Source organism: Lagopus muta, chromosome 9, assembly GCF_023343835.1.
Source record: "Lagopus muta isolate bLagMut1 chromosome 9, bLagMut1 primary, whole genome shotgun sequence".
Classification (NCBI taxonomy): Eukaryota; Metazoa; Chordata; class Aves; order Galliformes; family Phasianidae; genus Lagopus; species Lagopus muta.
Window position 1 is genome coordinate 3,310,573 of NC_064441.1, and position 66,421 is coordinate 3,376,993.

General features: G+C 40.1%; 1 protein-coding gene and 1 long non-coding RNA gene across 8 annotated transcripts; one reads left to right on the forward strand and one right to left on the reverse strand.

Moving 5' to 3' along the window:
- Positions 1–10,096: 10,096 nt before the first annotated feature.
- ZBBX (zinc finger B-box domain containing) lies at positions 10,097–22,917 on the reverse strand. 6 transcript variants are annotated; one of them, XM_048955408.1, is made up of 18 exons: positions 22,557–22,917; positions 22,307–22,440; positions 21,521–21,609; positions 20,900–21,013; positions 20,492–20,585; positions 20,051–20,099; positions 19,798–19,907; positions 18,131–18,295; positions 17,531–17,705; positions 16,813–16,933; positions 16,160–16,290; positions 15,848–15,951; positions 15,426–15,532; positions 15,062–15,222; positions 14,018–14,167; positions 13,176–13,412; positions 12,008–12,173; positions 10,097–11,116 (listed from the first exon to the last, which is right to left on the reverse strand). In XM_048955408.1, the coding sequence occupies exons 3-18, from the start codon at positions 21,586–21,588 to the stop codon at positions 11,041–11,043; spliced, it is 2,028 nt and encodes a 675-aa protein (XP_048811365.1). In that variant the 5' UTR covers positions 21,589–21,609; positions 22,307–22,440; positions 22,557–22,917; the 3' UTR covers positions 10,097–11,040. The 6 variants fall into 6 exon arrangements, with proteins under 6 accessions (XP_048811365.1, XP_048811366.1, XP_048811368.1 ...); XM_048955409.1 differs by having other exon boundaries at positions 22,296–22,440; XM_048955411.1 differs by having other exon boundaries at positions 12,008–12,155; positions 22,557–22,916.
- On the forward strand, positions 22,918–56,873 carry LOC125697808 (uncharacterized). Of its 2 annotated transcripts, none has more exons than XR_007378941.1 (3): positions 22,918–22,982; positions 33,179–33,295; positions 56,724–56,873. It is a non-coding gene; the product is annotated as an uncharacterized LOC125697808 (long non-coding RNA). The 2 variants fall into 2 exon arrangements; XR_007378942.1 differs by lacking the exon at positions 56,724–56,873 and adding an exon at positions 39,571–39,682.
- Positions 56,874–66,421: the final 9,548 nt, after the last annotated feature.

Sequence of the window (66,421 nt, forward strand, 5' to 3'; positions counted from 1 at the left end):
TTATCAATAAATATCTAGATAGATAAATCAATGAATCAATCAAATCTGGCTACTATGGGAAGAAAAATCACTGAACCAATCTAATGATCTTATTATGTCCTGCAGCATGAGAACTAATAGTCTGGTAATTTTATCCCAGCTAGTGGAATAACAGACGCTATTCTTGTATTCATGATAAATGAATTTACCACACAAGTGATTTAGAATCTTAGTGGTACTAAGAGAGATGAAGGAGTCTTTGCCAACAATAAATGACTCCATTGCTTTTGGCTAAGTTGAACAGACTTTCAGAAACATGCTTCCTTCACATACTATTTATTATAAAGACATTCACAGATAGTGGAACTTTAACACAAAATAAGCAGCCAAACAATTTGAGTAAATATTAATGCTATGTATTAGTCCTTCAAAAACATTCACATCTATCAAATATACACTTGGAAGGTTATACTTTACTCTAAAGTGATCACACAACTCCCAGAAGGAGATGCTGAGCTGAATTGCTCAGAAATATATCTTGGTTCCATGAAATGATCAGGAATTGCCTAAAACTAACAACTAGTACTCAGACTTCAACATCTTCACTGCTCTGCCACTTTGAAAATTATCGAGTCCTGTTATTTCTGCTGATTTAGACTCATCTATATTCTATGGCTTGTTGATAAGAGCAGAGGCTACAGAGAATACTCTGGAATGTCACTAGCATGTAATATAGCAACTAAGATAAAAAATGCTAAAAAAATCAATAGAAGAAAAAATAAATATAGAGAACAAACCTTGCCCAAGTTCCAGAAGTGAGGAGAAGAACCAATTGATAAAATTGTCTTATCTTGTGAATCAGTTAATTACAATAGTTCTCGAGACTGAAAAGACACAAGAAGAAAGCAAGTGTCTGGAGTTGCAAAGAACATGCATGCTATAAATCAGATATATAAACTGCACAGGTTTTTTTTTTTATTCTTGGTAATGGAGCAATAACAATAATGATGATAACAAACTGCACAGTAAACCAACAGTTTCATTCAGTGCTAGGCTGCTGGAGACAGCAGCCACAGAGTACCAAAAGCTGAAGTAAGTCAACACATAAGATGGTAACCAACAAGTTTCCTTAAAATAAGAGTTCAGCTTTATCACGGTACTGCTATCTGGATCAGCTTGCAGTCAAAACTTGCATCATATCCTCAGCTTACTGCACAAGAACACACAAAACTGCAGAAAAGCTGTCTGTAGTGTGACAGGCCTGCCCCTATCAGCATGTTAGCCAAATGAGTACAGAACAGCTGTCCTAATTCCATTTCCCCCAACAAGAGTAGATCACTACAGCTACAGAAAGGCTAGGAGGCAACTCTTCAGGAAAACACAGAGATCTCCAATCCCAAGAAGGACCATGTCACACCACCTTCTGAAAATAGCTCATTTCAAACCAGCATAACCCAGCAGACTCAATGCCAATGCATTTAGAAGACTTTGTCCTACGCAAATAAAATCTGTTTTTATGCCCCATACAAGCTAGTACATGTATTTCTATGAACCAGATTACATTTCTTTTGACTTGTTTGCTAAACACCTTTTTTTCTTTCCTTCCCAGGAGTGAAGACATTTCCTTAGATACTGCACAACATACACAATCCCCTGGTTCTTAGCATGTAATTTCCCAGATTCCTAATAAATGCCCAAATGCCTGCTTGAGATGATCTTCTACCGTCAGACAATCAGTGTTGTTCTAGTTTCTTCTGGGTTTCACATAGCTTCTCTACTTAATTAACTTCAAGTGCTGTATCCTCTAAGGGAGCAGAGGGAGAATTTATGCAGAGGTGTGGTATAAATTACATAGAAATTTGAGCAGGGTGGAAATCCAAGGCAGTCTGCATGAAATAATTTTTGTTTCTTTAAATAAAAATAACATCTATTTCTCAAGATGCTGAGGACCAGAACTAGACTTTCAGGTCTTAAATAAAACCACATGGTAGCGTGACACCTCAGTATCTCTAGCAATTTTATCCATTAGGTATACACACAAAGGCAAGCCCCCAAAAGGCTTTGTAGGGATTTTGAGAGCTGAAGTCCAAACTACATCCAAAAAAACACCCACAACGCCATTCGTACTGGTTGCCTAGGTGAGAACTCACCAAATCTCTCCTTTTGCCTGAAAGCTTTTAAAGCTGCGCCTAGAAGGATCCAGCCCTTATGAGCCAGACACATAAATCTCAAGCCTGTAATTAAGTACAGGGGCTCTGAACACCCTTGAGACTCTAATCTATTAAGCGTGTTCAAAGTACAACTAATAGACAAGATCAACTTTATTGGTTTTAAATGATTGCCAGAGTCTCACTTCTACTTTATTAGATAATAGCTTAAAAATTAGAACAGCCCTCCAGAGAAGTGAAAACAGGTCAATACAGTCTTTCTCCAGACAAGATTCAGCATCACTTCATTCACTGCTGGATGCAATACCCAAATGAGCATCCTGTTGACCAGGCTACATAAAGCAACGAAAAAGCTGTCCAATGTTTTGGCAAAAACATGCCAAATCCGTGGGCCACAAGAAAATAGTGTAAAAATCATAATGCTGCTTAGCCTTGTGATTCTGACACCATGCCAGAGGAGGAACAGTGACCTGAGGTCTGCTCTCATTCCTGCATATGCAGTTGATTAAGAAAAAATAACCCATAGGTAGAATTCTTTTAGAGAGCTAAGAGTACAACTACAGCTTCCAGCACTCCCTCCAGCCCTAACCATCCGACCTCCAGCAATTCAGTCCTTTGTAGATGTGCATTTATACTTAAGTCAAAGCATGTGTTAGACCTAGGTTTCTCACATCCCACAGGATGCTCCAGTGGCCAGGCTCAAGGCACCTACCTCCTTTAATCATTCTTTAAAACAGTTAGCCCTGGTTCAACCATTCTTCCCGAAATGGTGCAAGCAGATAGCCTAAGAAGCAGAGAAGGCACACCAATAGGAGCCAAGTTTTATATCTTGAAGATCTAAAAATAACATCAAATCTATAAAGCCTAGCTTTTTTAACCCCCTCCCCTCTCAGTAAAATGCAAAGTTTCACAACATAACTATTTCGCGAGGGCAAAACCTTCATTAATTCTATCAGCTTCAATTAGATTAACAAGATCCACTTTAACTGTCAGTATTAACATGAAGACAAAATGTAAATGATTTGAGAAGGCTTTCTTAATTGGCAGAGAACTATAAAGGGAAAAAAAAATCTCTTGCATCAGGTTCATTATTAGAAAGGATAAGTAAATAAATCTATAAAACAATTTATTCCGTTAGTTGCTGGGAAACCTCAGTGTTGATATGACAACCATGGCACAATAAACCAGATTACGGCTTGCCTCTGATCTCCCTGTGTTCTTCTACATTTTCATTAAGGGAAGTGTTTTCTATCTGCTATGCTACAGTGACACCTACAGAGAAAGAAATACTCAGAACAGGGGACTCAGGAAGGAATCGGTATGAAACAACTCCTAAGAGCTGCCTGAACACGTTGTGCATCTCTGCAACATGGACTGTTTTAAACCCAGCGAGCAACTCTCGAATGCTGTATGCTAATCTCTTAGGACCCAATTTATAAGTGTTCTTGCTAGACTCATATCAGAAAATAATGCTAATAGCAAGTTTCCAAGCAAAGTTGGTTATTTAAATTGCTGAATATATTTTGCTAACACTTTTTCAGAAGCACTAATTTCAATTGCTTTTGAAAGATCAGCACTTTTCCCCCCATAGCACTGCTGATTTTACAGAAAAAAAGCATCTCTAGAACCTTCTAGTGACTGTGTATTGTTGCACTGACATTGTACAATCTATTATCCCTTGAAAACATAAGATTTTGCTTTTTGCAGAAGAAAGTAATATTCCCTTTTCCTACACCACCTTTTCTTTAGGAGCACAGGAAGGTTTAATTGTATTACATCTTTTGAGGACATTTTTTTCTTAATCATTACAAGCTACTTTCAGTACTTTTCCTAATTAATTTAACATCATATTGTTGGACTCTCAAGGCCTGACGCTTTAATCACTATTTGCACTTTGCTGTTCTACAAAAATCCTGAGGCATGCAGTGACCACTTTCTTTCCCCCAGGCTTCATGCTTCAGACACAACCTCCTCCTTTCTTCTTTCCAGCAGGTCTTAAGTGTTTGGGTTTTTTTTGTATTTCTGGTTAATGAAGAGTTAAGTAGCTGCATGACATCAAAGACTTGTATGAAGAGAACTCCTCTTCAAAGCATTTGGTGGAAAATACTGAATCAATTAGGAAAAGCCTGCATTTCATTTCCCAATATGAAAATCACAATTAGTATCTCTTAAAATTAGCATGTTTCACTGGGAGAAAATTCAGTACCGAGGGTATTAGTGAGCTTTCTGGGAGAAGAGTCCAACATTCTGAATATTCCTACTTCTTAAGAATTAGAATACATGCTCTTCTAAGCACATAAAATAACAACCACAAACAACATGCTAAAAAAAAAATCTGATTTTAGCAAATCCTGGTAAATTCTGCTATTCACATATAGAAAATATTTTAGCAACATCCAGTCTCAGCAAAAGAGAATTACCCAGGCTCAGAGTTTTTCATTACAAGATTACAGTGGGAGTCCACATTCCAGAGGTATCTACTCTTCATTGATTTCCTCCAACAGCCTCAATCAATAGACATAGGATACTTTCCTTCCTAACTGATAGACAGTTACCCTGCTCGTGAATCTGTTCAGGTTTCTTTTCTCTCTTCTTCACCATCTGGATATAATCAGGAGCAGACCTAAACGTGCCGACACAAACCTAAATATGACACAACAAGCAGATCTTGCAATTGCCTTAATTCACTCCTATTCATTTAACTTAACTAGTCTTGTTCACTTAAAGTGTTTTTGTTAGAATTTACCAAATTAACTTGATCTTCAGTTATGCCTATCCAAATTAAGACATATTTGCTAAATTCTAGAGATGATGTTTATTTGTACAGAGTAGCTACTCCCAATACACTGAGCAGATCATAAGAACTGTAAGCAGTGACTGATAGTGGTCTAAGCACCACCACCATTCCAGGCTGATGGCGGAAGGCCTCTGGATTCCTTGTGGGTCTCCAAGTAAACACGCACTGTCATAAAAGAGTTCACATTCATAAAACACTGTTTTATTACTCCCTGTCCTTAAATGTTTATTCAGACTCACAGATGCCCTCCTTTCTAAAGCTAAGGATAAATGAGAAAGCAATGCGGAAAAGATGACGCAGCTATCCCTAGAAAAGATGAGGATTACTTCTACCTCCCTCTCTCCCAAAATGAAATTGAAAAGTTGGAATACGTGAGCAAGATGCACGCTCACATTTTTGATAGACAGACATGGCCTGTGAAGGACAGGCAAGAACTTGCTGCTGTGTGCAGCAAGTATTAAAACTGACTCCATTATCTCCTTCCTTAGAAACATCCTCGCATTCTACCTATGTTAAACTGTTCCCTGACTTAAGTAATCATCCCCTTCAAGCCCTTAAGCAATAACAACTGACTGCAGCAAGGTTGAACTGAAACCAAATAACATCACTATCAGTGGAGGTAGCTCAGCAAAAGCAGAGGTATTTCTGATATCAGCAAGTGCACAAAACGATCGCAGTTTGGAAAGGAAGGAGTCCTTTTTCGTATTACAGATATACTGCAACTACAATATTAAAAACTGGAGTGTTGCCTTAAGCATCCCAAAGTTTGTCACAAGATATAACTCATTTTAATAATTCTCTCAGACAAGGAAAGCAAAAATTAAGTATCAAGTCAGGTAAAGTTTTGTTTTTGGATGAATTATGCTGTGAGGATTCCACAGAGCGATGGCTCTTATCAAATCTCCTTGTTTTGAGTATCTCTGCATTTCCTATTGCAGCAAGGGCAGCTCTTGGAGTCCTTGATGTGGCAAGGAAAGAAACAGCTCTTCCTTGTACAGCTGTCTGCCACTGCTGTCCAGTATTGCCCTCATATCCGAAAGCCCTGCGGGATCCATCTGGCCATATGTCAGTATGGCTCAGTGCAGCCGATTCACAGTATTCACAAAGCGCTGCATTGCCATGAAATAAAGTCAAGGATGTAGTCAAGGATTTTAAGGTACTGATAGTGTCCATCATACATCAGGCAATACTGCCTCAGCCAGTGGATGTTTCACTTATTCTAGTACCTGAAGTGCTGTGACTGACTTTGGATCAAATAGCAGAGCTTGAAGGCCCAACTTTGGGCTCAACTTACACAGAAACATTGCTACTTTAGTCTCTGTTTTCTTCACTGACTGCTTTAATTTTCCTCCATGCATCTCATACTGGTAAAGGGGTGGTTATTAGCTATTATCCTTTCCTAATCTTTCTCTATAGACGGAAGAAACAGTTTGTATGATTGTACAGTATTTTAAAGCAGTATCGAGCAACAGCAATCAAACAAAAGGGGTACAATCTTTACCTAAATATCTCACCTACCTCTTTCATGATCAATTCAGGAGATGCTACATCTAGATCTATTTATCACAATTCAGCACGTTATGCAACATAACTTACATAACACCATTCTCTGGACTCTGTTGTTCTAAGGTGAGGTTTTCACCGATTTTGACTTCCTTCCTTTTGCTCTTCATTTTGCAGGCTTTGGGCTGTGGATACACTGAGTCAGCATGCCCAGCATACCTTGAATTTCAAACACAGCTATCATTACATCTGCAGTGCCAATTATGCTGAATACTATCATATAAAACATCTTCGTGAGTTACAGACACAGTAGCCTGACTGCCATTCAGCTAACATTTTCCAGGAACTACAACATTTCCCACCAGCAAATGAAAACCCCACCCATGCCTCTGACTAAGGTCCTTTCCCACCCACAGACAGTACTTATTTGCCTTATTTCTTGCTTATTTGCCTTCTTCTCCGTACCACACTTATTGCATAATCTGAGATTTCCACATTTTAGTTCCTTTAGAAGTATTGGGTGAAGCCCATATGGTCCTGGTGATTTGTTACTGCTCAATTTATTGACTTGTTTCAAAACATAAGGATTGCTAAAGAGAACAGAGCTGTGCCAGAAAGGTCAGTTGAGCACAGCAAACCCTACAGAAGGCTCATGACTTGCAACATAACGTACCTAGAAACACTTCAGTACAGACATGGGGGTATCTATTTTACTACAAATACAGCTTTTAAGCCACGATTCCAGATGGATTAAATGAGGTAAGTATAACAGAATATGACCAAAATCAGAACACTAAAGCTGCTATATATTCCATAAACTCTGTGGAATTCTCTGCCTCTATTAGATCATTCAGACTGCTTCTATGCATGTACTTAGCACACGTAAACACGTTGCTGCTGTTCCTATTGGCAAGCTTTTTATATTAGTACTAGTTCCCCCATATCAAAACATGAAATAATGCCTTATCTCCATAGCCACGTAAGCATACTGTACGCTTTCATGCCATTTTACTCTCTCATCTTCTTTTGCCTACTCTCTTCATCTTCTAAGAGAAAAATATCTGAACCCATGCTGATTTTAATTGGGTTTTATTTGATGCTATATTGCTCATAAACCAAGGTAAATACAACTTCCTCATTTGAGGAAAATCTACACATCTTCTGAAGTTCAAATTTGTACCGAAAGAGCCACACTGCACACATCTTGTGGGAGCTTTTAGTTCTCAATTATCATATACAGAAAATAGTAGCAATCAATTATTTTTAAGTCTAAATTCCTACCTGAAGCATTTAGATGGCACTAGCAACATCCCCACCAAGAGCTGCCAGCAAAGAGGAACACTGATGAACAAAACAAAGGCTGGAGCCAGAAAACCTACTGAGGATCAGAGGCCAAGACACTGACTGTCTACAGAGAAGAACAAAAACCAGAGCCTTTCCTTGGGTTCAGTATGGATGGAAAGACCTGGAGACTTCAGTTGCGGAGCCCTGAAAGCAGATATTTCTTAAACATTCTCTTCCTGTACCACACAGGCAAAATATCAAACTTTCTATTAAAGGCCAACTCCACAGTGCTAGCAAACATCTTTTCCTTGTCTCTACTCTCTCCTGCCTCCATGTATTCATTACCAGCTATAATGGAGAGTGGGAAAAAAACAAAAACAAGAATAAGGACAAGATGCAGAGTTTGAGGAACAAGTACTAGATGCTCTCTATAATATAAGATACAGAAAACTGAGAAGGAATTGAGAATGTTTCCACACAGATGTTTACTTGCTTCACTTTGCAACATGTTGCATCTTGATTAACACCCCTGGAATGAAAGGAAACAGAACATCAAAAGAAAGCACTAAAGAATGTAGGATGAAATAGGGCTAGACCTTCAACAGTGTACAAAGGATAGACATTCAGATTTTGGAACCAGCATTTTTTTTTTCTTACAGAAACTTAGATAAAAGTTGAGCTGTTTACTGATAATTACTGAAAAAGTCATTTGTAATATAAAAATACTTTCACACAAAACAAAGCCAGCTACAACATTCCTCCATTATCTTCTATATAAATTGAGCCTAAGAATGGAACAGCTGCCACATTCGGCTGACAACTCAGTTGACATTTTGACATATCATTCAAATTCAGATTATTTCTCTTTTATCTAAAGCAAATAGATTTTGCTTTAAATAGCCCACTTCACGCAGTGATACTCGCAGGCACAAATCCTTGGTTGTCATTCACGCAAAAGTGTTTGACTTGTAAATTCTGAGTGATTTACAAAAGCACAGATTTTCACATTATAAGACAACAGAATCTGAATTAAAATAAAGCATCAGCATGGAGATAGGTAATCAAGAGGAGATGTTTTGCTGTTTGTAACTTTTTCTTTAAATTAAGATAGCAATAGCACACATCAGGATAGGAGCAGTTCCCTTTCTGCTTCTCTTCATGCACTTGTTGAACCCCTGCACACAGGCATGGAGCATTCCCCATCTGAGCACAGCAGTGAGCAAATGAACAGCAAGCATACAATTCACAGTGCTCTGCAAAGAGACCTAAAGTGCTCTAGGGATAGCCTGCAAATACTTGTAAACAGAACTTCTGTCAACGGCGATTCACCTACGTGCTCACGAGTATGAAAACAATTTTATATTTAAGTACTGAGCACTTCAAAGTAGACTGCAAAATCTAAATTAATTGCCACAGTAATTCATAAGATTTGTGTAGTGTAAAACCACACATTTAACTGAAGTCACTGTCTACTGTTCAGGCATTCTTTTTGGTAAGATCGATAGACTAACTGAATGACCAATATGTCTCGAAGAAAAACATACAAAGACATCTTGAAATACTCTAAAGTTCAAATTACAAAACTGAAATATGCTCACAGCATAACTGACTAGAGAGACTACTATCACTTTGAAGTAAGCTTTAGTCCAAAGTTCGTTAGCTGTATTATCATAACCATTTCTTTCAAATAAAAGGAATGGGAAGGCACAGCTGGTAAATCCAGATGTTAAACACACTGTCTTCTTCTTAATTTCTTACAGTCACAAAGGATTAAAATCTGACTGTTGAGGCACACAAATACAGTAGCATATGCTTCACTGGCTTCCTAGTTAAAAGAGTTGGGAACAGCATGGAAGAAGTCAGCCTCTTTCTGTTCAAGGGAAATGAGCATAACAGGAACAAGCAGAAAGGTAACTCAAACAGAAACAAAAGGTTGCACTCATGAAAGAGCAGCATAGGACTTAATCTGCAGAAAACATGCTTTCTGATTTTATTATTAGAGTTCCTGGCAAAGAGCTCCTGTAATGAAACATAGATATACGGTAAACTTTGTAAAGGAAACTAAAGTGAAAAAATACACCCTCACCTTAAAGATAAGAAACATAGCAGGAAGTCAAACCAATGGTCTGCTCAGCCCAATCACTCTAGTCTTTACGAGCTAGGCTCACTCAAGTACTCCTTTCTGTAAAAGAAACTGATGTAGTGTTCAGTGCATAACTGAGGGGCAGATAGAAAATAACTGCACACCACTTTAGAGTTAAATAGCAGCAAGGAAGACACCAAGAAGTGTGTGTTTAATTGCCAGAAACCACCTCATGCATCAGAATGTTTCTTCTGTTACATTAAAGCAGGTCAATTGCCACCTCTAAACATCCATTAGGTTTCCAGCACGAGCACTCAAAGACTCCCCTTAAACATTCAAGCAAAACAAACTTAGTAAAACTACCTGCATATGTTAATGTAGTGATGAAAATCACGATCCTCATTACAAGACATCTAATTATCAGGTTTCATTATTTACTGATCAGTTAATCATCATTGTTGCTGTGATGAATAATGACCAAAATGGACACAATCCCTTCATTAAAAACAGAAATGTTAATAACAATCAAATACACATGCAGTAGATTCATAGAGCCACATTTTATACGAACTCCCCACTTAAACCATTACAACAGTGGAACAGATGGAAAAACATAAACCAAGTTATAAAGTTTCTATACAAAAGCTTCAGTGAAAAATTTCCATTAATTTTAGTTGTGTCAGGTGATAACAGCAATTATCATTCAAAAGCTTACAGTTAGTCCCACTTGCAAAGTCTCCCAACACAAGCAGAGAGAAATCTTGCATTTTTGACACGAAGTCCTAACTTTTAATAAGTGCAATTAGGTAGTTTCATTTCTTTGGTGACCAAAACCAGAGAAAAGATTAAGATACCTTCAAAATATCATAAAAACCACAGTGGAGAAAAGCATTGCACCAAACAAAAAAGCTTTCACTACATTTCAGACATACATCAAAAACAAATGAAATAACCACCACCACGCTGTGAAGAAAGCTGAAGGGAGCTGCTGTGCCTGAGAATGCAGGGCATCTCCCAACAAGTCTTTACAGTTTTCTTTTATCCTGTTAGTTTTTCCGCAGTAAGAAAAATAATCCAAGTGGAGTGATTTTTAAACATTTTTATTTACAAATTTACAAAGCAATCTTTAATAAAAAACATCAACAGCACTTAATAATTACTCTTCATCTGCTTCTTTGTTTTCATACAAAGTGCAAAGATACAGAATCATTACATTCCTCACAAGCTTACTGTAATGCAAGAACCTGCCGTTTATCCTCCAGAATTTCTTCCTCATCATCTATTTGGTCTTCATCACAGCCCCTTAAAACAAACACAACACAGAGGTTTTCAGCAGCTCAAGTTCCTCTAGCAACTGTGTAAAGCCTCAGGGACATGCGTTCATGCACAGGAATAAAGGCACTAAATAGCTTTTACTGTATGTTTTGCATACACCAAAACCTACTCTATTCAGTTTCAACCCCTCAGCTTTTATCACATTTTATTTAGGAGATGTAAATGAATAAATAAGAGGTAAACAACCTTGTCACTAGTATGCCTTAGTGAAGAAATCCCACAATCCAGAATGGTAGAGCTAGGAAAGTGAGCCTTGTTAACACCAACTGTACTGCAAATATAGTTTAGATTTCTAGTGCACTGTAATTTTGGTAGTATCAACACAAAAGTCTAAGTCAGCTACATTCACACAATATATAGTGCCTCACCATTATTTGCTACAAGATCATAATAAGAAAACAATGGCAGAACAGAACTTTGGGGAATGTCCTCTTTTCTAATTTCCTCCTCAGTCTCCAAAGCAACGTGAATGATACATCACAAATCAGTCAGTCAAACGTAATTGTCTCACTTGCTCACAACTCCTTTTAAAGCAATCTTTCAAGCAGAGAGCTCAGATGACTTGTAACATTCATTTTAAATATCAGTGCTGCATATTAACAAAGCATTTTTATTTTTATTTTTAAAATCTCAACATTCCTAATTGGAGATCTCAAAAATACATTGCTTTACTCTTAATCTGAGATGCAATTACCAACTTAAAAAACAAACAAGATATAAAATAGGTCATGCTGACATTAGTAATAAGTATACAAAGTAAAATCAGAAAGTTAAGACTGTTTTACAGTTCTGGGAAGATGTTTGGCATATTAAAATTTTTACAGTACCATAAAAACATACTTGAGGAATTTAGCTTACCCAAGCATATCAGCTGTGCTGTAGTCTTTTAGACCCAGGGTTTTATGGAAATCTGTAACACTTCCATATATCTTCCTTGAACGTCTGCTGGAGGAGGTTACATCTTCAGAAGTTAGGCTGTAAAGTTTTTCTTGAGGATCTGAAATATCTGCAGTCATTTCAGTGACTAATATAACCAAGAAAATAAATCCCACATTATTTACACTATCAATTTTAAAGAGTTTCACAGTATCAACGAAAGCATTAAGTGTTTAACTAATTGTAGCTGGTAAAGGATGCCATTACAAGCCCTCAAGTGAATTATGACTTTTTATTATATGGCTCCTATATCATTAGAAATAATGGAGAGTTCAGTTCTGAGCTGCTTACACCAACACGATAAGAAACACTGTAGGTAAGGTCCAGTAGGAGACCTTGGTGTACAGCAGCAAAGGCAGACTGATAATGGCAGAATGCACTTAAAACAGTAGTGGATACACAACAAGTACTAATCCAAAGGGATAATCAGCCAGTGCCACAGCCTAGAGTTGTTAGATAACACAGATGCAAGCATTATTATTTTTCCAGCTAGTCACACATTTTTGCTACAGGCTTCCACACATATGAAAAATATTCCAAGGAAGTGGAATGAAAAGGGGAAATAAAGACTGGGACAGTCTTAAAAAGACAAAGCAAAGTTGCTCTAGTCAAACCCAAAGTGAGACAATATCAGATCCATAGTGCCTCATTACTGGCAGTTCTCATCAGGATAGGTTCACAGAATTTTCTGTCCATCTTTTCCCTTTCCTGCTAGCCATGTATCACAAATCTAGCTTCTAACAACAGTTAAGGTGCCCATTTTGAAGGTAAGGATACATATTGAAGGAAAGGATACTCATTTGAAAGCAAATCTTTATCTGATACCATACACATATTCTGCAGATCCCTGCAGTGAAATCGCAGAGTATAAATAAAATAATTAAGACAGTTGCATGAAACAGCTGCTTCTACTAAATTAGGGGTAGATTAAAGCATGATCAAATAGAAATAAATCACAGTTCAACTAGTCTTGCATAGTTAATTGGTTTCGTATTATTAGATCTAACTGATATTAGGGCAAAAAATAAGGAAATAGCTACATGCTTTCATTACCTTACCTCTAAGGGGAAAAAGCAATATTATCACTTACCTCTATAAGTTTGTAATTCTTTTTCCAGACAGAGTAAGGCTTCTTGGTCAGCAGCATATTCCCAACAATGCTCATCTTGTTTAATTACATCAACATCCTTGTGCTTTGATATCTCAGTATTAGCTCTAAATGCACGCAGAGGTGAACTCTCTGGTCTTGGATGAGTGTATTTTGAACAATCTCTGGTCAGTTTATGTTGCAGCACATCTGATGATCGAGGTCTGATAGAATCATTCCCTGAAATCACACAAGATCACAACTTGTAGCAAACTCAAGATTTCATAAAGATAATGAAGATTTCTTAAAGATAAAAATAATGAATGACGTAACCTGTAGTTTAAGTTACGAGTTGATCTAAATGGATTAAAATCAATCATTAATTTAAACAGTTACTACTCATACAGACAAATCTCAAACTCTGTGCTTCCTAGCTGGAACAAGTCAAACTGACTCAAAGACTGCATATGTTCCACTCATCTAAAGCAATCCAAGGCTGTCAGGAACATTTGTAAGAGAAAAAAAGCTGTGTAAGTGTCAGGTATTGATTGTCCTCCTATAAGCAGCTGAAACCATCCCTGTCATTTAAACACCTATCAAAACTCCAAAACTTTTGTAATATTGATGTTTAGGTGGTTGTTTCTTCTTCTTTTACTCTGTATTTGGAACAAAAAACCAAAATCATTTCCCAGTTCAACATCTTTCAACACCGACAGGGGGCCTACAACAAACAGATCCATAAAACACATTCTCTGCTTTAAAGAAACAAGGTTACAAATGTGCTTAAAAATAAACACTAGGCAAAATAACCTGTTAAAGCAGGATTGCAAGGTTATTACTCTTACCTGAGCATGGTCTGCATGTTATCAGAGGAGAAATTCTATGAGTCTTGAGACCACTTGAAGATCTACTCATTTGACTTCCTAAGACAGCCTGAACTACAGACTCATCAGCTTGCTTGCTTAAGCTCATGTCAGTAACCCATCTCCCATCTCCTGAAATTAAGAATTATTAAAAGGAAAATCGTTATTGATTTTGTATTAAAGCACGCTTACTGTATCTGCTGCATTTAACACAAGGTGATATGAAGAAATCTATTAAGTTTTCTGCACTTACTATAAAAAAGCATAAGCTGCACCTCATTTGTCAGCTCTCGATCCTCCTCCCCCCTATTTGAAGACTCATATAAACAGTTCCTTGTATTAAGTACAAACAGAACACACTTTAGGTTCTGAATGCTGGAGCAAGCCTTTGGTACTTGCAAGGTTAAGAAAAAAAGGATCCTTACAGACCAACACATTTCTTAAAATTAATCAAGTGCCCTACTCTGCATATGCTTAAGACACAGAATAAGATCCTTGCAACCACTGGTGTGTGTAAGAATTCATCATGACTACGCTGAATGCAACAGGCACTGGAACACTTATACCAGAGACCATCTTTCACACAGCAAATATTATAATTTATACTTTTCTTCAGCTAATCAACATAAAAACATTTTTCCTACATGAAAAGAATCATAGAATGGTTTGAATTGGGAGGGATCTTTAAAGAGCATTTAGTTCCAGCCCTCTTGCAATGGGCAAGGATAAAAAGACACGTGCCACATGTTTAATACTGTACACTGAAACAGATTTGTAAGATCACATTCTGCTTAACAATGGATTTCTTTCCAGTCTACAACTCACATTAGAGCAGCTATTGTTCAAATAAAAGCTCACAGAAGTGAGATAACTACCACACAAGTTGTGCTCATGGCACATACATAGCTCAACAAATGGTTAATTTAAAAAAAATTACTATTATCAATAGCTGACTATCATGGGAATGATAGAACTGCATATAAAACTTATGTATATAACAGAAAAAAGAAAGCTATGAAAATCTACCTTGCAAGATTTCTTTAGAGGAAACAAGATTTCCATCAGAAGGTGAACGACTTTGAGCATCAGCCGCAAAAGTCGAGTGACAAGATGACTTCATCATGGCCGCAGTCTCCTTTGGCAAAAGGTCTGGCATTGTGTTTTGCTGATCTGCAATTGCTGAAGCACTTGGAAATAGAGGAAAGATTATAGGAGTAAAATACACCAAAACAGATCACATCCTACCAACTATGCTTTGGGATGTCAGAAAAATTGCGTGTTTCACTTGATATCAGTTCTAATTATTAAGGATAAGTTCTGCCAGTTACTTGTGAACATCAATCAAATTAGAAATCACTCCTTTCCTCTCACAAATAATCTCTTCTCACACCTTCCAAACTCTTCAAACGGTTCAATATTTCTCTGGTTATTCATTCCTGTAGCCTCAGCTTCACACACCAAGAAGTCACACGATTCTTCCAACTCCACGTCGTAAGACTAATTAAAAAAAATACATATTCAGCAATAGAATATAAGTCTAAGTACCACAAACCAAAGTGACAAAATGCCTGCAGACTTCATTTCTGTGTCATTCCTATACATTAAGGATCCACAAACACCACAGGAGAAAATTACTGTGAAGTGAAAGCTGCAGTTTCCATGTTTTTATGAAGATGATCAGAAGATGCAATGTGTGCATATATTTTCATTACAAATTACTACGTCGTTGCTAGTTTAAGATTTCAACAGGTCAATACTTAAACCATACAAGATGGCTGTGAAGGCTTACGAAGTTCTTCAGCACATACTTACATCATCAAGAAGTTCAATTTTCAGAGATGACTCCACACTTTCCGTACCACTCTTGGGTTCTTCCTCTCTAAAAACAGATGTCCAGTATCTCCTCACCTCCTCAACTACAAAATATAATTAATATAACGCATTTTATTTTTTCATGTCTGTGATACATTTCTAAAAACACAAACTATTACGTTACTTTTTAAGTTAGTTGCTTGCTTTTTTCAGGCAGAAACTGTTTAAGAATGTATATTTCAAAAACCATAGCTAAAAAGTATCTACCTCCCAAATATGTAATATTTAATTTCAATGACAAATCTACTACACCTGTTAAATCATCTGTATGACCAGCATTTCCTTCTTCCTCTCCTCCAGTCACAGCTTTGTGTAATGCAGTCGGTTTACGCTCAGGCCTTAAATCTGTAAGGCGACTAGAAGGCATTTCATCAGCAGAAGTCCTAATAAAAAAAAGAAAAAAAAGAAAAATAATCCACCGTCACCAACAAAAAAAGAAATTATAATCAGGCTTTTAAAAAGTTAGCTTTTTTTTTTTTTATGTCATCCAAAAAAAATCCATACTGTTTACTACTGCTAAAAAGCAGCCACTTCTGTTCAATGAATGATAGGATAACCTCATGCTGCAGGAACTCAGCAAGTGTTTGTTATATTTACAGCACTATCTTAAAGGGCACACTTTTTCCTGTATAAAATTCCTGAAATAAAAATCAGGCTTCCAAATATCATCATTGGCCTTCAAATTCTGCAACCAATTGACAGCAAAGACTCTCTTCAAATACTCTGCAGTAATTCTGATATATGAAGTCATCAAGTCTGGCTACAATGGCTACATTGCACAATTACATACCCAGTAAACAAACATCCTAATCAATCCCCCAGCATCACAAAGTTCCAATGGAATTTTGTTAATGCCATGAAGCATTTCTGACTACTTTTGCTAGTACCAGCCACTTCCACAATACCTTTTGTATTTCTTAAGCAAGAGTTTCTCCATGTAGCTGAGGCCACTCTCCTTGAACTGAATTTGGACATGTTCTTTCATAACAGAAAGATTGGTCTGTACCTCATGATTTTCCACAGATTCTATTAGAATGATTAAAGAAAACAACACAAATGCAGATATTTACATTTATAAGCTTATAATATTATAATATTTAGGTACGTTATTTTTGAATGAACACCAAGACAGCAGTCTATGCCCAGCTAAGCCTTTGCTCAATTCTATCATTTAGGATATCAGGATAATCTTGTTCTACAAAAAGATAAAGGCAGATTTGAGTCATTTGAAGCATAATTTACAACTTGTTTCCACTTACTGGACTCAGCCAGAAGGAATTCATGCTGTCAGAATTTGCAGAAAACACTGGTTTTATACAGGTTTAGATAGGATTGTGCATCTAACTGTTACCTGACTTCTTATTACTAAAAGTAAATTAAAAAATAATCTCAGTAGGGTGCATGAGATCTTAAAACCAGTCATTGCACAGTATTTTCAGCAGTGGTGGTAGCCATAAAACTTAATAGGTTGTTGCTAATTTACAGTAGAACGTAGAGGAAAGAATAAACATTCATTGTTCTGGCAAAAAATCCATCCTTGCTACTTAAGATAGCTGCTAACTTATCCAAATGGCTACTAATGCTTTTAAAATTGCAGTTCAAACAACAACAAAGAAATCATACCTGGTAGCACCTCACCAGTATGCTGTTCTGGTCTGTGGTCACGATTACCGTTCCTCCATTGAATCAAAGCTTCCTGAAAAATCTTTGCAGATTCTTCCTCATTAAACATGCCATTCAGTAAGATCCCTGTGTCCTGATTGTCAAGACCTGTCCAGTCCGATTCTGAAGAGAGCTCCTAAATCAGTTCCACAGCATCATTAATACAGCACTTCTGATAATAATCCTCTCTCTGGTTACATACACAATACCAACATTTTTATTCTCAGCTAAGGAAATGCAGAACCCAGTTTTCTGTGCTGCTCTGATAATCAAACCCACTCAATTGTTAAGTGATCTTGCCCACAACTAAACTCAAGTGCTCTGTCAAGAGCAAAATAAGGGGGAAAAAAATAGCATATGCAAAAAAAGAAGTAAATACTTTAGGAGGCACAAAGCATCAGAGCCTACATCCTGCATATATAGGTCAGATATACATAATTGCAGGTCACTAGACTGTTAAAGTTGACAATTTGATCCCTCGGCACACAGTGAAACCTCAGATCACTCAGCTGAAGGTGTCACAAACATTTAAAAGGATTTTGGCTTTGAACTGCACAGTACCTCAGCAGTGACTGCTGACGCTGGTGAGGATGTCAACTTGTTTGAAGTGACCCCGCGCTTACTGTCCACCTTCTCCTCATGATTAATGTTTGTTTCATTCACCAATGAAGTAAATCTGAAGGGATCAACAACTTGCAGTTTTCCAGGACGTGTACTGGCTTCTGTCTGTTTATGGAATAACATGAAACCTTTTTATTTGTTATAAATAAACTTCCCACCAAACGGCACAATAGAAGAATCAGGAGAACCAGACATAGAAAGCAGAGAGACGGTGGCAAACACACGCTAACGTCAACAATCAACAGTGCGAAGAGTTCACACAAGCGTGCCGAACAACAATCCAATAACCCGCAGTCACAGAGGCTCGCAGAGCAGCAGCCACGGATCGCGGCCGGACCCGCTGCCCCGCCTGGAGCCGTTGTGGAGCCGCAGCGCCCCCTGGCGGTGATCTCGGGGACAGCCGGTGTCCCCAGGCGGTCACCGCACTGAACAGGCGGGGAATGAATGAATTCCCAGCTGAGCGCTAAGAGAAGCAAAACGCAGGTGGTTCTGATGCCAGGTAATGTTCAGAGGAGTTTTGGAGGGTAGGCTCCCTGCTTGCCTTTGCTAAAAGACACACACACAAGCTCATCGTTCATAATGATGATTTCCAGTGTAACTTTGCCAGCAAGCCCGAGTTCAGAAAGCAGACAGAATTATCAACACATCCTGCTTATCTAAGTATTTAAGTACGAAGTATTTAGAAGTACAACATATGCACAGACTATTGAATACGCGCTATTTGCCTGCAACCATTCAGCTTGCTTCTATCGCAGCAATCTCAAGCTTTCCTCAGCCACATGCACATGCTGGGCCAACCAATGAAAACACAGCGTGGGGAAGCCCGCCGTTAAAGACCTGATAAGAGAGCTATTTATCTCTGCCACTCCTGGAGATCAACACGTAAAGCCTTCCTTTACATAAGGTGTACTGAGCTGTTATCATTGAGAGCAATCATTGAATTGAAGAGGATGTCATCGTGTAGAACACTACCAACATATTCACACAAACAGGTGGAAAAACCCTATTACTATAAGAATTCCATTCCAGTTAAGTCAGATCATTTAAAGTTGGTTCAAAATAGTCTTAGATACCTATTTTTTTTCTCCTGTTTGTAAGTTACTGTGCATCTAATAGTTTTAACTTGGCATCTCATGTGGACCATCCCAGTGAAGCAAGCAGCCCCTAAATGACTTACTATTCCCAGCAGCTGAATTAAGTGTAAAATATATATAAAAATCTCATATTTGCCAGAAAAAATAAGGCTGAAAGTTCGACTCAGTTCCTAGACATTACCATTTCCCAGTGGCAAAAGCATCATTAAAATACATTCCTCCTTCCTCTCCAAGAAGGGAGGCAGAAGGAACACACTTCCATTGACTGCAATACAACAGCACTGCACAGAAAAGCTAGCATAAGACAAAAACTAACATTCAGACTTGAATGTGTGTTTTAAGAGTGCACATCTGTATCTCCACATATGGAGTTCACTGAAGAGACCTATGCCAGACTCCTTCCTGTAGGTCAACACTTTTCCTATATACTATACCACATAATCATGCCTAAATACTGTTACAAAGCTTTTATATGCACGTATTCTACTGATACCTTTTATACCACATACTTACCAGCCCTGCATTCTTAGTATGTGGACGAGGAGAAACCATCTCCTTTGCTTCAGTTTTTTCATGAGCTCCATAATTTGACATTTCATGCTTAAATGGTTCTTTCTTTGGCACTGGGGAAAAATAACAAAACCAAATAACCCGCTACCACAATCTCTGATTTATTCTTTACTGCTTAATCGCAGCAACCTTCAAGAACCCGATACTCTGCCAGAAGTTAGTGGGTTCTTAATTAAGTTAATAAAGAAACCATTACCTTGAAGTGGTTCTTTCAGTAGCTGCAACTTCACTTTTCCTGAAGAAACCTACAGGAAAGAGTGTTGGCATATATATTTACATACTAATGTATTAGAGTACAAATACTGGAAAGAACTTTCTCAGCTCAAGTTACTCAAGACACAGTGCCATAGACTTATTACAGCAGGCTTATGATGACTTCCAGCTATACCAAATTGGACTCTCACAACAGCAAATTAGCACAGCTTTTACCGATCCAGTATCTATTGCAATTAAAAAAACAACAGATGGCTAGGCAGAGCTTGATGTTCCTCTAGTTCAAAAGGAAACACAAATTTTACTCAGAATTACTCAGCTTTTTATTCCTGCTGTATTTAAAATTCCCATATTTCGTAGCACAAATCACCTAAATCTCTCATTTTAAATAGCATTATTTGCAAATATGTTGATAGCTTATTACCTTATTGATTTTTTCTTTGTTTTGTGATAAAAGTCGGGCTTGGACAGTCATCGCTCCTGCTTGTCCAGACTTCCAATGATAAGCACTGGATTTCCTATGAATGAAGGCAAGAAGGAGCTTATTAAACATGTACTAACTCTAACAGAACAGATTACTGTTTATTTTAGGGGATAAAAATAAAATAAATCAAGAAGGAAGATGGAAAAGGAAAGGGAAAACTCTCCCTACGGACCAGCTGAGAACAGCAGCAACAGGTTCCCCAGAAGAAAAGGTCAAGAGCATGTTGAATATTTCACCACGTTTTTTCTTACTGCCATATACTTTTCATCATTTCTGTTCATATTGCTATTAATACAGACTGTAGTATGCTAACTGACTGCAGGGTCTGCACCCAGAAACGTCACCTACTTTCTCTCCTCTTTTTCTCTGCTCATGTTGGACTGCAGTTGTCGTAATTTCTTCTCCACCTCTTTGTTTTCCATTTCCAACTGTATTTTCTCCAGTTGCAACTCTCTGACAGTTCTAGAGAAATTACAGTAGTAAAATATACAATAGGAACTACATGAAATACATTAAGATATCTGAAAGACACTAAAGCAGCAAGGAAAAGGCAGGTTACCCCTCTGTCTCTAGTAAGACTGAAAACTGCTCTGCAAAGTTAACTGCAGGTCAAGAACAACCTTCTCACAACCAAGACTGCCCTATCATAGCAGGCTTTACTGAAAGAAGCAGCATTCTGAAGATCCAGAGATTCCAGTCTCTCCAGTAAACTGCAGGTTTTTACTCTCATAAGACCTGAAAGGCCTCAGATCAGAAGACAACATGAAAATATTTACAGTTTGTTAATGCTGTTTCTTTGTTTTTGTAGTGATAAAGCTTCTCCAATATAAGCTTATCTTGCTAATCTAAAACTAATCCAACTCTGTGTTTCATTTGCACACACATAAGCTGTTCCACCTAACAGTTCTTGACAACTTAATAAAAATGCTGATACAACATTTCTATCACAGTCAGATAAAATGAACTTACTTTGATTTTAATCTCACAGAGGTTCCACTTTTTGAACCTGGGAGTATCACAAAATTATTTTTGTTCATGGTTCCCAGTATTGTCTGTTCCTAAAAAAATAAAAAAAAATTTAAAAAATAAAAAATAAAAAGAGAGAGAGAGAATTTGTATCATCTACAGTGAGAAACCTTATGAGATGTTCATTTGATTGAAATTAAAAACAGTAAAAAAATTGTTAGAAAGCCAAGAAATACCAGTGCATGGAAAGAGAAATGCAGAGTGGAAGTGGTTTGTATGGTGTCACTAAAAACCTAAAACAACTCTAGATTATATTTAGTTGAAAGAAATGCTTGTTACATTCATGATACCAGGGAAAAAACTTACTTTTCAGTTTCATGTGGGCAGTTCAAAGAAAGTAGCTTAATACACAGTGAAATACATTTTTCTGGAAGGACACCCAAGCAGTGAGGAGAAAACAATATCAACGCCTACAAAGTCAAACTGTTTCAGCTGATTTGTAATGATAAACGTCTTCATATATGAATAATGATAAATGTCTTCAGTCCTACCCAAATTGTTTCAAAATGGGAAGGTAACTTGCAGAGTAGTTACTCTCAGCATTTCCAGACTGGGGTAAGGACTCTTCCAACAGGCAAGTTTATACAGCAAGAAGCCCAAACAGAAGCCTAACATCCATCCCTGCTCTGGAACATTTGCAGTGTAACTAACACAGGCTAAGCAGGCTGCTGAAGGAGCACGCCAGCAGCTGATTGCAAGCACAGCAGCAAAGACTTACAGATGACAAACCTTTGGTTCTTCAGCTGTTGGTTGACAGATTCCAGCTATAAGCAGGACTTCAGTGCTGCGGAGAAGCTATTTCGGAAACATCGAATGGGTAACTGAGCTCAAGAGCTAAAGTTCAGCTGTCTGTTCACACAAACCTGAAAATAAGCATTAGTGCAATTAAAGTGCATCTCAATGATATCTCAGTTGAGGGATAGACACGGGTCAGTGATTACTAGCAGCTGGTGGAGGAGAACCTAAAAGCAAACTGAACTGGTTACTGCTAGCTGAAATTTCCTCCTCATCCATTGAAGGACAGCTTAACAGCTTCAAAATGGACGAGACGATCGCAGCTCGTGGAGTTTAGCGCGATACAGACGAGACCACAGCAGTTTGTTTCAAACCACAGGGAGCAGACAGCATCCGGACAAGCTTTCTCACATTAATAAACCCATAGAATCCAAAGGCTGACTACAGCACGTATCACAACCTGCATCGAACGCCCACCAACAGGATCTTACGCCGGAACCTGGGCACAAGGCGGGAAGGAAGATCCCGCCTCAGCCGCCCCAACGGTTCCCGCAGCGGCGACGCCACAGCCGTTTCCATGGCAACAGCGACGCGTTACCTCACTAGGGGCGGGCTGCGCGGGAGAGTCCATTCCACGCTGCGGGGAGGGGAGGCGAAACAGCCGTGTGGGGTGAGAGCACTTCTTGCGGCCGGGGGGGGTTGTGGTTAAAGCGATGGGTGTCTGTGTTGCATGTCTACAGTGAGTGACAGGATAATCGTGTTTTAATCCCTCACGTCTTTCGGTTTGTTTGCTCCGAGCCTAGACCTTTAATATCAGCGGCCAGATCCTTATTCGTAATGGATGGGGAGAAAAAAAAAAAAGAGTCTTTGGAGAGAAGCTGTCATTTGAGGCAAAAGCACACTGTGCTTGCGACCCAAACCAAGCTTAATAAGTGCGAGCCGCTGTCTGTTAGAAGTGCATGTGCTCTGAGATGTGCTTCAGTTGTAGAATTTGCATCTGTCCCATAGGCATTCAGGCTGGGAGGCACTAAATAAGTTACACAGCTGTATAATCCGCCTGCCAGTAATTTTCTTTCATCATCCTGGTTACAGCACGGTTTTCAAGATATTACCCTGACAGGCAATTTGTGTTGAGAGCCTGTGGAAACACGCGTGCGTTTTTTGATCTTGAGAAAGAATTGCAGTTTGTATAATATGTGTAAATCTAAAAAAAATGTGTCCTAATATTCTCAGCTGTAAAACAACGTCGCAGACGTTTCAATGGAGATGTTCTGATGAAAAGGGAGAAATAAATTATCATTTGCTTTAAGAAAATATTTCTAAAGACCACGCAACAGGGTGGCCAACATGGCGGTCAACTGGAGTTCCCTCATAACTGAGAAAGCATCTGGTTTAGCATTTAAACGTATTCTTTCCTGTAGGGAAAAACTGTCATATATAGCCACCTAAATGCAGGACTTCAGATCACATCTCCTCTTTCAGTTGCCAGTAGGTTCTTATCTTTAGAGAACACAATATTAATGCTGTTCTAGATAAACTGCATCTCATTCATTGCTACAGTGCTTAAGATTACTTGTAATTTCAAAGTCTCCACTAGGAAAAATGCAATGCTTTTAGCTGATATGTAAGATTCTTTCTTTTTTCCCAGAAAAATTGGCATTTTACTTCCAAAACTTCAGTGATTCATGCTGACTTTGTGGGCTTTGGGTCAAGTGCTGTAGCTGGAAGAGTGTCAAAAGCCTGTTTTATTTGAGACTTGAGCTGTTAGATTTATACACATGAGAGATGAAGTAATGCAGAGTCTGATGCTGGCATTCTGCACATCACCGTATTTATAATTACAGGATTTAAGTTTCAGCTATTTTGTGTGTCATTTCTGGTTTTCAGTTCTATTCTTCATTTCTATACTTTGACCTGATTTTCATCATCAAATGTAATTTCATATTTCTGCAATCAACTTTCACAAATGCAGATCACATACAATAAAGGGGTGAGCGAATAGTTTCTCTTAGAGTTGCTTTTCTTGAAAGTAAATATAAAGTTTATAAAGAAGCTGAAATTCAACTAAAATCCATCTGGTGGAGTTGTGCTGTAAGTTATAAACCTTCTGTGTTTCTCAAGGTTTTTCCTGTTGCCATTAACTACCTTTGGTCCCACATTGATCTTCTCAACAGGTGAAACCAGGTTTGTTAACTTGGTAGATTTTGTCTATTCAGTTCCATATTATAGTAATTCAGAGCAGTGTTTTTGAACCTGTGTATTTAAAGCTACAGTTAGAAAGAACACCTGAGCACAGAGACAAAATAACTTTACCAAGACTGAATTATAGGGTCATATTCCTATTTTGATTTGCAGCCCCTTAAATTCATTTCGAGCAACAGATTTTAAGTAATAATAGTAATGATTATTCTTCTGTAATAATTGGAAGCAGCTGTCATTGGATCAGGTCTGTGAAACTCCAAAACTCAGTCATTTTTAAATGGTTCATCTTGTAACTTCAGGTAAGGTACATATGACTAAGTCCCTCTTTGCAGAGGCAGAAAAAGCTGGCAGATGAAATAGGGAATTAAGGAGGTCTGTTCAGTTTAGTTCTGGGCAATTGATGGGTTGAGCCTGTCAGTTATTGGGGCCTCCCTAGTCAGCTCCCTGTATCACATTTTTATCAGAGGGTGATGAGGCATTGGCACAGGCTGCCAAGAGAGGTCGTGGATGCCCCATCTCTGGAGGCATTCAAGGCCAGATTGGATGGGACCCTGAGCAGCCTGGTCTATGGCTGGCAACCCTGCCCGTGGCAGGGGGTTGGAACTAGATGATCTTTAAGGGTCCCCTCCAACATAAGCTATTCCAAGATCACGTTCTCTGACCACATTTTCATGCCACTAATAAGGCTCAGCCCTTGAGACAGATGAATGTTAAGTGCTCTGTGGCCCTCAGGCTTGATTTGGCCAATTTTACTTCCAGCCAGCTTCCTGCATTCCCAAAGGAGGTGAGTCACTGTGTGCAGCTGTGTGCCAGTACAGAGGTGGGCTGCAGGGGAAAGCTGCCAAGGAGGGAAGCAGGCTCTGCTTCAATAAAGTCACCCTGCCCATCCTGCCTCGGTCTGCGGTGGCTGTAGCACTGTGTGCCTACAGCAGAGGCTGATAAAACAACAGGGAGACACTGCTCTTTATGAAGGCAAGGTACAAGACTTAAGACTTCAGGCTTTGTGGGGCCAGGGAGCAATGAGTTAATAGGTTAATAATGAAAATGAGGAAAGGATCTTTTTGTTTTCTCTCAAACTTTTTTTTTTTGTTGTTTGCTTTCCACAAACGTTCATGTCATTCAAATCCCATTTTCATGAATGAAAAGCTAGTTTTAAAATCTCATATACCCATATTTGCAGGAAATGAACTTTAAATTTGCTTTGGAACAGCTTGGTCTCATGCTCAGGCAGGAAATGGAAATCATTTTATTTACCTGACCGTGTACTACTAATACACTTCCAATAAAAGCAGGGTATTTGCAGTCTTCAGGAGATCAGGTTAGTTATTAGGAATGAATTACTTGCTCTACTTCATCATACAGCAAGAATTTTGTTCTTCCTTCAGTGTTTTTGGCTGCAGATCAATAGGGAGAATGAAAGACACCAATCAACCAGCTGTGCAGCATGGTTCCTTACATCAGATCCCATTTAAGATGGTCTGGAGTATTAAAGCTATTTAAATGCACGCTAACTCCTAAACAGCATAATCCCCTTTGCTTGATGCACAAGGGCTGGTTAAATCTGCTCAGAAGAAACACAGGCATTGGGCATCTTCAAGGAAGGCAGTGAGGAAACACCAAAGTTATCCAGGGGGTAGATGACTCCTGTGGTCTGTGTGCCAAAGCTATTGCTCCGTGTCATAAAATGCTCATTTCAGCATTTCAACCTGTCGTGCTATAAAAATCTTGAGGTCAAAGACTCTACGACATGTTAGGTTTGCTTTCCAAACTGCCCTTCAGGCTCCCCAGAACTCCAGGGTTACGTTATCATGTTCGATGATTCTTTAGCATTCTGCACCAATTGGGGTTGCTTTGCTTAGTTAGAAGCCCTTGTTGGACTAAAAGCCTTGGGCTCAACCTTGGGCTCTTCTAGGCACTCGTAGAACTGAACTGAGAACTGCAGAGAGGGATGCACACCAAAGCATCTGGGCTTACCTGACAAAAAGACAGATCATTCACCTGAAGGAGTGGTGCAAAGACGAGGCGATTGATTTCTGCTTACAAATGCCTTGAAGGAAAAATACTGGTGCTGCTATTGTCCCTGTTCACCTCAAATTCAATCAGATACATTAAAAAAAAAGAGCCAAATATTGGCCTTGAAGACAGACCAGGTGACTTTCAGTTTTCATTAGCAAGTTTCAGCTCTGTAATCGACAGCCTACACATCTGAAAGTTGAGCAGGTAGATGCCTAAAAAGAAAAACACTTTGCAATAATAAAATGGAAGGGATTATCTTCAGTGCTTCCTGTGAATACAGCTGCTGGATAGTGTTTTATTTGTTCACTTTGTACAGATAAAGAAACAAAACTTGTCTTAAGCCATCCAGGTTTAAGATAGGCTTTATCTCCCTAGTTGGAGGAAAAGATTAGCACTTATTATAGCCTAATCTTAATCATATCCATTTATAAATAGGGCTTCAGATTGCCGAAAAAAATTTAAAGATGATGAAATGGAAAGACTTAAGGCAGCTGAGGTCTTAAGAGAAAAAAAAATCCACAAACCTGAAGATTTATCTACAAAGATTAAAGTGGCTTTCATGACAAGGCCCTAAGAAAATAAAAGAAAAGATCAGAAGAGAGAAAACAGCATCCAGTTTCTTTACAAGGCAAATAAAGTTACAGATGTACTAACATGGGTTACGAAATTATAAAGACTTAACCGTATAGTTGCTGTTTCATAGCCAAAGACAAAACAATTGTTTTCCTTTGGCTACTGAATTGTTTGTCTGGGTGTTTTGGCAGTCTTCCCTTTTCATGTAAGAGTATTAAAGTATTCAGACCTACTCAGCGTTAAAAGTAGAAGCGTTGCTTCTTGCTTGTGCGCTGATATTATAGCATAAGAATCAAGAGTTCTCTGAACTCACAGTGAGTCCAGTTCCAGTCTTGCCTTGAAGGTCTTCCAATTTCAGCCCCATGAATCTTCCCCCTCTGCCCAGGATCACAGCCCTTCCATGATCACACATCATCAGGAGACAACGTGTCCAAGATTTTTGTTAACATGAACATCCTAGAAGGATTCAAACTGAGAAAACCTCAGCTGAACTGTATATATTGACTTTCACTTGACACAGTTATTGAATGTACCTCAGTTTCGCAATTTATTTCTCTAATAGCTTTGTAGAGCTTCTGCTAAGTCATGACAAGTTATTTATATGTCATCATCAATATTTTATTCAAAAATTGGATATGAGAAACAGTAATTGAGCTGTTTATACATGAATAATGACCGGTTTTAACAGCAATACAACATTATTTCCCTTAGCCCTAGCAGGAAAATTGTTCAAATCTTTCATACCTATAAAAGATGAAAGAACAAGACACAAAGAGGAATGCAGATCACAATGAAGTTCAGAGCCAGAATGCCAACTTGTCATTTTTATATCACTTTTGCTGTCATTGGTTACAATTTAAAGAAAATATTGCTTATTTAGCAAGAGCATGAGACCAAGTGAGAGATGCTTCTCTAGAAAAAAAAGGTTTTTAATGTAATTGTTAAGATAATGCAATCTAGCAAATACTTGCAGTCTTGAAAATTTTCATAGGCACTGAAAGACTGAAGTCTTGCAAACTTTTGCTGGATATTTACTGTTCACTTGCTTCTGCTCTGATGTACATGGTACAGTGTGTGCAAAATGCTGATAAGGAGAGTTTGGTCTGCCTGTATTACAGTTCTTTCATTGCAGAATCACTGCAATGCCATATTGAAATGGGCAAAATGGAAAGCTCAGGTTCTCAGGGCTTGAAGGGACACAAGTTCTTATGAACAAATGTATCTCAGCTCACACTGCTATCTTTTCTAACTGTTAAGAAGCTGTACAGAAAGCATTGCTATCAGCAGTAACATTTGACCAGAGTCACTGACATTACTCTGCTGTGGGGACAGTGAGAACAAGTGATGGAGCAAAAACTTTGCATTGAGAAACTGATTTATGCATTGGCAAAGTGTTATATCAAAGAAGAACTATCCTGATTTCTATGTTTATGTCTCTGGGAAGCTTTCCATCATAAAAAAATCTTCGCTACTTTCCTGTGATCAGTTCTTAAATTCTTTGCAGACAGCCTTACAGGTCAGAAAGCCCAGATAAATTACTTCTGTTAGTTCTATACAAGTTTTCAAGATATAAGCTCTGGAATGTTTTCTCCCCTATAACCATTTGATAACAGACATTCTTAGGTCCCTTTGGGCATGTGGCTCCCAAAGGGGTATCTGTCTTGGGATAAGCTATCTAAACACAGTGCACAACGCATGGGAGAGGGAAGCATCCAAGGAAGCTAAAGCAATGATTTTCTGAATTGTTTCATTCTAATCTACTCTCATTTTAAGAGCTGCAAGTGTAAATAAATCCACTTTTAAAAATACTCAAAAAAAGGAATTTTTTCTCGATTGCTTCAGTCAAAGAGATCTCAAATGAAAGTTTTTCATGAGGAGAGAGCTTCCTTTTTCTAATTAGCAATCTAGATAAAAGCATCCTGTGTTCTCCCATTGGGGAGTGGGAATTCCCATCTCCTTAAGGCTCTGTTTCTTTGCTTTGTTCTGGACAGTTTTGTTGATCTCTTTGGAAGTGACCAGCTTTATTTTTTTTTAACAAAGAATGAGGGATCAAGTCGAGGAGGTTCCAAAAGAGATCATTTTTGGATCCCGACTGTCAGCCCAATAATGAACACAAGGTAATCAGACGGGGACACACCTGAGCAGAGGCTGAACTCTGATGGTTAGGAAACTTCACGTTAAATCAAAGTAATTACTCATTCTCGGTGCTTGAAATTATTATTTTTAAACTTAGGTATTTCAGCTCTGCTGAATACTGCTGTAAATACCAAATGCCTTTACTGACAGATCTCTTAGATTCATTGCTCTTCTTGGAAAACTATTTACCAATTACCATAAATGAAAAGAATCATTGTAAACACTGGTTGTAATCATTGTAAACACTCTACAAACGAGCCCTCTCTCAGAGTAAAATCCCAGCATAGCCCACAGAAAATGTATTTATAACTACACTCAATACAAGGGATGGCTTCTTGCCACATCTATGTTAAAGTTACATTGGTCAAGGCACCACCAGAATGCAAATCAAGCATATAATGTATGTTAGATATTCAGCAACAAGCACTGATGTCTTTATAGTGTAAATTTTGTAACTATTGGATCACTACTGAAAAAAGACAAGGCAGAATATCTATCAGGAAATTGCTGACAACGCCACAAATAAAGAAAAAAAAGATTCAAGTAGTGTCCAAAATAAAAATAAAAGTCAACAAATAAAGAAGCAAGCACAGAACAGCTGCTGTATTACGGACAAAAGAAAGAAAGAAAAAGAAAAGGCTTCAGTGTAGAAGAGCTTTACTGCAGTCATTTTTTCTCTCCCCAAAAGCAATAGGAATTAATCACTTCTGCTGGCACACCAGAGTTACAGACTAAAACATCAGAGCTGCAAGTACATACAAGTGAAGATCTCATTGTTTGAAAATTCATATAGAAATCATTACAGCAGAATAAGATCAGACATTTTTGCCGATTTCAACAAGCTGACAAAAGAAATAATTAGGTATCAAGGCACAGCGTACAGAATTAATCAATACAGCATTGCCTTGGTAGTTGTATTAAGATGAACAAGAAGACAGTTATTGTGTGGGCAGAGAAACAGCTTTTTTATTCTGAAACTCAAAATTTCTCATCATTTTAACACAGTGATTAAAAACAGCACTTAAGTTGTAATTATCAGATTGTAATTTCAGAAAATTACATATATTTAGCTTCATGTGATTATTCCATGTCTCTGCCACTGTGATCCAGCAGGCTTTTCCGGTGTTCCCTGCAAAACACAAAACCTAAATATCCCAAAGGAAGGAATGTTTGCTTAAAGGTATACATTGCTCTGAACTTTGTTTTTCCATCAGTTGTTCAATTTCCTCAACGTGAGAAAATACCACGCTGAAATGAAACATCACAGAACATTAGAAATTCCATTTCCCTTACCAAGCAAACTGACCTTAGCCGCTCTTGTTATTTATTCGAACAAGAAAATCTAAACAGATTACGTCTGTTATAGTCAAAGTATTATTGCACATCTCTTTTGCTCGTGTAGCAAAAGGCTCTGCCTGTGGATACAGCAGATCCACCAATGAACTGTCTGCCTCTTATTTGCCACCCATAGCCATGGTGTGTCATCATTCTCTTGAGTTACATCTGTCAAAACACTTCACTGCTTCTTTGGGATGGATGCAGAAATTCAGCATTTCGGAGAAGGAAGGTACAGCAGGAAGGAAATGGCCAACGTTGCCCCAACCCTTGAGAACGACCACACTGTGTTAGAGACATTCATTTATCTGAATCTATCCGTGATGAGACACATTAGCCTACATAGTTCCCTAAATGCCTGTCATCACGAGAGATTCATAATTCATTGCTGAAGACACGCCGGCAAAAATACCGATTGTGCAATTGTTAAAAATAACAGTAATTTCTCCGCTTTTTACGGCAGAGGAATGAATGATGTGTCCTTGATTCAAGCCCATAATTTAAGCAGCATCTCAGTTTTGACATTTTAAATCCAACACAGATCATAAAACAGCATAAATTTTCATTACAGGCATATTGTTAAAAATTGTGGAGCGCAAGGGTGTGGGGAATTTCCTGTTTCCCCCTCAACACCCATTTACTGATTGTCATCATATGGTGCTGTAATGAAGTGCCAGAATTGCTGCCTTTGAGCAGAGAAATAAAGAAATGAAGCACAATTACTGCTCCCCAGCTGAGCAGTGCCAAACATCACATTAGGATACTACAGCAATGAAGTTCTTCAGCTGTCTCTGGGTGAGAAACAAGAAAAGCTGGGATAAGGAATTAGGATTCTTTTTCTGACAAATATTCCAATATAAGTACTTGCTTGTTTTAATGATTAATTTTATTCAGTCAAGGTGAAAAATCTCAGCAGCAGGGCAATTACAAGGGAGAACATCCACCTCAGTCTTTAAATGGATGCTGTGTAACACGCATTACAGCCTAGCACAAATAATCATTGATAGTAACTGGCTTGAAATCGCAAATGATGTTAACTTCTTCCATTCAAGACATGGCATTTCATTTTAAAATGTATCCACGGGGCATATTGTAACTATATTCTGTTTTAACTACAGTTATTACTTTCCCTGTAGGCATTTGGCAAATGGAAGGCTTAAAAAGGGCCATTTAAGTGATGAAGGATATGCTCAGGAACAGCGGTTTACAACTGAAAATGTGCTGGTTAAGAATTAAAATTTGATATTGGCAAACTCCATCGTTAAAATAAAGTCGCGTTATCTTCAATTCCCTATTACCAACCTTCCTAAATGCAGTAAATCACTTTCCCTGCATTAAAACAAGTTCACGAGCAGCCTAAGGACCAGAAAAGTAGAGCAGAAATTAATTTGAAGGCAGAATGAACGTTCCCAAGGTGCAATACAAAAGCAGTGGCAGCCATCAGGGCTCAGCAGCTCAGGGTTCACTGGTGCTGTGCCATGCAGAAGTGCTCAGTTCTTTGCAACGCCCAAAAGTACGCAGGGCAACCCAGAATAGGGGTTCTTGTTCAACTCCACTCCTTTGGTGGCTGTTCCAAAATGCAATAGCTCTCACAAGTGTCAGAAAATTGGCTGGAAGAAAGGCTCGTCACGCTCAGAGGATTAGGGCAATAGTTAATATGTGAAATACCTGCAGAATTGTGCTTGTATTAAAATAGCAGCTCTCATTCTCAGAGGTCAATTCCTCATCGATGTCTCAGCTAAGAGGAATTCTTTCCTAATGAAGCTGCTCACAAGCAGTTCATGCTCCAATGCTTTCTCTTACCTGTGAAGCACGTTCACCTGAACAAGGCAAACCACACCAAATTCTTCACTCAGACTGATATTTTTTGCTATTAGTTTTTCCAAAAGAAAGAAAGTTTGCTGTCATCTCCTACATTAAGATCACAACACTATCAGCCATTATCTTTCAGGCAGAATTAAAATTAAGAAAACCCCACAGGTGTCACACGGAGTCTGTGCAGAAGTCACAGACAGAACAACATTCCTCTTAACTTGTGTAAGTGAGCAGAAGTGTTGATGTGTCTGAAAACTAATTTGTGCCCATGGCAAGAAGCTGCGACACTCAGCAGCACCTGCATTTTAGAGAAGATTATCATCCTTGTGCTAGTGCTGCGCTGCCCTTTAGACTTTAAAACTCTTTCACTATGAAGAAAATTTCCCTGCTGAGAGTCCAATTCTGGCATTGCAAACGCAGGTTACAACACAAGGGATTTTCAGATGGTTAAAAGTAACTGTCCCAAAGATCACAACTCCATACACTTTAGGGTATATCATTGTATAGAACAATTAAGTATTAAGGATGCTTCTCTGATGGCTGAGAGTCAAATGATCATTGCTGCTATTTTAAGAGCAGGCTGATAGCCATTAATAAGAAGAAGGCGGCCACAGTGGGAAAAGAGGTGCTGACTTCAAATTCCACTGTGCAAAGTCTTGAATCTGTCACGGATCACAAATTCATTGTAAAACAAACATTCTGGACATATGAGAAAGTGGGGAATAACTGGCAAAATACGATACTGCAAAAGCTGTGGAGAATTTACCATCTGTTTTGTTTTCTATCCAGGTACTTCTGGGCTCTGAGCAAGCTTTTGTGTCTTGGAAATTCACCAGATTTACAGCCATCTGAAGAGTCCTCGTTGCTATGGCAATGCTGTCCTTCCACAATGAATCCTTCTTGAAGGTAGAGGACGTTGGCAAGATTAATTTTTAATTTTTACATATTTTATTTTTGCAGCATGACAGGCAGAGTTGGCTGGAGGGAGAGAACTCCTCACCCCCAAAACACAGCAGTTAGCAGCAGCATCCTTGCTGGAACAACACAAAACAGCTGTGTAGCAGCATTAGCTGTGCACAAAAACTCACCCCATAACATGCTGAGAATCACAGTTTGGCTCAACTAGCACTGCTCTGTGAATGAGCAGCAGTGGCCTGAGCAATGCCTTTCATAGTCCCTGCCTATAGCAGGGAGTTGGAACTAGATCTTGTAGGTCCCTTCCAATCCAAGCCGCTCTATGATTCTATACAGTGATCAGTAATGATCTGCCCTTCAACCAGCCCACCTTCATCGAGGTGCTAGGTAAGGAAATTAGTCTGTGGAACCTGGCAACATCCTTGTCCGGCTCACACAGACAAGGATAACTTGTCATGTCTGGCAAACCCCAGCAGGTGGAGGCTGCCTGCAGCTACAGGCTGAGAAGTAGGAGAAAAGATTGAGAAAGCACATGCTCTCTTTTGTTTGGCTGGTTGTGGGTGTTTGGTTTTTTTTTTTGCATGCCTCTCCACCTGCACACCAACATACCTGCAGCTGAAAGCACCCCAGAGCTGACCCTCACAACGAGCACCCTGGCAAAAAGGCAGATGTGATCTCATTGGCTTTGTGTCCTGCCCACATCCTGCCCGAAACACAGCCTGATGGCTGCTGAAACCATCATTGCCTCTGCTTGTGGGGAGTAGAAAATGAGACAAAGCCATCCCTTCAGCATTATGACCTGATCTGTCCTTCTGCAACACTGATGTGTTAAGTGATTTCTGACCAAATTCATTCCTGCCTGAAATCGCACTTCACATCACAAACAGGTGCAGGGGCCACAAAAAAAAAAACAAAAACAAAAACCTAAAACATGGCTCAGTACAGACGTGGCACAGTCTGTCATTAATCTGAGGAGTTTCTTCAAAGCATCATGCTGAATTTTCAAAAGCAAAGTGTGAAAAAGGGCAATTTAAAGATAACATACCAATGAGATCCTTTGCTTCTGTAATAAATTGATGCCAGGAGCTGAAAATACTGAGTTTTGACTGCCTTTGATTGCATTGTAGTGTGGGCAGCTTGTAAGAGATATGGGTGATTTTTGCAGTCATTCAAGTGCTTTGGCTATCATTATTGAGAATACTTGGATTTTGGAATCTTCACCTCACTGAGAATCACATGTGATTCTAATTTCTGTTTTAGAAGCCTGAATCAACTGCAATTCCAAAGCACCTCTACTGATGTCACTGGCATTACAGCTAAACTACTTTATGCCAATGAGTCAGTAGTTTAGTTCATTACAGTATTTTTCCCTCTCTTAACTTCCCCTCTCACCTTATTCTACTCCTCTGCTGCTGTCATTTTTTACCAGCACAGAGGATACAGCTTTCCCTTATCACATCTGGCACCCACCTTCAGTGCTTGTGCCACACTGCATGGAGGCAGCGTGCAAGGAGAGCTGTCTGCCAGTGACAGACTGCGTGGCACTTGGCACCTGCAACAGCTCTGTTCAAATGTTTTTTATAGGAACGAATTATAATCATCTGCCTGAATGAGCAGACTTGCATGTTTATGAATGCCTGATAGAAGCCAGGTTATCCTTTGGCACATTCATATTTTTCTGCATCTAGAAGGGACTGTGGTAGGAAACACTTTCAAAGCAACACTGAACATCCTCAGAACTTTTATTCCAAGCGGCTGCACTCGTTAAGATTGTGTTAGAATGATAAAAAGTAATGGAAAGAGTCTTCCTGCCTAAGTTTTGAGATTAAAATAGTCTGGCTTTCAAACACATGAACTCACCTTTTCCATACAGATTGCACACAGTTTAAAACGTTAGCCAAAAACTGTCGCATTGCCTTGTGGAGTCTTTCCTACATCTTTCAGCACCTGTCTCTCCTTTCTGAAACAACGCCACTGAAAGTGCAAACTAAGGAAAGTAGAGAGAAGAGAATGGAGCCAGTGGCAATGAAACAAGTGGTATTTACAAGAATGTTGTGCATCTCTGACATACATGACAACACCAAGACTGTAGTGCAGTCACAGAATGGCTCTCCTGTTAAAATATGAACTCAGGTTTTCAGTAGCACGATGCTCCCATCCAGGATTTTAAAGTCAAGATGGATAAAGGTATTGGTATAAATTTGACCTTAAGAGACACTTTGAGAATAGGGATTTTTTCACTGAGACTGGGAAACCCAGGTTAAACTTTTCTTTAGAAATGCAGCTACCAGAGATTGACTTAGAAGTGCACTTCAGAGGATCACCTGCCCATCCTTTCCTCCATTCAAAGAACTGCCACAGTATATTTACTTTCTGTTATGGGAACCTTATTTTTCACTGGACAAGCACTATACAAAGAAATAGTGTCTCTCTCACGAGTTAACCTAGAGCATAAACTTCAATCATGTCAGGGAGCTGAAGGCAGGAGTTTGAAAATCATCTCACTTCTGCTCTTCCTTGCACCAAGCCCATAATTCCACTTGTCACCTGCTTGGTCCTAAAGGCATCATCCAAAAAAGAATAAAACCAACGGGACTTTTCCCATTTATTTCAATGGGCTTTGGATCAGTTCCCAAACATGCCAGGCTGCAGAGTGAAATATTTAATCCAGTCAAGTTTATTTAAGTCAGTCAATAGCAAAGTTACTGGTCTTTGGGGAGAGCAGAGACTAAGGCTCTGCTAACCACTCTGCTGCTGAAAGCTTAAGCAAAAGGAACTTGGATTTAGGCAGTGGTCTTACTAAACACCATTTAAAATATTGAGCTTTTCTTTGTTAACAGCAGTCGCAAACCACACATGCTAACGCTTCAGTTGTTTCATGTGAATAAACATCATTAACTGGTCCCGAAAGCCATTTAAAGGATTAATGCTTACATCTACCTGGAAAATTGTATCACACTTTTCTGCCATTGGTATTAAAACAGATTTGAAAAAGAAAGACTCAAACAAGGACACAGCAACGCTTATCATGAAAGCCAATGGGATCGATGCACCAAAGCCCCTTCCATCCTTTCCCGTAGCAAAAGAAATCAGAAGCAAATTCTGTGACATCACCCTCTCCTCCCTGCCCTGTGAGCACAGTGGCTGCAGTTTCAGGGCTTTTTCCTGCAAACATAGAAACATGGCTTAATCTGTTGCTACCTGAACAGGCGTACATGAACAAACAGCATTAGCCTATGAGCAGTCTAATCTACAGGAGATACTGAGGCATTAAAAGCACTGGAAATACCTGATAGAACATCTCAAAAACTTTTGTTCTGTATGAGTTTGGGATAAAGCTGTTGTGACTTGTGCATACCGGCACAAACACAGTTCAACTCAGCACTGTTACCCAGCCTGTGGCATCTGTCTACATGGTACAAGCATACATTGTCACTCTGCCTTTGTTAAATCTAAGATTGCTCGAGCTTTAAAGAAAGAGAAGGCCATAAATAATTTGTTAGGTATTACTGAGGTCAACCAAGAGGGCTTTTCTGTAAAGGTGATGCTAGCTTAAAGCCCATCCTGTTGTCATCTCCTAGGACGAGAAACAAGCTTTGTAGGAAGGTATGCTCTATGTTCAAGAGCATGAAAGTTTCATTTCAAGCCAGGAAGATGGAAATAATCAAACCTAAGCCACCAGAGCAGTAGAACCGCTGCCCATTCGCACCTCAGAACTGCTTGACTCTGCTCGGGGCAGGCGTGCTGCAATCTCTTCCCAGTTCTGGCAATAACAAAGGGCATTGCTACAGCACATCGCTTTTTAAAAATTGCCCTCTGCTTGAAATTCCTCAGGTTTGAAATTAAGTTTAAGCAGTGTAAAAAGGTTTCATGTGCACATCGCGCAGTCAAAAGGGAAAGCCCCTCTGCTCCCGCTGTGCCTACTGATCATCCTTCTGCCTCCTGTCACCATAATCCTTCTTGCACCTCTTCACACCCTTAATCCATGCAGCAGTCAGCCAAGGCCAGGCTGCTCCTACCCTGCATTTAGCACACTGTTGATCTTTGCCATACGTTTACTAACCTGGCTAAGATGTATACAAACTGCTTGCTTCGTTTCACTCTTCCATTTGACTACTCCATTTATCCACCTTAGAACTAGATTTCCCCATAGCAAGGATAATTTTTCACAGCTCTGAAAACATCAAGTATCCAGTATGTGTGTAATTAAGGTCCTAAAGCCATTAAGACAATATTACAGGAGAGTACTAAAAAAATAAGAAAAAATCATAGGCTTGAGATGCAATACAGTTCTAGGAAAAACAAATCAACAATAATTTGTAATTCTTGTCTTCAAGGCTTTGGTTGAATTATTGAACTCTTCAGCATCATTTGCTTTCTGAAGTTGTCCACTGATTTCTATACCTATCTTACCAGGTTCTAAATGGCTCTGAATTAATGAGCACATATTGACCCCATTTCATGTTACAGGGCAACTGTGTTCTTGTAGATTTTATTTGCTCTGAAGAAAAATGCTCTGAAAAACCCAAATGGTGTCTTGCTAAACAACTATGCACTTGAAGATTTTCTTTCAAACCTATCATAGTCCTACTGGATTCTGTACAACCTACATCTGAAATCCTTGCTGGATTTGGTCTGGAATTTAATACACATAAATGATCCAACAAGAGGATATTTTATAGGGCGGCTGAAATTTGAGGATCAGCCAAAACATGAACATTATTTCAGTAAGATGTGTGAATCATTTTGAATAAAGTCCATTCTCTAGTGTTCGTAGCCAGAAAAACTACAGATTTTTTTCATCCAAGGGAAAAATTGCTGTGCTTGGCCATGGTTGATGCCTTAACATCAGCTGACCCAATTATGTAGCTAGTTCAGCTGCTAATGGCTATCTGGATATGCTTTTGCAGGTACAAAGGAAAATGCTGGAATAAGAGACAGAGTTTGGGGTCTGTACATAGCTAGAATCACAGAATAACCTGCGTTGAAGTGGACCCATATGGATCAAGTCCAACTCCTGTCAATTATCTCAATTAATGACAATCAGACCTTGAAGACAGCAAATTCTTTGCAAGAATACCTCCATAAATAACATTCTTCTTTAGCATCACACATGCATTTCTTTTTTTAGGATCAGAACAGAAATCTCTTACAACAAACCTGCAGCTGAATGAGGGGAAATAACTCACAAATAACAGCACTGGACCCAAACTATTTTGTCTAAATCAGATTTGGATTTGGTTGCTCCCGTTTTAAAAACACTCCAAGGACATCCAAATGCCTTCAGCTGTGCTTCAGTAAGAAGAATGATCCCAAACAGTAAAAATAAATAAATAAATAAAAACACCCATAAAAATAACCTCATTGATCTCAGTTACTTCAGTGCAGCAAGCAGAAGCCAAAGCTGGGCTCCCGGCCCTGGGAGCCGCATGAGGTCCCACCCACAAGCTGAAAATGCTGCTCCTAAGAAAAAGGATCTGTGCTGTAAGATGTAAGACAATTTCACCCTGGATTTGGCATTTTTTATACACACCTCTCCTTTGGAAGAAAAGGTTTATTTTTCTTCCAGCCCTACTTGCTTCTTATCTCGCCATCAGCTGCACATGGCTCACGGAGCTGCATTGCCTTTTGTTCATGATCACGAATTTCTTCTGGGAACAGGCTTTTCTCATCAAATACAGCTTTCAAGGCAGCAAAACAAGCCTGAATCCCACATCAAAATCAGTTATACATTTGGTGAGGTGTGCTGCAAAAATCACACTGGGGGGAGAGAATGGAATAAAAGAAGCAGACCTGAAGCACTATAATTCACAGAACAGCACTGAATTTTCCACCCCCAGTTCTGCCACCAAGTTTAGCTTTTTGGTAATTCTCTCCCAGTAGGGGAACAAGGCTTGGTCAGACCTGGGGGCTGCACTGTGTCCATCCATGTCCAGAACTGAGATCAGGTCGAGTCTAATCCATAGGCTCACAGAACCACAGAATGGCTTAGGTTGGAAGGGACCTCAGAGATCACCCACTTCCACCCCCTTTGCCATGGGCTGGCTGTTTGCTGACCACTAGATCAAGCACTAATTAATGTGAAGAAAGATCTCAGGGAGAACTTAATTCCCACATCTCAGGAACAGCCCCATCCTGCAGAGCCTTTAACCCGGGGTGAGCACCGAGCTCAGAGCCCAGCAGCCACAGGATACAAATCCCCAGTAGGGGCTCTATGGATGCAGTGGTAACTGCAGATTTAAATTTATTTCTTCCCTACTTCCCAGGGAATCCTGAAACAACCAAAGGAGGAGTCCTCTCCCTGTGCGTGCTGCCCACACCAAAACCCCTCCAATGTGGAGCAAACTTCATTTTAACTTTCTCGCAGGAGCAGTGAACTCTCCATTTATGTATTTATTGCAACGTCTCTCCTGCCTCTAAAGACTTGTAACAAAAAAAGAATTGAATAATCTTTGAAACAAGTACATTAAAACGGCTCATTAAATGTCTGCATGACTGAATGAACTTGCCCTGTGTCCATATATTCACACGCATGCAGCAGCTGACCTTTGAGGATTCTTACAGTCCTGGAGCCAGGACAAGGATCCTTCCCACATGCACATAATCCTCCCACTAAAGTCAGACCAGTTCATAAACAAAACTTAAACGGCTGTCACCAAACTGTTACTGTGACACCTGATTGAACCCCACTTGTGTCATGCAGATGGCGTGTTAGAGGAATTAACTCGTTAGGAATTTCACATGTGTCTCTTGTTAAGAAGGTGATGAGCATTAGCTCACCAGCACAGAGATCGAACTTTTTGCAGCCATTTAAGCTGAAAGCCTATTAATCATGCTATGAATCCAGTACACAAAGACTGTTATTCCCAAATGACTGTTAGCAATGTAACGACCATTACAAATAAATAAATCAAAAGCAGAAGTACACAGTATTCCCTGAGCCCGACTCACTGCAGTGTAGAAAGAAATTACACCTTTCACGCAGAGTAGGACACCAAGAAGCAAACAAATTCAAGACCAGTTTTGTCAAACTGTGGGATCTCACCTCGCTGCCATAATTGCAGACGCTCGGCTCTCGGGGAAGCTGCTGGGGCCTATTGATTTCAGTAAGCCTGAGATGAAACTCTTGGTGATTTAAGGGATTACAGTTTTATAGGTGTAAGCTGCATTTGTGGCTCCAGTTAATTAAAATGTATGTTTAATATAAATAAAAACCATATATATCTATCTATGTATAGAAGCTAATTAATACACTACTGAACCAGGAGGGTTTAATACTGAAGTGCTGTATGTCAGATACAAGGAAGCAATTTAAAGTTAACTGCAAAAAAGGCTCTGATGTGAGTGCATTGATCCCCCACCCACACGGCAGCAAGCACTGCTCCTGGCTGAAATGGGAGATGGCTCAATGCCTCAAACAGCAAATTAGTTGAGAGCCCCTGTTTCTGCAGCACAGCCATCACAGAAAAAATCTCTCAATAAACAGTGAGCTGGAGGGTATCTCTTTATGAAAGAAAGCACAAGTGCAGCTCGTTAGGCTCCTGTGGAGTCTGTGGTGTGGCTGTGGCTCCTATGCAGTGGTCACTGAGAACCCATGTTGGCTTCAAATGAAATATAGGTTTACTGGTACATGTGCTTTTTAAATTTGGTAATGCTGTTGATGTTCACACATAGTAATCGACACTTCATGCAAGTGTTGCTATTAAATTTGCACTGCCCACACTGCTTGTATGGCTCTATCTCTCACTTAACCTCTCCTTTTGAGCACCTCACAGTCACGTAGAAGTGTAAGACATTCTTTTTTTGCTCGTTAAAGATGAGCTTTGAATAGTTAGATGATGAAGAAGTCATGAAATATAATAAGCACAGGGCTTTCACAGACCAGGCAAGGAGAGGTGGGGAAAGAGAGACACTCTAGCAAGGAGAGTGCTAATTAAACCTTTTCTGAGAAATAACATCCCTTGGCCAGGTGAAAACTGGCAGCTGATTGAAAAATGAAAGCTCATTTGAGAATTAATTGAGCTTCAAAGTATTTAAAGATTGTACCTTTGGCCTTGCTGATTCAGCTGCAAGACATCTAAGACAATCAGGTTCTTTCACCTCATTTCTTTCCATGAACTTAGCTACTGACCTTTGATTTCCATCTCATCGAAAGCTGATGGTGCCTCACAGAAGAGCACCAAGCACTGCCCTTCAAAGAGCTGATATTTCCATCTATGAGCCATTATCCACCGAGTATTCTGAAACACACAGTTGTGTTGTATATTCTTCAGTTGTCTTGATAGGATATTTTGTAAAGAGTATGGAAAGGCTGCAAAACAACTCACAAAGCCATCAGAGTGTCTCATTAAGGATGCAAAAACACTAAACAAATGCATGAACTTTAATGAATCAAATTAAGCAGTTCCACAAACCTTGCCAAGAGCCACTTTGACTTGAACAGTAGAAAGGCTTTTCTGAACTAGGACAACATCTAGACAGCAAATATCTGTTTTAAGATGGATATTCTGACATTTCATCGGGACTTTGCTTCTTTAGTAGGAATAGATATAGTAGGCTGTTATAATATTGTTGTCTGAAGGTGCTTGATAAAGACCAAGTACAGAAATAAGTGGCTTCCTGCATCTCTTTTAGTACCATATTTACTTTCTAAATATTCTTACCATTATTTATCAACATTTTCTCTTTAATGAGCCAATTGAGTCATCATCAGACACTAACGCAGCATTGATGAGGGAAAAGAGAAATTTTCTGATGCCGTCTGGTTTGGACTATAAAGGCATTACAGCAAGAATTATTTCTGGTTTTCCAAGACATTCTCCTGTCGTTTTCTATCTTCAGTTGTTGGCTGCTGAAGGAAGCTTATGTTTCCAAATTAATTGGGGGAAGAAGTCTGTCATGTTATTAGACATAGTTCTGCAGAAATCACCTGGTGCAATATACTAATATCACTCTCATACTCTTGGGTTCATATGTTTAAAATGTTTACAAATTAAAATAATTTTCTTCTTTTATCATGAATTTTGAAGTCAGGATTTCAGATTAATTTTTTTTCAATTAACCCATTAAAGCCCAATACAGTGTCTAATGAGAGAAATTCTGATTTTCCACTCAAATTCAGTGAGTCATGAAACATGCCTGTACCAAGTTGGAATTTGTTGAGACAGGGTTATATGCCTCAAGACTTACTTGAAGCCTCAGATCAGCAGCTAAGCAATACATCCTGGAGATCTTTATTACCTTCATCTCATTCTAGTGCAGATGGTAAAAGCTAGTGACCTTTATTTCTTTCCTTTCTGTGCTGAGAGCTGGAGTAATGAGAATATAATGAAGGTCTACTTATTTTCCAACAGGCTGGGAAGATTCAGGTTTTCAGATCACCTCTCTGTCTTTTCCTTAAAGTGTTTCTCAGGGAGAAACAGAATCAGACTTGTTGTGCCATTAATCTCCTTGCCAGCTCCAAAATTCAAGGCCATAAACACACCTAAAAACTCCAGGTTTACTAAAAAAATAAGTGCAATTGTTGTATGATAAGTTAGACTTTCTCATCTAATCTTCATAATACCGCCGGACTGGGCTGACAATATAGTTAATGGCAAAAAGCATTCAGGACCTCTAAACAGAGGCACAGGATAAAACTTTGATCATTTTTTAGTCCCTGAGAAATTATCAATTCTTTAATATCTTTTAGGGAGGGAAAAATGCCTTTATTTCCTAAAAACAGTTTTCACCTCAGTTAAAAAGCCCAAACTACTGTAGATTCCTTCCTAAATGAGATGTACTCAGATATTACAAAATAAGTAGGAAATTGGGCAGACTCTTGAATATAGCTAATAATTTTAACTACTACCAAATCCTATGAAAACAAACCTGCATGGAGAAGCTTCAGGTGTTTGTTTCATTTGTTGCCAAATTTAAATAAATATTCAGCTGCCATTAGAAATGACTGTAAGAGACAGCCAGGAATCAGTCTGAGCCCATATTGAAAGCCAAATTGCCTGAGGCACAACTGCAATAAATTTGTGCAGTGACAAGCCACATCACTCATGGAATCTCCAACCAAGATGAACACAACCACCTCCCCCAAGGTCAGCCTCACTGGAGGAATCCATAAGCACTGACGTGAGGAGCAGCCATGTCCTGCCAATCCCTCCGCTTGAGTCTTGTGCACAACATCACCTTCAATCTTCTCCTTTGCTAGAGGAAAAGGGAGATGCATCTCTGTATAGAAAATGTCTTTACAGGGGGAAATATTTTTATACATGTATGTACAACATGAAACAGACCTTTGGATAAGATTTCTGGGACGATTAAAGACTCCTTGGCTAAAATATAAACACAAATCCGAGGAGTTGATATGTGTAGGACGAGGGGAAATGGTTTTAAGTTGAGGGAGGGGAGATTTAGGTTGGATATCAGGGGGAAATTCTTTACCCAGAGAGTGGTGAGGTACTGGAACAGCTTCCCCTAGAGGTTGTGGATGCCCCGTCCTTGGAGGTGTTCAAGGCCAGGTTGGATGGGGCCCTGAGCAGCCTGGTTTAGCATTCAGCATGGAGGTTGGTGGCCCTGCATGTGGCAGGGGGTTGGAGATTCATGATCCTTGAGGTCCCTTCCAACCCTGACCATTCTGTGATTCTGTGAGTTGTTTGTGCTCTATCCTTCTCTCAAGTTGGCCACCTCTTTCAGAAATAGCTGCTGCCATATGATGCAGTGATATGACACACATATGTCTGCAAGTATCTGCAGCCTCTCTTTCTATGAGCATAAGCAACAGACGGAGATGAAGCAATTTATGATCAGATTAAAAGCTCTTTAAATCCAGGAGAAAGGCTCAGGGCAATTTTGGAGGGTTTCAGATCAGGCCAGCAGCCATTTGCAAATCATGTGTGAAACGACCGCTCGTTGTGCAAATACGAGCTGGATGCTTAACAAGTGAGCCAGAAATTCTACTTATATAAGGCTTCAAATCATCTTTTTTTAATGAACTGTTAATTATGTAAAAGTTAGAAAACTAGTCTAGAGGTTTACACGTTGCCACAAGTGCCTCCAAAAGGAGGATCACACTCTTCAGAAATGCCTCACATCACTGCAGAATGGAAACTAGGACATGCTGATGTGATCCCTGAAAGCGCTATTTCTGAGGAGTCTGGCCCCAACAAAAGAAAGAATCCTTCACAAAGCCACTTGCTAGTAAAATATTTACAAGTACACCCAAAAGCCAGCTTCTTTTTCACATTTTTCTAAAAATGTACCAGAATTGGAACAAGTCAATCTGTTTATCTTTGGGCATTTCTAAAACTTGCATCAAAAATCTCTGCCTGTCCCTCCCAAAGAGGTTTTCCAAGGCCTTTGCTGTGAGGTGGAAGGGGCCAGCACTGCTCCACGTTAAAGACAACACTTGGAATAGACAGCACTGCTTAGAAAACAGCAGTTCCTCAGGGCAGCGCAGATTCTGCCACCTGATGAGCACAAAGGTTTTGCTGGATGATTCTGGCTGTGGCTGAGACCACATGTGCTCTGCTCCCACAATGGAGCTCACTTAGCAATTTATGGTTTTTCTATTAGGATATTAAAAGCTCTGTGTGGAACTGCCTTACGGACTGAAATTCAGGGTAATGCTCTGAAATTAGAGCCCTGGTCTAAAGTATATTAAAAGCATTTCTTACAAGTTCGTACAGCGTGTTGTCAGTGCCTCTAAACATTACCTTTCATAATAGCTTCTAACAAACCACACTTTATTTTTGAGAATCCATACATACTAACCAAGAAACATACTCCCTATTAGTCAGCTTCATCATTCCCTTCCTATTTGGAGGAGACACTATCTAGCACATGGACAAGGAGCACTGCACACCCTCCATGGACATGAAGCCAGGATCTTCCATTTGCTCTTGGCACTTGACATAAAACCACGCTGCTAACTGGAGGGTGGGGAAAGTTAAGGAGGAAACAGTTTGAAAAAGAACAAGAATTTACTCAAAATGTAAGTTTTGTTAGGCTACCATGCAAATAGTTAAAATGGCTACCAATTTGAACACAAAAATGAGCACGAAATATTGAAGTCTTCCAACGTGCTCCAGAAAATTGAATCTGCAAGTCCAAACGTACCACTGCAATACCCCACACTTTGAGTTACAAGAAAGATCCTCCACACCAAGATTAGGAGATCCCTCTTCAGGGTAAAAGGTATCTTTGCTCTGTATCTTCACCCTGTTCTGCCTTCGTACCTATTCATTTTTCTGATAACACCCTTCCCTCAGAAGGCAGGGCTGTTTTCCCTTTGCTGATTTTCCACTAAAAGCATTGTGCACAGAGTTGCTTGAAGCTTAAATAATTTCTTACAGTCTTCATACAAAATCGGCAGTCTCTTCTATGTATAAAGATAAATGTATCAGTTGTCACCTGAAAGGCAGCAAGCACGTATCTCCCCTGAGACTCCATAGAGCTATAGTATTTATTTCTACCTCAGTTCTTTAAAGTGTTGCTTTTAAAAGTCAAAATAACTACCATACCTCAGCTTTTTTTTTTTTTTTTTTTTTTTTTTTTGCTTTTTATGTTTCATATTTCTGCCCAAATACTGTCTAAAGGCAGAGAATTATTCCTTAAATATTCCAGTAACACATTCCTGCCTTCCCAGCTAATAGGGCTGAACAGAGAGACCCTGAGCTGCTCTGCAGCAATACAGAAAGGGATGTGAAGAAGGACTAGTAAAGAAGGCCCATAATTAAGAAATGGGAGGTAGCCAGGTAGCTGGTGAAGGGCAGAAGTGGGGACATGGCCAGGCATTTCCTCACTGGGCAGCAGTCCTGGCCAGAAAAACCAACCAGGTAACTGAGGAGCCTGAAAGCTTTCAAAAGGTCATCGCTTGCTTGCACAGGGAGGCAAAGTTGGCTTGCCCTGAAACACGAGCATGGCCAAACAGGCCACTGAAGCAGTCTCTGCTGGGCACAACTCATTGTTCTCATCAGTGTTTAAATCTCAAGTGGCCCAAATCTGCAAATCAATTCTGTCCACATCAGTACATGCTGCAGGTTAGTTGCTAGAAGCATTCATTTCCCAAAGCAATGCAAAACGCAGAACAGTTACACAACTAAAAATGTTCTGTCAGGAATCTAACCTTTATTTTCTATTTTGAATACTGTGCTCCAAAGTAAATCTGTGTAAACAGTTTTCTTTACATGAGTGAAAACTACTGGTGAAACTGAATATACTCTAGAGATGCAGAAATAAAATCAATACACCTTTGAAGAGATTTCTTCAATCATAATAAATCAATCCAAAGCTTTTCAATTCTTTTTGTAGATACACAATGCAGATCCAAAGGATGCCCAGTCAAAGCAAGAGAGCATGCATTTTACATTCTCCACTCAGAAAACAGCTGAAGATGAACACAAAAACAAAATGTGTCACATCCATCTCCTACACAACCTCACTGACTTCAGAGCATTTCATGGGCAGTAAATCAGTGCTTATGATGATTCCATGTTTGCAGACAGACTTTGTTTAGACTGGTTATATTCCCTGTCAGTATCAGTTATGGTCAAATCATTTCTTGCAAAAGCAAAATGCATCTGTAACGAGTTAATGCATTGTTGTTTGAAAAATATTCCAACAAGCGATTACAAACACCAAGAATTCTAATTGAACCATTCTTTTTGAGAGGAGGAGATGAAAGATTGCTGCATGTTTAATAGATTAGAGCCATTAATAATCCTCTTTTCCCCAAAATTCATCTCATTCTTTACAGGCAAATTGAACCAAGCCAGTGTACAGAAAATACCTGTCAGTGAAGCATTCCTTTCACCATCCAGAAAGACAAGGCTCATGATATCCTGTTGAGGTTGGTGTCAGTCATTAAAATCACCTGCAGGCATTGCACAGCTTCCAGCACACAACCTCTAAGCAGAACCACGTTGCTGGTTTAGAGACCGTGTGTCTACCAGAGGCATTCCCTGTTATTATCAAGGAGCTTGTGGTTTGTAAATAGGCACTACAGAAACTCACTGCTAATTTCCCCATTTGGGTACTTATCTGTTCAACGAATCCCAATCTCTTTTGAAGAGAATTTGCACATTTGTACCATTTTATAATAAGAACAAAATTCTGCAATCCTTTCTCATGATAAAGAGAATCATATGCTGGAGATTAATCACTGAGCTTCAGTGGAACCATTCATTGACTAACAATCAAACTCAACAAACAAGGTGGCAGATGGCAGCCATATGAGATTTCTAGCACCTTTAATGAGCACAAAACATAGGCTCTATCTCATTTGCACATCCCGGCCGCTGCATCAGTGAGTTGTCTGCACACAAGCAGCTGTCTGAAGAAGAAAATCATTCCCTAATTACAGAGTCAGATCCACAAAGCGGCCTCACTCCTTTTACACCAAAAAAGATGGGGACTTTATCACCAGTGAGCCATATTAGTGGCTTCTGTGTGACATCCTCCAAGGAGCCCAGTACTGCCCCAGCCTCCCACTCTCCACAGCAGGGATAGCAGCAATAGGTGAAGAAAAGACCCCAAAGAACTCAATAATCTCCTCGTTACTTGTGCTTGTCAGTGACATTCATAGTACTATAAGTCTTCCTTACCTAAAATATTTAGCTCTGTAGATGCAGCCAAACAGAGACATAGATCATAGCTGACACATGCACGCAGCAGATCACTAATTTATTCCTTACAGCCCTCCTGGGTGCCGTACACACAGAGACAACTGCATTCCTGGAAATGGACATAAAGATCCATATTTATTTTCCCATCATATTCACTGGGGAACCAGGGGAGAGAGAACTACAGAGAGAAAATGGCTCGACAAACACTTCTCTGTCACTGGACTACTCTGAATTATTTTGCCTCTGCTGTTGACAGTGGGTTATAATTATGGATTTGCACCTGGCATGAGGATTAGTATGTATTAGGTGTTAGTCTGGAAAGGCTGTCAAACCACTGAAATGTTCAGGTTTTGAGCAGTCTCCAGGGTAGTGCTCTGTAAGACTCGGTTCTGCGAGCAGTTACTGTTATTTATAGTCGAGGGCTAAACGAGGCAGAAATTAAGGGAGCGCTCCTGGAGGTGATGATAGGAAAATGCTGATGTAGGGCTGCGACAAGAGCAGAAGCAACAGCCTTGAGAATATATTGAGAGCGGGGAGGTGAATAAAGTGATCAGCACCCCAAGGCTGCCTTTTGTCACTCCGATGGGACAAAGACGTAAATAATCCCCCGGTCTGCACTCAATTACCAGTAATTTAGTGGCACCCAGGATATCATACACGCAAGAGAACACAGTACGTCACCTTCAGTTCTCAGCAAAATCTCCCAGATGAGCTGTGTTTTTGTTCCATTCGGGTAGCAGACACTTTGCAAAGTTTAAGGCAGGCATTTTCTGTATTACTGCATCTGATTTTGTACCTATGGTACATAGTATACTCGTGGAGAGGTACTGTATGCCCATGATAGTAAAAGGCATTTCTCACCGTTTCCATCACACTGATTGCTTGTGGCTGTAGCTGAGTATTTTTTCCTCCTGCTTTTATTGCTTAAAGGGCACCGAAAGAAAGTATTTGGTGATACAGAAGCAATGTATGCCTCATCTCTCAGCAAGAGTTTGCTGTGTAAGTCGTCCCTCCTAGTTACAACATTTGTATTTCTTGCAAAAAATGTCTGCAAATTGTCTTATTTTTTTCATAATAATGGCATAAAAATAGCAGAAAAGGGCTTTCATGTATATTTTTCTTTTCCATTCTTTGATAATCTTGAACAATTGTGAAGTGCACTTTCTCCTCTGCTATGAGGCAGAGAGAACAAAGCCTCTGAAAGTCAGTATTGTGGCAATCCTAACCTGCATACACAAATCTTACAGCAGCCTGTATATGGACAGAACTATGGCTTGAAGCAGGATTCAGGATCCATTGATGCAGAACTGGTGCCTGGTTTTGTAAGAGATACAGTAAGTCATGCCCTCAACAGTGCAGCAACTTGGACAGCAGTGTTCCCTCCCCAGTGATGTGCAGCCAAACCTACATCTCCTTCCTGCACCACATTGCCAACCAACCAGAAAATTATTAAGCTTTGAGGAAATTAGACTTCGACAGATTTTACCTTTAAAACAAATGAAGCAAACTATACACGTCAACAGTATCTTCTGGTTTTTTTTCTTCCCATCCTGCACCCAACATCATCCTCCTCCATAGCAGAAGAGGTATGTCAGCTGCTCCTGGCGTCCATTCCAACACTAAGTTTATGACAACAGTGAGATCAGACTTCTAAGAAAAAAATTATCTTCCCTTCCTAGCATAGGCAAGGCAGAAAAATGCTCCAGTAATTTCAGAATCAATAAGGCAATGAAGGAACACATCCCTAGTGTCCAATTTGTTATAAATTAAAAATGATGCATGTAAACCAGAGGGATTCTATGGGCAAAGAAAAAATGCCCGATACGAGAGACAAGACAGCTCACAGGGGTTACTGAGTCACAACCTACACCCACCTCATTTGGTGGACTTTCAGCCATCAAGACACAAAAGCAAGCAGCAGTGACAGCATGGGCAGACAAAACTTATATTATGTGCTGTGGATCATTAACTGAGACAATGACAAAGCTGCAGACCAGGGGCAGGATGGGAGCCAACCATCTGGTAGTTAAGGGATGTAAATTCTATCCAAATCCCCGTGGATGTATTCAGTGCTTTGAAGGAAACTCCTTCTCAAGGGCTGTGGACACTTCTCTGTCCAAACACCTCATGGTTTTCTCAGTCATTGCCCACAGGGCTTTAGAGATACACACCAATCTCCATTAAAGCAGGAGAAAATCAGGGCAGATATGTTACTTTCCTTTGTCTGATATTCATTAATTTACAGTCTGGCTTCAGCTAATCAGAACAGCTTTTCAAAAGATGCCATTTGAGGAAGAATTGGTGGCACCTCTTATTTTAAATGCAAAATAATTCATGCAGCAACCATTTCTATCTACAATTTCAGATGACACGTGTTTGCCATTCAAGCTGGAACATACACCACCCATTGGTATTCCAACTATGCATATTTAAATGTAGGAATCTCACACAAAGGTGTTGCATACATTTATTTTATGAGATTCATGGAGGCTTCATCTTCGAATTTATTTCCAAGATGGAAGAACTGAAACAAGGAATTCCCTTGCTACACCATCCCTGATGGAAACCCTTGGTCTCATCTTCAAGTGACTAACTTAAATTTTGGCATGTTCTTAAAATCTTTCCTTGGGCGAACCTTTGAAGAACATCACCTTTGCACCTGTGCTTTTGTTGTTTTAAATAGGTTGTTTCCTATTTAAAATAGAGCTCTGGTTTTGTAAGGCTATTTTTAATAAGTCAATATGGAAGACAGGAATATTACATAGAAGAGAATATTATTCTCATATTCAAGGAAGTAGAGCTAATTCTGTTGCCATAACTGTAGTGTATCTGGAGCTGGGTACATCGTTTTGCTCACATTAATCTCAGTAAACTGACAGAACACCTGTAGTTAGATAAGTCCTAATATAACATTTAGAGAAGCCTCTTTTCCAGGAAATGAATATTATTCTTATTATTTCTTCCCACATCTTTGGAGTAATGTTCCTCTGAGAGCATTTCTTCTTCAGCAAAGCCAAGAGTTGCCTTCACATTAACCTCTGCGTCAGCACTTTGGAAGCAGGGAAAGGCTGAGGGCGTGAGCTGGATTTGGTGTCACAACACTGAGGTCAAGGCAGCAAGAACATCAAGTGCTTGTCGTTATATAGAGAAGTTTTTGCCCACGAGATACCAGAAGAACTTTGAATGGGTCCATTTGACTCAGGCTGCTGTTTTTCAGTGCGTTTGCAGTGGACTTTTAACTCAGCCCCATTTCCTCCAAACCCCACAGTAAGCCAGATATATAAACCTGTTTAAATCTTATTACTTATTATTAAATCTTCAACTGGCACAGCCCAGAGTTGAAACTAGCAGTTGTCTAGCTCCTGTTTGAAAAAAAAAAATAATAAATAAATCAGGATTTCTACCACATGTTGCACATTTCTCAGAGCAAGGAGTGCGTTGTGCTTTCTGTGTTTATCCCAGCTCTTAGAAAAGCAATGACACCAAACTGCACTTCCCCAACCACTCTATGAATTCAGCATCTTCCTTTGCCAGGCGGTGGAAAAATCTGTTGTTGTTTTGACATCTTTTTTTTATCAGTGTGGGTAAAACTGCATGAGAAGCCAATTCCTTGAAAGATTACAGGAGAAGGACTTTGCTACACCTTTATGGCTCCATTTGTGCTCCCAGTTAAAGCCTGGGCTTACTTGCATCCAGGGCCACAGCGCTAGAACTCAGCATTGCCATGACAACCAACCGATGTTTGGTTTTCTGCCCACTGCCAGTCACTGAGGAGACAGCAGTGGATGCTGTGTTGAGCTAATTATGTAGGGGAAAACAGAAACTGAGATGAAATATTGTCTTGCTCTGTGTATCTTCATTACAGTCATCTTATGCATATGTGCTCTGAAATTGGAGAATTATTAGCATCTGAAATGCAAATCGCAGAGCAGTTGGCATTGATTTTTTTTTTCCTCCTTTTTTTATTCATTAAAAATGTCTGATCCTGTCAAAGCCCGATTCTAAACAAACTGAGCTACCATTACATTAGATATCAGAAGAATAAATACTGAATATCCTCTACCTGGGACATCCATCCCAGAGCCAGCAGGCCTTGAAGGGAGTGTTAATCAGGCTACTCCAGGGACACTGCCTTCCTGGCAGGTGAACTCAACACCCATGAAACCTGAAGCATCTTCACTATGAATTGTCACAGCCATGGGTCCAAAGGACACCTGCCCAGGTGAAAACCCTTCCCCTGTGCATGCACAGCCATGCAGGTACAGCATTATAAGAATGCAATGAAAATGACTACTCATTGCAAACTTGCTCAGAGTCATCACATTCCTTTGGACAGAAGTATCATGGATATAGCCCCATTTTAAGTGTAGAAAAGAGAACTATGACAGGCATTTGAAATGTATCCATTGTAACAGCTCACTCAGCAGTTCCTCACAGTGCAAAACTCCTGCTTCTGCACAGCCTGCAATAACAACAAAAGCTATCTGGCAATTCCTGCTTTTGAAATATTTCCTCTCCTAACGAAAATCCAACATACAAAAACAACTTGTGTATTTTTCCTAGAAGCAAATCCGTATCGTTTTCCAAGTTCCTCCCACAAAACTTTCACATTATTTCTCTGAGGCCTTATGAGATAATAAGATTGTATATTCTTGTTTGAATGTAGGAAAATACAGCAGTTCTTGCAGCCATAGCATACAACTAAACTGCAGAAAACCTACAGCATAAACAACTGTTTGATCTTCACGCTTAAGTCCATAGTATTAATGGATTCTAGTAAGTAAAGTCTGGCCAAAACTATCAGGAACGTTCTTGCACACAAGAAAATTTCATTAAAGTGATGCAGTGTGAAGCTACCCTTTACAAGACCTTATTTAGTCACTTAAGTGAGAAACAACTTGTTTCATTCCACCTTCTCCAGTTCCCTAGAAGCTGTTGCACCAAAAGAAAGTAATAATCTGCTGTCCATGACCACAGGGGGATAAGACAAGCAGGAGGGACCTCAAATTGCAGTAAGGAGAACACTAATGCTTTAGAAAAAGCTTTTTAACGTTAAGGAGAAAGTAAGCTCAGCATAAATTGCTTGAGGAACGAATGGAGCCTCCATTAGCAAAAGATTTTAGTGTAAGAACAACTTGTAGTGCCACAAGGTCACCTCCTGGGACACTCTGCTCTTCTGTGGGTGCAGAGCAGCAGGCTCAGTGTTCAGATGGACTCATAACCAGGATTTAAACATGGAGCAAGGGACAATAGGTTATAACTACTGAGCAAAGCAAGGAGCAGACACTAAGATATATAAGCACTGAGGCTGGCTGTGTCGAGGCTGTCAGACATGGCACAACAGACTGCAGCTCTCTACTACTCAGAGCGCAAACAGTGCAGGACATGACCAGCACCCCAAGGCATGATTGATGCACTGTGGATGGGTACCTTGCAGGAGCAATCTTGGTCATGACACTCAGATGTACTACTGGAAGACAGTCATGACTCCGTTCGAGAAAATCAGCATCTAAAATTGCATAAAGGTTAAAAGGGGAAAATACAACAGCATAGAGTGCATCAAACGCTCCCACACCAAAGTGAAAATGGAGGCCTAAAACTCAGAAAACACAGGTTTCGCAGATATTTGCACTATGCATTCTTATCTTCACATCCAAGTGCTCCACATGTGCCAGCCCAGCACTTCTGAGCAGCAGGACAGCGCTCTCCAATCTCCTCTGCAGAGAAGAAAGGAGTGAGGATGGAGAGTGGCTCAGGTGGAGGAGAAGCAAGAGGAGTTTCCCAAAGGCTCACCTCATGGTCATGCAGGCTGAGCCCACACAGGTATTTGGCCATTCCCCATGAGTCCAAATACTAAAAAGCTAAAACTAAATTTAGCAATAACACACAACCTTTGGTCAAGAAACTAGGCTGAAGAAAATAGCTGAAGAAATAAATCTAGATCACCCCCATCTGTGAAGCAGATTAACTCTACGGAAGAGCTAAATTCATCTAAACAAGTACTAGACATGTATTTCACTCTTTTCTGAGACAATTCTCTGTCATAAGGGTAATATTTTATTACAAGCTTTCCCTAAGGAAGCGTTTAACTTCAGAAAAAGGTACTGAAAAAGGGAACATTTCAGATCAAATTCATGATTCTTCTTGCAGCTGGAATCAGATCAGGTACTTAAGTGTCTTTTCCCAAATCACCATGCGGCAACATCTTATCTTGTTTCTTGAGTTTCTTTAGCACTTATGTCAAACGCTGTCTGCAGACATAAAAGAGATGAGGATAAGTGGTACGAAGCAAGAGAAAAGATTTGCAAAAATAACAGTGATAACCATTTTTCTTAGCTTCAAATAGGTACTTCCTCAAAATTTCGGTTTAGGCTTCATTTTGCAAGGTGATGCCCTTCAGAGCAAGCCCAGACTATTTGAAGGCTGTTTCCATACTGCAGGAACACGGCTTTTTCATGAGTTCTGCATACAGCAGTATTTCATAATCCTGAAGGAACAAGTGCCCTTCCTCCTGTTTCACCAACTGCTCCATTACTACTGCTTTAAGGTTGACAAACGAGTAAGAGACCCAACATGCCTAAAGAAGAAGAGACTCAGCCCAACACAAGTCTCCAAACCAGGGGCTGCTCAGCACTGCCACGTCGGTATCACCTTCTGAACATCAGGCCATATTGTCAAGTACTGTCTGCACTTTGGGTCTTCATCTTTTCTTGTTACATCAGAACAAATTAATTATCTAACTTCAGACATATATGTAACTTCTGAATACCACTACCAAAAACAGGTTTTTAGATGGTTTTGTCCCTGCAATAGAAGCACCCAGCGATGCTTCTCTCTTGCAGCAATTAGTCATCTTTTGTTTGATTCTGATTGTAGCTCACAGAGCGTTCAATTTCAACAGCTAATCTGAAGTTATATATACACTGAAAACAATGTCAGTCTAAGTAATATTTTGCTACTAATAAAATTAAATTCATACTTAGTGTTCCAAATCCTAATTTCCTTTGTAGTCATAAATAGAAAGCATACAGGAATTGATTCATTTTCCAAGGAAATTCTGATACGTCCCAACAAATGGATACCAGTGTTTTATAGCAGGGTGGTAGGGGAAGAAGTCTTGGTCAGTTACAAATAGAAGGGGACTCAATCAGGCAAAGCAAGTCGTAGATATAAACCAGGCAGGATGGCAATGCTCAAGAGAGCACCAAGTGATGTCTGAGAAAGTTTGTAATGGGATGATTGTTAATCACATAGGCTTCTAAGAAGAGACCATGTTGGTGTCTCCATTAATTAATCATCAATTATCACAAAGACGATAAAGGGCCTGGATCATCTTCCTTACAAAGAAAGGCTGAGGAACCTGGGGGAAAGATTGGCAGAGGGGGAATCTGATTCATGTTAACAAACGCCTACAGGGAGGTGAGAGGCAAATGGATGAGGCCAGGCTCTTCTTGGTGGTGCACAGCAACAGGGCAAGGAGCAATGGCCTAACACTTGAACGTAGGAAGTTCCAGATAGCCACGTAGAAGACCTTCTTTGTAGTGAGGGTGACAGAGCACTGGAACAGGCTGTTCATGGAGGTTGTGGAGTCTCCTTCTATGGAGATATACAAGCCCCATCCGGATGCCTACCTGTGCAACCTTCTGTAGGGAACCTGCTTCAGCAGATCGCTTCCAGTCCAGAACTGCAGTCCTGCAATTCTGTGAAACAGACAATAAGCTTCTTAGAGAGGGTTCAGAATACTCTTAGAGCTCTGAGTGAGATGTTTAAGAAACACTAGCTTCTTTAACCCAGCATGAGAATTAGATCAGTGGATGGCTTGATTTTTTTCTCCTTCCTATTTTTCCTCTTTAATCAGATTGTTGCATTGTTGCCCTGTATAAACATCCCCTTGCATCAAAGTGATGACCGAAGTCATGATAGCCCCTATCAGGACACAACATGCTCTACAGCTTGCATCTCAAGCAATAGATAAAGGATGCAGTTTGGGCTGAGCTCAAGGAAATGTTGTCAGAGGCGTTCCCCTGTACAGCAACCACAGCTCTTCATTGGGATGCAGGTAGTGCCTCGATACCAAAGACTGCAGTGCATCATTAAAGTGCTGTGAAGACAAACAACACTCTTGCTGCATACCAAGTGGTATTACATTTAACTGAATCATTTTATTATGAATACATCCAGATCTGCCACCGGGAGCCACTTGTGTAAAACGTGCTGGCAGAAACGAATCTGCACTAATTACATTTCATGCATATTTCAGAATTAACCTCAGGGATATGGAAAGGTGGCATTAAAGAGAAATTTTGTAACTCAGTTCATTTGCAATTGGCAGCCGGGTGAAGAGCGGCTTTCCTCAGAGATAACCCCAGAACATCTCACCTCAGGGGCTTTATTGCTGCTGTCAGTGCTTTGCTGAAGCACGGGACACATGAAGATTTGGTATATCTCTTTGTAACACTGAACCTTTTGTCAGAAATGAAGCCCTTTCAGATAGGGAAGAGTGAAGGACTTCAGCTGGTGTACCACTTCAGCTCAAAGGTTGGAGAAGCAAGATGCCCATACTTCCCTCCAGGAAGCATCAAAATAGCACAGTGAGGCTCCATCACCATGGGATTTCCATTCCAGGGTTTCTCCTCACCCCTCTGAACTTTCAGAAGCCTCTTTTATGCATGCACTTTCAAGCCTTTTGTCAGGGAAATGCAGAAAGGTTGGTTCACCCTTTTCCTTCACCTATTTCAGCACTGAGTTGCCCAGCTCACACCTTTCTGCTGCTTTCTTCCACTCATTTCCTGCTCCTTTTCCAGGAACTTCAGCTGCTTATCAAATGAGATAAAGGGGCATCTGCGAGCTTCATTAAAAGAACAGAGAGGAGAATGAGATTTCAGCTCTTTGGTAAGAAGCCAGCAATCTTCTGGATGCACAGCTGATGCTGAATGCCCCCAGATCCCCAACACCTGCAAACATAATAGAGAGATCACCAATTATCTCCAGTTTTCGCTTGAGAAGGGGATTCAGAGATGAATAGCTCACTCTGCAGAAGTTCTGCCTTGCTTATTATTTTCCTCATTTACCACTAAATACATTTGGGTTCATTTTATAATGAGTTGTCAACGACTATTTTCTCTTATTATTTGTTTTATATCAACAGCCAGGGCCCTGTTGTGTTATTATTCATGGTATGAATACACAATATATTCCAACCATATCCCATTCCTACTCCAGCACGCTGTGTTTCACAGTTTCCACATTCCTTTACACAACTGCAAGAGAATCAGCTCAAAGACCCCAGTCTGTCCTCCCAGTCCCCTGCTCTTCAGACAGTGTTTGTCAGACCAGCTCATTCATAGCATGTTTAAAGTGCGCATCAACAGGAAACAAGTGATGCATCCAAGGTGATGCAGCAGATAAAGGGCATGGCTTGCAGTCAGCTCCGCTCCTGGTCTTGCTACAGTGCAACACCTCAGCAAATGAATCATGCTTTTCTTTCTGCAGTTCGTGCCTTTCTCACTTGATGCATCTGCACTGAGACGTTGCTTTTACAGTCAGGCAAATGAGAGGAAGCAGAATCGGAACGGCCACAAATCGCTCACACGCTGAAAGCAATTAGAGCTATCAGAGGAAACTTCAAACGACTCGAAACTGCACTGGCAGGCCTCTGTTTTGCAAGGGTCTCCAAAGATCTGGGCAGGTTAAACCTGAGCTCTGCAGCCACTAATGCAGGTTTAGGAAGCGATATGATAAATATCCCCTGTGGGGCTGATGCAGAAGACCAGCAGCTGAGATGGAAACGGGGTCTGTCGTGCACATAAATGAGTAGGTGATTTCTGAGCCACTGTTTACTTGGTGCATTGTGAAGGGTTTTTATTAAGCATATGGCTGTAAGTGCTCTTGATGACAGGAAATTGCCAAGCCTGCAGGGCATGTGGGGACTGTCCTCTGTGGCACTCCTGAAAGCTCAGGAAGTAGTCAGAGCACGGAACAGGAGGGATACAAGCAGCAGAGATCAGGGATGGGGGCCACCAGCCACAACCCCTGCCATGGGCTGACAGCCTCCACCAGCTCAGGCTGCCCAGGGCCCATCCATGTCCTTGAGCACCTCCAGGGATGGGGCACAGAGCTCTGGGCAGCAGTGCTGGGGTCTCCCTGCCCTCTGAATGAAAAATTTCCCCTTAACATCCAACCTCTATCTCCTCTCTTCTCATTTAAAGCCATTCCCCCTCGTGCCCAAGTACAGAATTGATCTGCCTCCTGTCTATAAGCTCCACAATGTCACATCTGCTTTAAAAAGCAGAGCATCTGATTTTCAACCGGCCAGCAATGACTTTTCAAAATCATTTTTCAGAAATGCTGGATACTCAGAACCACCTTCTCCTGGGAGCAGACTCCTTGCAGGTATAAACCTTCATTGCTCCAGGGAGGTGCGTGTTTCACTGCATGGGAAAACGTCCCCAAAGTTAAATGTAAGAAAGAAGAAAAACCACTCTCCTATACTCAGTTTGACCTGTTAGAAAGTAAAGAGTTTACCAGTTTTCAGCAACTCCATCTTAACCTATTGAAATGAATAAAGCTTCTTGTAATCCACATCATTTTCTCGTTCTTAGAGAGAAAACAGCTATCCTCAATTTTTTTTTTCCTTTCACATTTCCAGATATTACAATATTTCTCATTAGAAAGTTTCTGCATTCTACTTTTTTGCTTAATCTATACCATAAATGCTTAATGCCATGTGCATGAGGGCCTTCAGCCCTTTCCACATCAATAGCTTCCCACCATAGACTACTAAATAACTATAAATCCTTCCTCCAATCATTTCCTTTTGACTGATAACCATATTTATGTGTTCCTTTGTATTCAGTTTAAGGAAATACCCTGAGAAGACCCATCTGAAGGATGGAATTAAATGGAACTCAAACTATGTTCTCAAAGATAATTTTACAGCTGAAATTGCACAGTGACTGCATTGGATGCAAAGCAGCAAAAATTAGAATAAAATTCTCCCTCATCCAGTGGGCCAGGATTTGTATGCAAACTTTGCCTACAATCAGCAGTGGGCTGCACACGAGTTTTATATTTAAGATCTACCAACTTTTTGGGATCTTTCCTACTATATCTCAGGGATTGGGCAATGTTCCAAGTTAAAAAATCAATGACAACCAAGATAAACCTGCTTTGACAATTGTTCTCCTCAGCATCAGCAGTGCTTTTTTGATGCAGCTCCAGCAGCTGCCCTCTCCATCTCACAGGATGCAGTAGCAGAGTGCTGGTAGGGCCCAGCACCAGCCATACCCACACCACAGATCCCACACTGACACATCGCCCTGGCACTGCTCTTTTTCAGGTGGTTTTGATTCAGTGCGTGTGCACTCAGGCACTCGTAACTGCTCACTTCAATAAGGTGACACTGTGGGTGCAAGGATCAGTCGATGGCTCAAGAAGGAAATGCTGCAGCCTTCCCCTTCGGGAGAATGAGCTGATGTTTCAAACAGGGAAACTGGAGCAGCAGTGAAGGAACTAACTTGTACCTGCCAAAGAAAGATCAAATTCAGGGGGGGAGGGAGGAAGTTCTGTCAACCTCGATATTCCCAACCAGCTGAAGGTGGTTTCCCTATTGGCAGCACAGAGATCCAGCCCTATTAACCATCCCCAGCTGGCAGGTCTGTACATTTTAGTACCACTGCTACAGCTGTTCTCCTTAATGAGACAGAAGGGGTTTGCTTACAAGGGGAGACTGAAAGACATCAACATATACAGCCCAGGAGCGTGACAAATACAGGGGGAGACAGTGTGAGAGTCATTGATGGCAGCCAACATAAATAGAAAAAAAACTGCTTAGCATGGTACAGTGATTATAAATGTGAGCAATGGTTTGCAGCTAGGATGAGGGCAATTTATCCTGAGTATTAGAAATCGCTCTGAGCCGAATTCATATTCCATGCTGTCAAGGAAATGGAGTGAGTGACACAAGAGGTCTTTTCTCCTCTAATTTCCACTGTCTTATGACACAGTGACATATCCTCGTGCCTACCTTCTCATCCCATTCAGGTCATGCATGTATACAGCAACAGAACAAACCCCCTCAGCCTGCAGGTCCAAACCTCTGCTGCTGTGAGCGACATATTAAGTCTTCTTGGAAATTTAATAATCCAACTTTAATGCAGTTTGGATATTTTCTTGCTGCTTGATCGTTTATAATTTCTTTTTACAGTTCCCATTGGACAGCTGCCCTGAAACTAGCTGCCCTAATGATAATTGCATACTTAAATCTTTCAGGACCAATTTATGTATGTTCTTGTGCCAGCACTGTCCTTTCACCCAAATATTTTTCTGAAACTTTGTTTATTAGCTTAAAATATATATGAACACAATCATAGCTTCCCCTAGTTTAGACTTACCAAAGAGCTCTGGGCTTACAAAAGAAAACAAACCAAAACCACAAATATGCAGAAGGCTACAAAAACAAGACCAAGCAGCCTTCTATTAACCAACCATTTTTTTTTTTTTTTCCATTTTGAAGTGGAAAACTAAAAGCTATCACAGAATTGCTGCCAAAATACATGGCACTATGAAATTGTCAATGAGAGTCCAAGTGTTAGCACCTCCACAAGCTACAAAGGCTTCGCACCCATTGTAAGCTCTATATCTAAGGTTGTACACAGCAGTGTCCCTGTGCAAGCACTCCAGGCCAACCCACACCGTTTCTTGCTAGCAATCAGGCTGCAGAACCAAATCTTTTTGCCTGCAAAAGGAACAGTTGTAGGAGAGCCACCACTGTCTCTAACAAAACATTATTGGAAGTTACACAGAGTTACTGCATTATGTGGATGTTGAAACTTCCATGGTTTCAACTGGTTACTGTTGCTACCAACTGGCTGTGGTGTCTCTGATTGTTTAAGGCATTTGCTCTGTAGTCTCTTCCCTGCTGTCTCTTTCCATTGACCCATTTCACCCTAGAGACTTCTAAAATGGCGAGAAAACACCTCCAGTGAGTTCCTGTTGCTCACTAATCTAAACTTGTATTTTCCAAAGAGCAAAAGCAGCTTTATTCAGTCACATCCATGCCAACAACTCTTAAATATCCCCCAAATGCTTGATTTTTATCACCTGTAGTGTAACTCATCCAGATATTTTAATTATCAGCAAGGAAATAAAGCACACAATTCCTATCAGCCTTACCTGTAAAAAGTAGAGAGCCCTCTCAAGCTGACACAAAGGTATTGAGACCCAGCCCAGCCCCCATCTCACCATCAATAACAGAAGGCTGAGTCAACGGATCAGAATGGCTGCAGTGAGAGCTTCAGACAGAGCTGATTCTTCTGGCAGCTTTCCTGACATCCATGGATGAGTTCCACCCCCAGGATGAAGTGCACACACCCAACAGCTTGCTGAGATCTCCAACTGTGAGGGCAAGGGTGATTGTCATGCGTTCTATTTAGCTTTAGGAAAAGATAAATTCCTGCACTTTTCAGTTCCCTGGGGGAATGCAGTGGTATTGCCTTCTCTGCAGGCTGGTCACTGCTGAAATGGCAAAAGGTGTAAAGTAATTCCAATTCTAAAGAGGTTTTTTTTTTGAGTTTGGACACCTGAGACCACAAGCTTATTTCAGAAGATCTATTGAATAGCTGTCAGCTGGTAACGATCTGTGGTTCCTGGGCACACCCTGATCTGGTGAACTTGGCTGGAAGCTGCTGTAGCTTATTAGTCACCTCCTGAGGAACTATCCAGAGTGCATTTTACCTCAACTTCCTCCACTGCCTTTTACTAACCGAAAGCAGTGGAGCATGGACTTCAGAATATAATCTCATGTCTTGATGACACATTCCCATCTACATTAGCGAGCAGTCTTTTCTTTTTCTATCAAATAAAAACAAGAAACAAGTATTATGAAGCTGAATTTCACTTGCGTAGAAAAGTCACAATTAAAACTCGGCAATAAAAAAACAATAGCAGAAACAATCTGTTTCTACAAGGCTGTATTTTACATTGACATCATGATAGTTTAGACAATAAGCAATACATTTGAATTCACTCCTAAGAATAAAGACTTCTGCTTCACAAAATGTAAGCATACCCTGCTTGTCTAAGGTGCTGAACAACCTGCACTAAATGATTTGCTAGTGGGACATGAAGAGTAGAGATGGGAGAAGTGATGTTGTGGATTGGTGGCTAAAACCCAAAATCAAAAATAAACCAAATCATTTTTCTCATCATGACATATAAAACCGTTCTTCTAACTGAATCATGGGTTTTCTTCTACTAAAAATGTTTTGCCAAAAAAACATTTCAAGAAGTGGAGCTTAAAAGTTATTTTTATAAGATGTCACCCTTTTAAATGACAAAACTTGACTTTACAGGTATTAAAGAGTTCTTCATTTTTATCTTATTTCTCTTCAAGGCTCCTTTCCTACCCAAACCATACTACACTAAACCTACAATTTCTAACATTTTCCTCCCCCTCCTATACTTTTACTTTCTCAAAATACAAAATTTGATTCACATTAGCAGTAGTTTTAAGCTATCTTAAGTAGCACTTCTTACTTCAAGAGTTTTGTGGTCTGAACACGCTCACCTAACCATAGGCGAGAATAGAGCTTCAGTGCATCTACTCAATGTACTGTCACAGACTCACAGAATCCTTCCTGGAAGCTTACAGATTCTAAGTGCTGCACAGAAAGTTGAGGGCAGTTGCCTGTGTACTACCCTGAGGTGCACCATCTACACGTACACAGTGAGTTCACGTTGTCCAGATGCTCACACATGTATGCCAGCAGGAGCACCAAAACAATCTCAGCCTCCAGCCCAATTCTGAAGCGAGAAAGAGCCCAAATATCCCATCAAAAATAAAAGCCAGTGACAACATTCAGGCAAGGGGAGAAAGGAATTCCTGGCCTCAGCCAGTGACCAGCAAAAGCACATGATGAATGCAGGGCACACGTTCTGTGGAAAGCACTCACACAACAACCTTTAACCCTCTGTAGATAAGCCTCCAATTTTTATAGGCTTAGATCTCATTTCCTGTCTCCACAAACTCTCCTGCTCAGTTACATGTCTTCCAAGAATTGGCCAAACTCCACCTTAAAGCCATTTAGATTCTTTTTCCTTACAAGGTGTTTGGAGGAAGACAAATTCTTCAAATAAACAGGGAAACCCCAATTTTAGTGTCTAATGCAACTGCTAATATCATAGTAGCCACAATAATTTGGTCATGAAACTGCATCACCTTCTAGCTTCAGCAATTTGTTTTTCCTTCATCACAAATATTTAAGCTAACCCTTCTTCTTACGTGGATAACACTTTGAACAAACCAATCTTTAATCTCTCTTCTCCAGAAGTTGAACCGATTTCCTCACACTTCTAAAACACATCTCCCTGGTTCCATCTCCACCAAAGGCAATCTTCTTGAATGCAGGTCACTAAAACCATGCACACATTTTCTCATTTTTCATCTTGATTAGAGCCCGCCTCCCTGACTGAAGCTGCAGGAGATGGTTCACTGTTCTGCTCCAAGGCGATCACCACAGGACCCTTCCTCAGGTCTTCCTCACACTGGTGGTTGCATTCACTCCACATGAGCAATTTGGCCTAGATTCACTGAAACGTGAAAATAATCTGCTTCTCTTTCAGCATGAGACCCTAAAAATGTCATCATCTTGAATACAAACAGTCAGGCTGCTTAGAAACCTTGCTCTGTAGGCAAGAGCATTATAGTGGCTGCTGGTTACAACAGCACGAAGGAGGTGTCAGGACAATGAATCCACAAGATTCCACCAGAGTTTCACTTTTTATTTCCATTACACTCACAATCTGAGACTTTTTAAGTTAAAACACACATAAACAACTTGGTGTCTTCTTAGCACATGATTTACCACAAAGACTGTACAAGCTAAATGTGTTCATATTTGGGGCCGTTCTAACCTACAAGGATACTTAAGATCACTTCCTTCTGGTCCTTCCGACACTCTACTTTCTCCTTTCTTGCTCCCATCCTTTTTTCTTTTCTCTCCTCACCCAGCTCAATTACAAAGTTCAATTTGAAAATGAACACACACAGCAGAACCACTGCCAGCCCCTGCCAATAGGCTCCAAAGCAGAAGATTGGATACATCTTCTTAACACAGCCAGTTTGTCCTGCTCTGCAATCTGCACCTTGTCATCAACAGGCAACGCCAATCAGGGATGATGGAGCGCATGACTGGGCTGCAGCCTGCAGTCTGCCATGTGTCCATTCCCTGCCACCAGCATCGTGTAGAGGTATTTCTTTTTTATATATATCACAGATTATATTACTTCTGCATGATTTTCTGTGACATTCCATCTTGGCAGCAGCCTTTCTTTCTGAAGTCAAACAATAGGACTTCTTCCCCTTAGAGAGGCAAGTCTATAAAGAAATGACTTAATTCAATAGCTAGGACAAAAGGCAGGGGCAAAGGAAACATGGTTTCTATACACACTGTATCAGCGATCCTTGGCAAAACTCTTTTCTTTCTGACTCTGTGAGTCAGCCTGTTTTGAACTCCAAGCTCTTTCACCCCTCATTTGTCTCGTATCCCTGCACAGAACGAAGCGTAGCAGGACCTCACTCTGAACTGACAACTTTCAGTATTACAATACAATCAATTATGCTGTATTTTTAGAATCAGTCTAGAAGAGAGACCACCTAGGAATAATTTTTCATAAAGATTGAAAGCTCCTACTGTACTCTCAGAATAAAAAAGATACCAAAGAAATAGGGAAACGTTAAGAAAATTTCAGCTCAAGACATTGTTGAAGCTCTCAGATAACCATGCATAGGCATTTTAATGAGGTAGCAAAGACTTTCACCTTTCACATCACCACTTTCTGCAAGCTCTGACCATTCCCCTCCAGTATTTGCTCTGGCAACATAATCCATGCAGAAAATGATCTCAGCTCTTTACCAGAAAGACATCTATTTTTTTTTTTATATCTCAATACTAAAATATTTAGAAGGTCCCATTTAGCTTTTGAATTCTCCCATACCGTAAGCGATTTGCCTCTGCTCACATTTAAATGTTTCTCATTCTACAGACTACGCAGCACTTTAAATTGCAACAGATTCATCAGCTTGCAAAGCTTTCCTTTATGCTTGGGAAACTTGATGATTATTACAGTAAGGCAGCACAGATGAGGGTCCCCACTGCGTGTACTCCTTAAATAATGAACAGGGCACTGAGGCACGCAGAAATGAAGCACGTTGGTTGAGGTCACACAGTGTGATCTCACTGGATGCGTGACCACAGTTGGAATCGTGTCCATCCTCATTACCTGCCGGTCTTCTGCAAGATGTCAAAGATGCAGAAATAATAAAGTCACAGCAATTGGTCTAAGGAAATAGAAATACAGCAAAAATGGGAGAAGCAGAGATGAGCACACGTAAGAGAGCAGTATGGACTTGACACGTGTGGCCCCACATCCCTGTTTTTCCTGTCTCCATCCCAGCTGTGACTCCATCATGGCAGAAGAGGCTAACGTTAAGCACTGGTTAACTCCCTGAGGCCAAGGAAACAAATGTCAGAAACGACTCAAAAACTTGCTCCTACCCCTCTGCTCTCTGTACAATTTTCTGAAAGTAGAGCAGTGACCACAAGCTCTGCCTGTGAAGCACAGAAGTGGCACAGGTTTAAAATTCAGCTTTTAAAAATTGGAGAACCCAGAAAGCTGCCAACTCTGTAATTCTGTGTACTCGAATCAGAATGACAGCCTGTCTCAAGATGAGCAGAAATGACAGCAGCTTGCAGCTGGACCATTCCCCTGGTGAAATCCATTTATTTTAGGCATTTTTGATGAAAATTTCCAGTTGTTTTAAAGCTACACCAGTGGCTAATAGCCTGGAGAACAGAAATTGGAGCTTGCAGGCTGAGCACCCAAAGGGAAACCGAATGATTGCTGCTATGAAAACAAATGGCTCTGTGTAGGAGCACCTCCAGCAAATCAGCTCCCATCCATTTTAAGCAGCTCCAGGACCACAGGGGCAGAAGAGCCTGGAAATAAATAACGAGTAACAGCGTGGCTGAGGGCAGGGGAATGCCCCTCTGCAGCAGACCCAGAGGCTACAAGGCCTGCCCTAAACCCATGAGCTGTGCTGAGAGGCAGATCTGTAGAAATAAAGAATGAGGTTCGTGCTCAAATCATTGCAGAAGTGACTGGAAAAGTCAGTAGGGTTTGCACCTGGTCCCTCCTGCATTTTGAAATTGCGAGATGTATGTTGCATTTATATTTAATAACACGTATAGATACGTGATAACACACATAGATAAAGCTGGCAGAGGAAGAAGTGCTGGCTGCTCCCTCTGAGCATCCCATGAGTTGGGTGAACAAAACCCACGTAAGCTCAGGTGCTGCAGGTTTCCTCCCCCATAAGGAGGGCACACGAACAGCTCATCCCACGGTGCCCTTGTGGCTGAAGCACAGAGGAAGGTCCCACGTCACCCCGACGCCTCAGTAAATGCGAACTGGACAAATGACAGTTTTTATCTCTAATTATTCT

What these genes read in the sequence shown, in the direction of transcription:
- ZBBX (XM_048955408.1), bottom strand. Translation starts at nt 21,588, where the DNA reads ATGAACAAAAATAATTTTGTGATACTCCCAGGTTCAAAAAGTGGAACC. An exon ending in AGAGAAAAAGAGGAGAGAAA is followed by an intron (nt 20,586 to 20,899) that starts GTAGGTGACGTT and finishes CTTCATTCATAG; the next exon opens with GAAATCCAGTGCTTATCATT. An exon ending in CCGTTTGAAGAGTTTGGAAG is followed by an intron (nt 15,223 to 15,425) that starts GTGTGAGAAGAG and finishes TCTATTTCCAAG; the next exon opens with TGCTTCAGCAATTGCAGATC.